The following is a 62,918-nucleotide window of genomic DNA, read 5'->3' as shown; positions in this document are numbered from 1 at the left end:
ATACAGCCTATACAAATGTAATGTGTTATACCGATACACTACTGTTACTGATCATAGACACTACTATTACTGATCATAGACACTACTATTACTGATCATAGACAATCCTGTTACTGATCATAGACACTACTATTACTGATCATAGACAATCCTGTTACTGATCATAGACACTACTATTACTGATCATAGACACTACTGTTACTGATCATAGACACTACTATTACTGATCATAGACACTACTGTTACTGATCATAGACACTACTATTACTGATCATAGACAATCCTGTTACTGATCATAGACACTACTGTTACTGTAACCAACTGATCACAGACACTACTGTTACTGATCATAGCCACTACTGTTACTGATCATAGACACTACTATTACTGATCATAGACACTACTGTTAATGATCAGACACTACTGATCATAGCCACTACTGTTACTGATCATAGACACTACTATTACTGATCATAGCCACTACTATTACTGATCATAGACACTACTGTTACTGATCATAGACACTACTATTACTGATCATAGACACTACTGTTACTGTAACCAACTGATCATAGACAATCCTGTTACTGATCATAGACAATCATGTTACTGATTATAGACACTACTATTACTGATCATAGACAATCCTGTTACTGATCATAGACACTACTGTTACTGATCATAGACACTACTGTTACTGATCATAGACACTACTGTTACTGATCATAGCCACTACTATTACTGATCATAGACAATCCTGTTACTGATCATAGACACTACTATTACTGATCATAGCCACTACTATTACTGATCATAGACAATCCTGTTACTGATCATAGACACTGCTGTTACTGATCATAGACACTACTGTTACTGATCATAGACACTACTGTTACTGATCATAGACACTACTATTACTGATCATAGACACTACTATTACTGATCATAGACACTACTATTACTGATCAGACACTACTGTTACTGTAACCAACTGATCATAGACACTACTATTACTGATCATAGACACTACTGTTACTGTAACCAACTGATCATAGACACTACTATTACTGATCATAGACACTGCTATTACTGATCATAGACAATCCTGTTACTGATCATAGCCACTACTATTACTGATCATAGACAATCCTGTTACTGATTGTGGAACAAACTCCCTCACGACGCCAGGACAGCGGAGTCAATCACCACCTTCCGGAGACACCTGAAACCCCACCTCTTTAAGGAATACCTAGGATAGGATAAAGTAATCCTTCTCACCCCCCCCCCCTTAAAAGATTTAGATGCACTACTGTTCCACTGGATGTCATAAGGTGAATGCACCAATTTGTAAGTCGCTCTGGATAAGAGCGTCTGCTAAATGACTTAAATGTAAATGTAAATCATAGACACTACTATTACTGATCATAGACACTACTGTTACTGATCATAGCCACTACTATTACTGATCATAGACAATCCTGTTACTGATCATAGACACTACCTATTACTGATCATAGCCACTACTATTACTGATCATAGACACTACTGTTACTGATCATAGCCACTACTATTACTGATCATAGACACTACTGTTACTGATCATAGCCACTACTGTTACTGTAACCAACTGATCATAGACACTACTATTACTGATCATAGACACTGCTATTACTGATCATAGACAATCCTGTTACTGATCATAGACACTGCTGTTCCTGATCATAGACAATCCTGTTACTGATCATAGACACTACTGTTACTGATCATAGACACTACTGTTACTGTAACCAACTGATCACAGACACTACTGTTACTGATCATAGCCACTACTGTTACTGATCATAGACACTACTATTACTGATCATAGACACTACTGTTAATGATCAGACACTACTGATCATAGCCACTACTGTTACTGATCATAGACACTACTGTTACTGTAACCAACTGATCATAGACAATCCTGTTACTGATCATAGACAATCCTGTTACTGATCATAGACACTACTATTACTGATCATAGACAATCCTGTTCCTGATCATAGACACTACTGTTACTGATCATAGACACTACCTATTACTGATCATAGACACTACTATTACTGATCATAGACACTACTATTACTGATCATAGCCACTACTATTACTGATCATAGACACTACTATTACTGATCATAGACAATCCTGTTACTGATCATAGACACTACTATTACTGATCATAGACACTACTATTACTGATCATAGACACTACTATTACTGATCATAGACACTACTATTACTGATCATAGCCACTACTATTACTGATCATAGACACTACTATTACTGATCATAGCCACTGCTGTTACTGATCATAGACACTACTATTACTGATCATAGACACTACTGTTACTGATCATAGCCACTACTATTACTGATCATAGCCAATCCTGCAACCTACAGATCGTTTGTAAAGAACAACTCCGATGTTCCAATCATAAACCAATAGGTGAAGCCCAGTGCATCCTTACTCTCTATTACTGATCATAGACAATCCTGTAACCTACAGATCGTTTGTAAAGAACAACTCCGATGTTCCAATCATAAACCAATAGGTGAAGCCCAGTGCATCCTTACTCCACAGTCGTTAGTTTTGTTGTTAGTAAATGGATATTAGGACAGAACAACGGATCCCTCACCCAGGAACTGGACAGACAAGAGGCAGGCCTCGGTCAGCAGGGTCCACTGGATAATGGCCTTCTCTGCTGTGTACAGACCTTTCCACATGATCAATGAGACACCTGGTGGGGGGGGAGAAAAGAGAGAGAGAGACAGAGAAGAGACAGAGAGAGAGAGCGAGAGAAGAGAGACAGAGAGAGAGAGAGATGAGAGAGAGATGAGAGGAGAGACAGAGAGAGAGAGAAAGAGAGGAGAGAGAGAGAGAAAGAGAGGAGAGAGAGGAGAGACAGAGATAGAGAGAAAGAGAGGAGAGAGAGAGAGAAAGAGAGGAGAGAGAGGAGAGAGAGGAGAGAGACAGAGAGAGACAGAGAGACGGAGAGAAAGAAAGAGAGGAGAGAGAGAGAGAGAGAGAGATGTTTAGCATTAGGTTGAGGACTACAGTCGTCTAGTGTGTAGCCAGCCTTCTAAAATCCTGTTGTCTCGATCACTCCACTACTGGAAGTACCGTGAGAAGTCTGGGTTTCCGAGGTCAGGTCCATATCGGTTCACATCAGAACGGATCCAGACAAACAGATCTCTCAGATACTAATTCCTTCCTTCCTGGAAGTGGCTGATTTTAACACTGTACTAGAGTAGGGAGGACATCCTGTCCATCAGGAAGTAGTGAGCCCTTCTGATGACCCCAGCCTATACAGAGCCTTGGATAGATACAGTATAATACTATATTTAGAACTATATAGTACATCTGTGGCTCTGCTCCAACCAAGGCTGTTACTGAACAGACAGTAGAGGTTCCAAGAGGCACCCTATTCCCTATTAGTGTGCACTACTTTCAACCAGAGCTCTATGGAACCTGGACTAAAGTAGTGCACTATAAAACATGGAATATGGTGCCATTTGGGATGAACCCTGTATCTTCACCCCTTTGTTTCCTACAGCCTTCCGCTGTTAAGGAATTATCCTCTCTTCCTTCCTGTCTTTCTCAGTCGGGTTCCGCCTTCCATCCATCCCTCTCTCTCTCTCTCCCTCCATCAGAGGGGGACTGTACAGTCACGCCTTGCTGTACTCAAATGCACTCACTCATCATGTAATACTGTAAAACATGGCGGACTGAATACTAACCTCTTATTACCCTGTGACAAAAACTATTAAAGCATTCACGATTATTACCTTCTTATTACGCTAGGTAAACCCTCAGCTGGTCCTACCTGTTATTTAGCTAGGTAAGCCCTCAGCTGGTCCTACCTGTTATTTAGCTAGGTAAACCCTCAGCTGGTCCTACCTGTTATTTAGCTAGGTAAGCCCTCAGCTGGTCGTACCTGTTATTTAGCTAGGTAAGCCCTCAGCTGGTTCTGGTCCTACCTGTTATTTAGCTAGGTAAGCCCTCAGCTGGTCCTACCTGTTATTTAGCTAGGTAAGCCCTCAGCTGGTTCTGGTCCTACCTGTTATTTAGCTAGGTAAGCCCTCAGCTGGTTCTGGTCCTACCTGTTATTTAGCTAGGTAAGCCCTCAGCTGGTTCTGGTCCTACCTGTTATTTAGCTAGGTAAACCCTCAGCTGGTTCTGGTCCTACCTGTTATTTAGCTAGGTAAGCCCTCAGCTGGTTCTGGTTCTACCTGTTATTTAGCTAGGTAAGCCTTCAGCTGGTTCTACCTGTTATTTAGCTAGGTAAGCCCTCAGCTGGTTCTGGTCCTACCTGTTATTTAGCTAGGTAAACCCTCAGCTGGTTCTACCTGTTATTTAGCTAGGTAAGCCCTCAGCTGGTTCTGGTCCTACCTGTTATTTAGCTAGGTAAGCCCTCAGCTGGTTCTACCTGTTATTTAGCTAGGTAAGCCCTCAGCTGGTTCTGGTCCTACCTGTTATTTAGCTAGGTAAGCCCTCAGCTGGTTCTGGTCCTACCTGTTATTTAGCTAGGTAAGCCCTCAGCTGGTTCTGGTCCTACCTGTTATTTAGCTAGGTAAGCCCTCAGCTGGTTCTGGTCCTACCTGTTATTTAGCTAGGTAAACCCTCAGCTGGTCCTACCTGTTATTTAGCTAGGTAAGCCCTAAACTGGTTCTGGTCCTACCTGTTATTTAGCTAGGTAAGCCCTCAGCTGATTCTGGTCCTACCTGTTATTTAGCTAAGTAAGCCCTCAGCTGGTTCTGGTCCTACCTGTTATTTAGCTAGGTAAGCCCTCAGCTGGTTCTGGTCCTACCTGTTATTTAGCTAGGTAAACCCTAAACTGGTTCTGGTCCTATCTGTTATTTAGCTAGGTAAGCCCTCAGCTGGTTCTGGTCCTACCTGTTATTTAGCTAGGTAAACCCTCAGCTGGTTCTGGTCCTACCTGTTATTTAGCTAGGTAAACCCTCAGCTGGTTCTGGTCTTACCTGTTATTTAGCTAGGTAAGCCCTAAACTGGTTCTGGTCTTACCTGTTATTTAGCTAGGTAAGCCCTCAGCTGGTTCTGGTCCTACATGTTATTTAGCTAGGTAAGCCCTCAGCTGGTTCTGGTCCTACCTGTTATTTAGCTAGGTAAGCCCTCAGCTGGTTCTGGTCCTACCTGTTATTTAGCTAGGTAAGCCCTCAGCTGGTTCTGGTCCTACCTGTTATTTAGCTAGGTAAGCCCTCAGCTGGTTCTGGTCCTACCTGTTATTTAGCTAGGTAAGCCCTCAGCTGGTTCTGGTTCTACCTGTTATTTAGCTAGGTAAGCCCTCAGCCGGTTCTGGTCTTACCTGTTCCGTCTAAAAGGAGATACAAAGTGAGATTCCATGACATAATGTATTCTCATTGTGATCTGGAGATGAACATGTTTGATGTATAATTGAATAAGGTTTATATAGCAGGCGGTCTTTTCAACCCAGTTAAATAGATGTGTTTCTTTACCAGCAGGAAAACCCCCTCTAGACATCTGAATGTTGTCCTCTTATCATACCTGGTGCCTCTTTCTGGGCCAACAAGTCACTGAACACGAACTACAGGATCCAGAATGCATTGCTTCATGTCCTCACTTTAACACTGTTCATCAATAACAAGTGTTCTCTATTCTAGAGGAATTAGTCAGGAACACGACAGGACCACTAAATATTAAGAAGTACAGATGTTAAATCATTAATAGCTGGTGAGACTGAGCGGTTTCCTTGGCAGAAAAGTGACAGTAGACAGCCCCTACTGAGTAGTGCTCCTCCATAGTCTGATACTGTCACAGTAGACAGCCCTTACTGAGTAGTGCTCCTCCCTAGAGTCTGATACTGTCACAGTACACAGCCCTTACTGAGTAGGGCTCCTCCTCCCTAGAGTCTGATACTGTCACAGTACACAGCCCTTACTGAGTAGGGCTCCTCCTCCCTAGAGTCTGATACTGTCACAGTACACAGCCCTTACTGAGTAGTGCTCCTCCTCCCTAGAGTCTGATACTGTCACAGTAGACAGCCCTTACTGAGTAAGGCTCCTCCCTAGAGTCTGATACTGTCACAGTAGACAGCCCTTACTGAGTAGTGCTCCTCCCTAGAGTCTGATACTGCCACAGTAGACAGCCCTTACTGAGTAGTGCTCCTCCTCCCTAGAGTCTGATGTCACAGTAGACAGCCCTTACTGAGTAGTGCTCCTCCTCCATAGAGTCTGATACTGTCACAGTAGACAGCCCTTACTGAGTAGTGCTCCTCCCTAGAGTCTGATACTGTCACAGTAGACAGCCCTTACTGAGTAGTGCTTCTCCATAGTCTGATACTGTCACAGTAGACAGCCCTTACTGAGTAGTGCTCCTCCTCCCTAGAGTCTGATGTCACAGTAGACAGCCCTTACTGAGTAGTGCTCCTCCATAGTCTGGTACTGTCACAGTAGACAGCCCTTACTGAGTAGTGCTCCTCCTCCCTATAGTCTGATACTGTCACAGTAGACAGCCCTTACTGAGTAGTGCTCCTCCCTAGAGTCTGATACTGTCACAGTAGACAGCCCTTACTGAGTAGTGCTCCTCCTCCCTAGAGTCTGATACTGTCACAGTAGACAGCCCTTACTGAGTAGTGCTTCTCCATAGTCTGATACTGTCACAGTAGACAGCCCTTACTGAGTAAGGCTCCTCCCTAGAGTCTGATACTGTCACAGTAGACAGCCCTTACTGAGTAGTGCTCCTCCATAGTCTGATACTGTCACAGTAGACAGCCCTTACTGAGTAGTGCTCCTCCTCCCTAGAGTCTGATGTCACAGTAGACAGCCCTTACTGAGTAGGGCTCCTCCCTAGAGTCTGATACTGTCACAGTAGACAGCCCTTACTGAGTAGTGCTCCTCCTCCCTAGAGTCTGATACTGTCACAGTAGACAGCCCTTACTGAGTAGTGCTCCTCCTCCATAGAGTCTGATACTGTCACAGTAGACAGCCCTTACTGAGTAGTGCTCCTCCTCTCTAGAGTCGGATACTGTCACAGTAGACAGCCCTTACTGAGTAGGGCTCCTCCTCCCTAGAGTCTGATACTGTCACAGTAGACAGCCCTTACTGAGTAGTGCTCCTCCCTAGAGTCTGATACTGTCACAGTAGACAGCCCTTACTGAGTAGGGCTCCTCCATAGAGTCTGATGGAGATCCTGGTGGTCCTGAGCTCAAACACAAACTCATAGAGCTGACTGGGGAACACTAGAGCCTGTAGAGACAGACAGGGAGGAAGAGAGAGAGAAAGAGAGAGAGGGGAAAGAAGTGGGAGAGAGAGGAAGAGGGGAAAGAGGTGGGAGAGAGAGGGAGAAAGATGGGAAAGAGGTGGGAGAGAGGGAGGGAGAGAGAGAGGAAAGAGGTGGGAGAGAGAGAGCACAAGAGAGAGATTTGTTTTGAGAGAGGGAGAGAGAAAGAGAGAGATTTGGTTTGAGAGAGGGAGAGAGAGAGAGAGAGAGAGAGGGAGGGGAGAGAGAGAGAGAGAGAGAGGGAGGAGAGAGTGAGAGAGAGGGAGGAGAGAGAGAGAGAGAGAGAGGAGAGAGAGTGAGAGAGAGAGAGAGGAGAGAGCGGGAGGGAGAGAGGGAGGAAAGAGAGGAAGAGAGAGAGAGGTGGGAGAGAGAAGAGCTCAGTGTTACATATGCTGTAAAATAATAATAACAACATGGTATAATAAGGCTTTTGATAGACCCAGAGACACTTGACAACCCATCCAGCAGTAGTGTCTTCTGTCCTGGTTCTGGGTTCACCGGGGTTACAGGCTCCCCCCCCCCAACCAGGTAATAACACTCCTGATTCAACTAATCAACAAGCCCTTGATGAGTCAAATCAGATGTTGTTGTTGTTACTGTGGGGCTGGAGAACAAGCCTGCACACCCGGTCCATTCCCCAGGACCAAGATGGAACCATGAGGTCAAAGGAATTGGACTGGGACATTTCTATACAGTACAGAGGTCAAGCTAAGTCCAGTTGACTAATGTACAGTACTTACCATTAAGGCTATGGTTTAGTCCAGTTGACTAATGTACAGTACTTACCATTAAGGCTATGGTTTAGTCCAGTTGACTAATGTACAGTACTTACCATTAAGGCTATGGTTTAGTCCAGTTGACTAATGTACACTACTTACTATTAAGGCTATGGTTTAGTCCAGTTGACTAATGTACACTACTTACTATTAAGGCTATGGTTTAGTCCAGTTGACTAATGTACAGTACTTACCATTAAGGCTATGGTTTAGTCCAGTTGACTAATGTACACTACTTACTATTAAGGCTATGGTTTAGTCCAGTTGACTAATGTACACTACTTACTATTAAGGCTATGGTTTAGTCCAGTTGACTAATGTACACTACTTACTACTAAGGCTATGGTTTAGTCCAGTTGACTAATGTACAGTACTTACCATTAAGGCTATGGTTTAGTCCAGTTGACTAATGTACACTACTTACTATTAAGGCTATGGTTTAGTCCAGTTGACTAATGTACACTACTTACTATTAAGGCTATGGTTTAGTCCAGTTGACTAATGTACACTACTTACTACTAAGGCTATGGTTTAGTCCAGTTGACTAATGTACACTACTTACTATTAAGGCTATGGTTTAGTCCAGTTTAGTCCAGTTGACTAATGTTTACAGTACTTACCTATTAAGGCTATGGTTTAGTCCAGTTGACTAATGTACACTACTTACTATTAAGGCTATGTACACTACTTACTATTAAGGCTATGGTTTTAGTCCAGTTGACTAATGTACAGTACTTACTATTAAGGCTATGGTTTAGTCCAGTTGACTAATGTACAGTACTTACCATTAAGGCTATGGTTTAGTCCAGTTGACTAATGTACACTACTTACTATTAAGGCTATGGTTTAGTCCAGTTGACTAATGTACAGTACTTACTATTAAGGCTATGGTTTAGTCCAGTTGACTAGTGTACACTACTTACTACTAAGGCTATGGTTTAGTCCAGTTGACTAATGTACACTACTTACTATTAAGGCTATGGTTTAGTCCAGTTGACTAATGTACACTACTTACTATTAAGGCTATGGTTTAGTCCAGTTGACTAATGCTACTTACTATTAAGGCTATGGTTTAGTCCAGTTGACTAATGTACACTACTTACTATTAAGGCTATGGTTTAGTCCAGTTGACTAATGTACACTACTTACTATTAAGGCTATGGTTTAGTCCAGTTGACTAATGTACACTACTTACTATTAAGGCTATGGTTTAGTCCAGTTGACTAATGTACACTACTTACTATTAAGGCTATGGTTTAGTCCAGTTGACTAATGTACACTACTTACTGGTTTAAGGCTATGGTTTAGTCCAGTTGACTAATGTACACTACTTACTATTAAGGCTATGGTTTAGTCCAGTTGACTAATGTACACTACTTACTATTAAGGCTATGGTTTAGTCCAGTTGACTAATGTACACTACTTACTATTAAGGCTATGGTTTAGTCCAGTTGACTAATGTACACTACTTACTACTAAGGCTATGGTTTAGTCCAGTTGACTAATGTACACTACTTACTATTAAGGCTATGGTTTAGTCCAGTTGACTAATGTACACTACTTACTATTAAGGCTATGGTTTGTCCAGTTTAGTCCAGTTGACTAATGTTTAGTCCAGTTGACTAATACTTACTATTAAGGCTATGGTTTAGTCCAGTTGACTAATGTACACTACTTACTATTAAGGCTATGGTTTACTACTAAGTACACTACTTACTACTATGGTTTAGTCCAGTTGACTAATGTACACTACTTACTATTAAGGCTATGGTTTAGTCCAGTTGACTAATGTACACTACTTACTATTAAGGCTATGGTTTAGTCCAGTTGACTAATGTACACTACTTACTACTAAGGCTATGGTTTAGTCCAGTTGACTAATGTACACTACTTACTATTAAGGCTATGGTTTAGTCCAGTTGACTAATGTACACTACTTACTATTAAGGCTATGGTTTAGTCCAGTTGACTAATGTACACTACTTACTATTAAGGCTATGGTTTAGTCCAGTTGACTAGTGTACACTACTTACTACTAAGGCTATGGTTTAGTCCAGTTGACTAATGTACACTACTTACTATTAAGGCTATGGTTTAGTCCAGTTGACTAATGTACACTACTTACTATTAAGGCTATGGTTTAGTCCAGTTGACTAATGTACACTACTTACTATTAAGGCTATGGTTTAGTCCAGTTGACTAATGTACACTACTTACTATTAAGGCTATGGTTTAGTCCAGTTGACTAGTGTACACTACTTACTATTAAGGCTATGGTTTAGTCCAGTTGACTAGTGTACACTACTTACTACTAAGGCTATGGTTTAGTCCAGTTGACTAATGTACAGTACTTACTATTAAGGCTATGGTTTAGTCCAGTTGACTAGTGTACACTACTTACTACTAAGGCTATGGTTTAGTCCAGTTGACTAATGTACACTACTTACTATTAAGGTTTAGTCCAGTTGACTAATGTACACTAGTTACTATTAAGGCTATGGTTTAGTCCAGTTGACTAATGTACACTACTTACTATTAAGGCTATGGTTTAGTCCAGTTGACTAATGTACACTACTTACTATTAAGGCTATGGTTTAGTCCAGTTGACTAGTGTACACTACTTACTACTAAGGCTATGGTTTAGTCCAGTTGACTAATGTACAGTACTTACTATTAAGGCTATGGTTTAGTCCAGTTGACTAGTGTACACTACTTACTATTAAGGCTATGGTTTAGTCCAGTTGACTAGTGTACACTACTTACTACTAAGGCTATGGTTTAGTCCAGTTGACTAATGTACACTACTTACTATTAAGGCTATGGTTTAGTCCAGTTGACTAATGTACAGTACTTACTATTAAGGCTATGGTTTAGTCCAGTTGACTAATGTACACTACTTACTATTAAGGCTATGGTTTAGTCCAGTTGACTAATGTACACTACTTACTATTAAGGCTATGGTTGTGAACAGAACAGCAGACATGAGAATCCATATCCTAGAAAGAAAACACAGAAGAAAGACATAAATACATTGTATTGATCAGAAACACAGGATTGGAATAAACACATATTGATCATCAGAAACACACTAGACAGAGTTCAGAGAACAATGGGATCCGTTGGGCCATTCAGGACGCAGAAAGAGAGAGAGACTGATCCAGCTGCCTGTACTTCATCCTGTATTCTCCCACAGTACAACTATCATATCAAATAGGTAACAGGTAGTAACTACTGAATATTCTGTCTGTTGATGGTTCTATAAGGATTCTATATTCTGTTGATGGTTCTATAAGGATTCTATATTCTGTCTGATGGTTCTATAAGGATTCTATATTCTGTTGATGGTTCTATAAGGATTCTATATTCTGTTGATGGTTCTATAAGGATTCTATATTCTGTTGATGGTTCTATAAGGATTCTATATTCTGTCTGATGGTTCTATAAGGATTCTATATTCTGTCTGATGATTCTATAAGGATTCTATATTCTGTTGATGGTTCTATAAGGATTCTATATTCTGTCTGATGGTTCTATAAGGATTCTATATTCTGTCTGATGGTTCTATAAGGATTCTATATTCTGTCTGATGGTTCTATAAGGATTCTATATTATGTCTGATGGTTCTATAAGGATTCTATATTCTGTTGATGGTTCTATAAGGATTCTATATTCTGTCTGATGGTTCTATAAGGATTCTATATTCTGTTGATGGTTCTATAAGCATTCTATATTCTGTTGATGGTTCTATAAGGATTCTATATTCTGTCTGATGGTTCTATAAGGATTCTATATTCTGTCTGATGGTTCTATAAGGATTCTATATTCTGTCTGATGGTTCTATATATTCTGTTGATGATTCTATATTCTGTCTGATGGTTCTATAAGGATTCTATATTCTGTCTGATGGTTCTATAAGGATTCTATATTCTGTTGATGGTTCTATAAGGATTCTATATTCTGTCTGATGGTTCTATAAGGATTCTATATTCTGTTGATGGTTCTATAAGGATTCTATATTCTGTCTGATGGTTCTATAAGGATTCTATATTCTGTTGATGGTTCTATAAGGATTCTATATTCTGTTGATGGTTCTATAAGGATTCTATATTCTGTTGATGGCAACCTGTCTGTATAATGAATCTTCTGTAAAGATCACAACACCTTTTTATGTCTGGCAGCTGAGAGCAGTAAACACTGGCAGCATCCCAAATGGACTCCTATACCCTACATAGTCCCTTTGGGTCCAGGTCTGAAGTAGTGCACTATATATGGAATAGGGTGGCATTGGGCCTGGAGTCAGTGGACATTCATTTTCTTTTCATGTCCTGCTTCTCCATCACTCACGCTTTGATGTGTACCAGACATTTTTAAAAATGTATTAAATATGATTATATTTGAGTTAAGATTTTTGGCTGAAAATGACTCATTCCATGATATACAAACATCCTCCAATAGATGGCGCTGTAGCCTGGTAACGTGCACTGTATTTCAGTCTACAGTCAGATTCAGAATGCGCTCAGTCATCATGGCCACTTCATTGCTTGACGACTTTTCATGTGAAAAATAAGTGCTGCGAAAATTGGACTCTGAATGTTGTTTATTTAAAGAAAAATGGACAGCAAATTTTTTAAATATTTTTTTTTAAAACTAATATTGGACATAAGGCGGTATATGTCTGATATGCCAAGAAAGTGTTGCCGTTTTTAAGGAATATAATCTCAAATTGCCATTTTTCAAGCAAGCATGCTAACTACGCTAGCTATCTGTCCTCTCAGGAAAAGGCAAAGAAGGCTTCTAAACTAGCCACAAACTTAAAAGCCCAACAAAATCCGTTTACTTAAACGGTACTCTACTCCAGCCTCCGTAACTAAGGCAACCTACGTAGCGGCACATACAAATATAGTATAGCAAACCTTTTACTGAAGGGGAGTTTGTGGTGGAGACTGCTGGTATAATTTTGTCCTGAGAGAAAAAGCCAATTTGAGAAAATTAGCTTATCAATTAACCATTACCAGGTGCGCGTGGCAGTGATAGCGGAGGAGCTCATCTCCGAGTTGAAGAAAGGGAAAAAAAAGTAGATGGCTTTTATCTTTTCTTTCTACAGCACTGGATGAGAGTAGTGACGTCAGAGACACCGCTCCGCTTAACATAGTGGAGTTTGGAGTGTGACTGAGGTTGTGGACAGGTGTCTTTTATACTGATAACAAGTTCAAACAGGTGCCATTAATACAGGTAACGAGTGGAGGACAGAGGAGCCTCTTAAAGAAGAAGTTACATGTTTGTGCGAGCCAGAAATCTTGCTTGTTTGTAGGTGACCAAATACTTATTTTCCACCATAATTTGCAAATAAATTCATAAAAAATCCTACAATGTGATTTTCTGGATTTTTTTTCTAATTTTGTCTGTCATAGTTGAAGTGTACCTATGATGAAAATTACAGGCCTCTCATCTTTTTAAGTGGGAGAACTTGCACAATTGGTGGCTGACTAAATACTTTTTTGCCCCACTGTATATACATATAGTATGTGGCCCTTCAATTGGTTTCAAAAAGTCAATGTGGCCCTTGAGCCAAAAGGTTTGCCCACCCTGCCTTAGACTATACCACTATACCACTTCATTACCTTAGACTAAACCACTACAGAGGTGGATCAGAGACTCACCAGCAGCAAGAGCGACCTCATTGATGTATACAGAGAAGAGAGTCGGTCCAAGAATTGAACCCTGTGGCACCCCCATAGAGACTGCCAGAGGTCCGGACAGCAGACCCTCCGATTTGACACACTGAACTCTATCAGAGAAGTAGTTGGTGAACCAGGCGAGGCAATCATTTGAGAAACCAAGGCTGTCGAGTCTGCCGATGAGGATGTGGTGATTGACAGAGTCGAAAGCCTTGGCCAGATCAATGAATACGGCTGCACAGTAATGTTTCTTATCGATGGCGGTTAAGATATAATTTAGGACCTTGAGCGTGGCTGAGGTGCACCCATGACCAGCTCTGAAACCAGATTGCATAGCAGAGAAGGTATGGTGAGATTCGAAATGGTCGGTAATCTGTTTGTTGACTTGGCTTTCGAAGACCTTAGAAAGGCATGGTAGGATAGATATAGGTCTGTAGCAGTTTGGGTCAAGAGTGTCCCCCCCTTTGAAGAGGGGGATGACCGCAGCTGCTTTCCAATCTTTGGGAATCTCAGACGACACGAAAGAGAGGTTGAACAGGCTAGTAATAGGGGTGGCAACAATTTCTGCAGATAATTTTAGAAAGAAAGGGTCCAGATTGTCTAGCCCGGCTGATTTGTAGGGGTCCAGATTTTGCAGCTCTTTCAGAACATCAGCTGAACGGATTTGGGAGAAGGAGAAATGGGGAAGGCTTGGGCGAGTTGCTGTTGGGGGTGCAGTGCTGTTGACCGGGGTAGGAGTAGCCAGGTGGAAAGCATGGCCAGCCGTAGAACAATGCTTATTGAAATTCTCAATTATGGTGGATTTATCAGTGGTGACAGTGTTTCCTATCTTCAGTGCAGTGGGCAGCTGGGAGGAGGTGTTCTTATTCTCCATGGACTTTACAGTGTCCCAGAACTTTTTTGAGTTAGTGTTGCAGGAAGCAAATTTCTGCTTGAAAAAGCTAGTGGTCTAGGTATAGTGGTTTAGTCTAAGGTAATGAAGTGGTATAGTGGTATAGTCTAAGGTAATATAGTGGTATAGTCTAAGGTAATATAGTGGTATAGTCTAAGGTAATGAAGTGGTATAGTGGTATAGTCTAAGGTAATGAAGTGGTATAGTGGTTTAGTCTAAGGTAATGAAGTGGTATAGTGGTATAGTCTAAGGTAATGCAGTGGTATAGTGGTATAGTCTAAGGTAATGAAGTGGTATAGTGATTTAGTCTAAGGTAATGAAGTGGTATAGTCTAAGGTAATAAAGTGGTATAGTGGTTTAGTCTAAGGTAATGAAGTGGTATAGTCTAAGGTAATGAAGTGGTATAGTGGTTTAGTCTGAGGTAATGAAGTGTATAGTGGTATAGTCTAACCTGAGGACTAATCACTACAGTAGATCAGGAATCTTACTCATATGTTTGATACATACAATCTCTGTTCTGACCTGAGGACCAATGACTACAGTAGATCAGGAATCTTACTCTGAGATGTTTGTTATATACAATCTCCGGTCTTACCTGAGGCCTATTGGCTCTCGTACGCCAAACCTCATCTGATTTCCGAGCATCTGACTGATCTGTAAGATGAATAGAAACCACAATACATCTTGATTTAATAAACCATTTAAACATTCGACAAGCAAAGGGACTCATAAGCCCAACGCCAAGCACTTGGTGACAACTGTATCAGTTGAAAGTGCTGTACAAATATACACTGATTGATGGACTTGCCTTTAACACGGCAACAAACAGTAATACCACTGTTATCTCTTCACTATTCAATATCCCTTTCAGCTCACGTCAACAGGGTGGAACCCCAGCTAGTAAGGGTCAGGGTTCAGCTGGAGAGACAGAGACAGTAACAGGGACAGAGTAACACAAACACAGACAGAGTAACACAGGCAGAGTAACAGAGAAACACAGGCAGAGTAACAGAGAAACACAGGCAGAGTAACAGAGTAACACAGGCAGAGTAACAGAGAAACACAGGCAGAGTAACAGAGAAACACAGGCAGAGTAACAGAGAAACACAGGCAGAGTAACACAGGCAGAGTAACAGAGAAACACAGGCAGAGTAACACAGGCAGAGTAACACAGGCAGAGTAACAGAGAAACACAGGCAGAGTAACAGAGAAACACAGGCAGAGTAACAGAGAAACACAGGCAGAGTAACAGAGAAACACGGGCAGAGTAACAGAGAAACACGGGCAGAGTAACAGAGAAACACAGGCAGAGAAACACAGGCAGAGTAACAGAGAAACACAGGCAGAGTAACAGAGAAACACAGGCAGAGTAACAGAGAAACACAGGCAGAGAAACACATGCAGAGTAACAGAGAAACACAGGCAGAGTAACAGAGAAACACAGGCAGAGAAACACAGGCAGAGTAACAGAGAAACACAGGCAGAGAAACACAGGCAGAGTAACAGAGAAACACAGGCAGAGAAACACAGGCAGAGTAACAGAGAAACACAGGCAGAGTAACAGAGAAAAACAGGCAGAGTAACAGAGAAACACAGGCAGAGTAACAGAGAAACACAGGCAGAGTAACAGAGAAACACAGGCAGAGTAACAGAGAAACACAGGCAGAGTAACAGAGAAACACAGGCAGAGTAACAGAGAAACACAGGCAGAGAGACAGAGAAACATAGGCAGAGTAACACAGGCAGAGTAACAGAGAAACACAGGCAGAGTAACAGAGAAACACAGGCAGAGTAACAGAGAAACACAGGCAGGGTAACAGAGAAACACAGGCAGAGTAACAGAGAAAAACAGGCAGAGTAACACAGGCAGAGTAACAGAGAAACACAGGCAGAGTAACAGAGAAACACAGGCAGAGTAACAGAGAAACACAGGCAGAGTAACAGGCAGAGTAACAGAGAAACACAGGCAGGCAGAGAAACACAGGCAGAGTAACAGAGAGAAACACAGGCAGAGTAACAGAGAAAAACAGAGAAACACAGGCAGGTAACAGAGAAACACAGGCAGAGTAACAGAGAAACACAGGCAGAGTAACAGAGAAACACAGGCAGAGTAACAGAGAAACATAGGCAGAGTAACACAGGCAGAGTAACAGAGAAACACAGGCAGAGAAACACAGGCAGAGTAACAGAGAAACACAGGCAGAGTAACAGAGAAACACAGGCAGAGAAACACAGGCAGAGTAACAGAGAAACACAGGCAGAGTAACAGAGAAACACAGGCAGAGTAACAGAGAAACACAGGCAGAGTAACAGAGAAACACAGGCAGAGTAACACAGGCAGAGTAACAGAGAAACACAGGCAGAGTAACAGAGAAACACAGGCAGAGTAACAGAGAAACACAGGCAGAGTAACAGAGAAACACAGGCAGAGTAACAGAGAAAAACAGGCAGAGTAACACAGGCAGAGTAACAGAGAAACACAGGCAGAGTAACAGAGAAACACAGGCAGAGTAACAGAGAAACACAGGCAGAGTAACAGAGAAAACAGAGAAACACAGGCAGAGTAACACAGAAAGTAGGCAGAGAAACACAGGCAGAGTAACAGTAACAGAAACACAGGCAGAGTAACAGAGAAACACAGGCAGAGTAACAGAGAAACACAGGCAGTAACAGAGAAACACAGGCAGAGTAACAGAGAGTAACACAGGCAGAGTAACAGAAACACAGGCAGAGTAACAGAGAAACACAGGCAGAGTAACAGAGCAGAGTAACAGAGAAAACAGGCAGGAGTAACAGAGAAACACAGGCAGAGTAACAGAGAAACACAGGCAGAGTAACAGAGAAACACAGGCAGAGTAACAGAGAAAAGGCAGAGTAACAGAGAAACACAGGACAGAGAAACAGAGAAACACAGGCAGAGTAACAGAGAAACACAGGCAGAGTAACAGAGAAACACAGGCAGAGTAACAGAGAAACACAGGCAGGGTAACAGAGAAACACAGGCAGAGAAACACAGGCAGAGTAACAGAGAAACACAGGCAGAGTAACAGAGAAACACAGGCAGAGTAACAGAGAAACACAGGCAGAGAGACAGAGAAACATAGGCAGAGTAACAGAGTAACACAGGCAGAGTAACAGAGAAACACAGGCAGAGTAACAGAGAAACACAGGCAGAGAAATACAGGCAGAGTAACACAGAAACACAGGCAGAGTAACAGAGAAACACAGGCAGAGTAACAGAGAAACACAGGCAGAGTAACAGAGAAACACAGGCAGGGTAACAGAGAAACACAGGCAGGGTAACAGAGAAACACAGGCAGAGTAACAGAGAAACACAGGCAGAGTAACAGAGAAACACAGGCAGAGTAACAGAGAAACACAGGCAGAGTAACAGAGAAACACAGGCAGAGTAACAGAGAAACACAGGCAGAGTAACAGAGAAACACAGGCAGAGTAACAGAGAAACACAGGCAGAGTAACAGAGAAACACAGGCAGAGTAACAGAGAAACACAGGCAGGGTAACAGAGAAACACAGGCAGGGTAACAGAGAAGGTACAGGTCCCCTCCACCCCTGATACAATCTAATAGACCTGATACAGGTCCACTCCACCCCTGATACAATCTAATAGACCTGATACAGGTCCCCTCCAACCATTACACAATCTAATAGACCTGATACAGGTCCCCTCCAACCATTATACAATCTAATAGACCTGATACAGGTCCCCTCCAACCATGATACAATCTAATAGACCTGATACAGGTCCCCTCTACCCCTGATACAATCTAATAGACCTGGTACAGGTCCCCTCCACCCCCGATACAGTCTAATAGACCTGGTACAGGTCCCCTCCACCCCCGATACAATCTAATAGACCTGGTACAGGTCCCCTCCACCCCCGATACAATCTAATAGACCTGATACAGGTCCCCTCCAACCATTATACAATCTAATAGACCTGATACAGGTCCCCTCCAACCATTATACAATCTAATAGACCTGATACAGGTCCCCTCCAACCATGGTACAATCTAATAGACCTGATACAGGTCCCCTCCAACCATTATACAATCTAATAGACCTGGTACTGGTCCCCTCCAACCATGATACAATCTAATACAACTGGTTCCTGCTGTCTTCGTCCCCTGGTCTGCTCTACCCTTTAAAGGGCCCATCTGCAGTTGAAACAATAGACCTGGTACAGGTACTGGTCTGCTCTACCCTTTAAAAGGACCCATCTGCAGTTGAAACAATAGACCTGGTACAGGTACTGGTCTGCTCTACCCTTTAAAAGGACCCATCTGCAGTTGAAACAGTAACAAAGTGTACTGTTTCGGTAAGAAGCTGAGGGACGGGGCTGGAGAAATGTACCTCCTCTCAAATTCGTAGACAGAGCTATGGATGCAGGGACTAACCTGATCGTTTTAACCATGTTTTGAGTCTATACAGCGTTTGTTTACATTAACTTTGTCTACCAACATTGGAGTAAAACAAGCTTGTATTTTGGGTTGAACTTTGGGCTGATGAGGCATTTATAAAAGTTATGTTCTTTTAAGAATCAACGGGTACATGTCATTAACAATGGGGACATGTCATTAACAATGGGCACATGTCATTAACAATGGGCACATGTCGTTAACAATGGGCACATGTCATTAACAATGGGCACATGTCATTAACAATGGGCACATGTCGTTAACAACGGGTACATGTCGTTAACAACATGTCATTAACAACGGGTACATGTCGTTAACAATGGGGACATGTCATTAACAACGGGTACATGTCATTAACAAATGTCATTAACAATGGGTACATGGCATGTCATGTCGCACATGTAACAATGGGCACATGTCATTAACAACGGGTACATGTCATTAACAAACATGTCATTAACAACGGGCACATGTCATGTCATTAACAACGGGTTAACAACGGGTACATGTCATTAACAACGGGTACATGTCATTAACAATGGGTACATGTCATTAACAACGGGTACATGTCATTAACAACGGGTACATGTCATTAACAACGGGTACATGTCATTAACAACGGGTACATGTCATTAACAACGGGTACATGTCATTAACAATGGGCACATGTCATTAACAATGGGTACATGTCATTAACAATGGGTACATGTCATTAACATGTCATTAATTAACAACGGGTACATGTCATTAACAACGGGTACATGTCATTAACAACGGGTACATGTCATTAACAACGGGTCATTAACAACATGTCATTAATGTCAACAATGGGTACACATGTCATTAACAACGGGCACATGTCATTAACAACGGGTACATGTCATTAACAACGGGTACATGTCATTAACAATGGGTACATGTCATTAACAATGGGTACATGTCATTAACAACGGGTACATGCCATTAATGTATACGTTCACAATGGATGTAGCAACACTATTGAAGGTCAGGTCCAAAACCCCCAGCATGCATCTCTTATCTGACTGGGCTAAATCACTTCTTTAGTCAATCTTCTCCTCCCATTTCCTCCATAATGTTTATTGCCAGATTTGGTGCCTGATATAACTCTGATATCAGGGATCAGAGTATTTCTCAAGAGCCACTTGAAGAGATTCAGACAAAGTAGACGGCGGGATCCAGGATTGACGTGATAGACTCACAATAGGTTGTGAGGCTGAGAGAGAAAATAGTGAACAGGAAGTGACACAAAATATATTGTAAATATATTGTAGGCCTATCTGGGTGACAATGTATTGTAGGCCTATCTGGGTGACTAAATGTATTGCAGGCCTATCTGGGTGACTGAATGTATTGTAGGCCTATCTGGGTGACTGAATGTATTGTAGACCTATCTGGGTGACTGAATGTATTGTAGGCCTATCTGGGTGACTGAATGTATTGTAGGCCTATCTGGGTGACTGAATGTATTGTAGGCCTATCTGGGTGACTGAATGTATTGTAGGCCTATCTGGGTGACTGAATGTATTGTAGGCCTATCTGGGTGACTGAATGTATTGTAGGCCTATATGGGTGACAATGTATTGTAGGCCTATATGGGTGACAGAATGTATTGTAGAGGCCTATCATGGTGTCTGAATGTATTGTAGGCCTATCTGGGTGACTGAATGTATTGCAGGCCTATCTGGGTGACTGAATGTATTGTAGGCCTATCTGGGTGACAATGTATTGTAGGCCTATCTGGGTGACAGAATGTATTGTAGGCCTATCTGGGTGACAATGTATTGTATGCCTATCTGGGTGACAATGTATTGTAGGCCTATCTGGGTGACAGAATGTATTGTAGGCCTATCTGGGTGACTGAATGTATTGCAGGCCTATCTGGGTGACTAAATGTATTGCAGGCCTATCTGGGTGACTGAATGTATTGTAGGCCTATCTGGGTGACAATGTATTGTAGACCTATCTGGGTGACGGAATGTATTGTAGGCCTATCTGGGTGACTGAATGTATTGCAGACCTATCTGGGTGACTGAATGTATTGTAGAGGCCTATCTGGGTGACTGAATATATTGCAGGCCTATCTGGGTGACAATGTATTGTAGACCTATCTGGGTGACGGAATGTATTGCAGGCCTATCTGGGTGACTGAATGTATTGCAGGCCTATCTGGGTGACTGAATGTATTCCAGGCCTATCTGGGTGACTGAATGTTTTGCAGGCCTATCTGGGTGACTGAATGTATTGCAGGCCTATCTGGGTGACTGAATGTATTGTAGGCCTATCTGGGTGACTGAATGTATTGCAGGCCTATCTGGGTGACTAAATGTATTGCAGGCCTATCTGGGTGACTGAATGTATTGTAGGCCTATCTGGGTGACTGAATGTATTGTAGGCCTATCTGGGTGACTGAATGTATTGTAGGCCTATCTGGGTGACTGAATGTATTGCAGGCCTATCTGGGTGACTGAATGTATTGCAGGCCTATCTGGGTGACTGAATGTATTGCAGGCCTATCTGGGTGACTGAATGTATTGTAGGCCTATCTGGGTGACTGAATGTATTGCAGGCCTATCTGGGTGACTGAATGTGTATTGCAGGCCTATCTGGGTGACTGAATGTATTGCAGGCCTATCTGGGTGACTGAATGTATCTGTGAGAGGCCTATCTGGGTGACTGAATGTATTGCAGGCCTATCTGGGTGACTGAATGTATTGTAGGCCTATCTGGGTGACTGAATGTATTGTATGTATTGTAGGCCTATCTGGGTGACTGAATGTATTGTAGGCCTATCTGGGTGACTGAATGTATTGTAGGCCTATCTGGGTGACTGAATGTATTGTAGGCCTATCTGGGTGACTGAATGTATTGCAGGCCTATCTGGGTGACTGAATGTATTGTAGGCCTATCTGGGTGACTGAATGTATTGTAGGCCTATCTGGGTGACTGAATGTATTGCAGGCCTATCTGGGTGACTGAATGTATTGTAGGCCTATCTGGGTGACTGAATGTATTGCAGGCCTATCTGGGTGACTAAATGTATTGCAGGCCTATCTGGGTGACTGAATGTATTGCAGGCCTATCTGGGTGACAATGTATTGTAGACCTATCTGGGTGACTGAATGTATTGCAGGCCTATCTGGGTGACTGAATGTATTGCAGGCCTATCTGGGTGACTGAATGTATTCCAGGCCTATCTGGGTGACTGAATGTATTGCAGGCCTATCTGGGTGACTGAATGTATTGCAGGCCTATCTGGGTGACTGAATGTATTGTAGGCCTATCTGGGTGACTGAATGTATTGCAGGCCTATCTGGGTGACTGAATGTATTGCAGGCCTATCTGGGTGACTGAATGTTTTGTAGGCCTATCTGGGTGACTGAATGTATTGCAGGCCTATCTGGGTGACTGAATGTATTGCAGGCCTATCTGGGTGACTGAATGTATTGTAGGCCTATCTGGGTGACAATGTATTGTAGGCCTATCTGGGTGACTGAATGTATTGTAGGCCTATCTGGGTGACAATGTATTGTAGGCCTATCTGGGTGACTGAATGTATTGTAGGCCTATCTGGGTGACTGAATGTATTGCAGGCCTATCTGGGTGACTGAATGTATTGTATGCCTATCTGGGTGACAATGTATTGTAGGCCTATCTGGGTGACGGAATGTATTGCAGACCTATCTGGGTGACTGAATGTATTGCAGGCCTATCTGGGTGACTGAATGTATTGCAGGCCTATCTGGGTGACTGAATGTATTGCAGGCCTATCTGGGTGACTGAATGTAGTGTAGGCCTATCTGGGTGACTGAATGTATTGTAGGCCTATCTGGGTGACTGAATGTATTGTAGGCCTATCTGGGTGACTGAATGTATTGTAGGCCTATCTGGGTGACTGAATGTATTGTAGGCCTATCTGGGTGACTGAATGTGATGAATGTATTAGGCCTATCTGGGTGACTGAATGTATTGTAGGCCTATCTGGGTGACTGAATGTATTGTAGGCCTATCTGGGTGACATTGAATGTGACTGCAGGCCTATCTGGGTGACTGAATGTATTGCAGGCCTATCTGGGTGACTGAATGTATTGCAGGCCTATCTGGGTGACTGAATGTATTGCAGGCCTATCTGGGTGACTGAATGTACTGTAGGACCTATCTGGGTGACTGAATGTATTGCAGGCCTATCTGGGTGACTGAATGTATCTGTAGGCCTATCTGGGTGACTGAATGTATTGTAGGCCTATCTGGGTGACTGAATGTATTGTAGGCCTATCTGGGTGACTGAATGTATTGTAGGCCTATCTGGGTGACTGAATGTATTGTAGGCCTATCTGGGTGACTGAATGTATTGTAGGCCTATCTGGGTGACTGAATGTATTGTAGGCCTATCTGGGTGACTGAATGTATTGTAGGCCTATCTGGGTGACTGAATGTATTGTATGCCTATCTGGGTGACGGAATGTATTGTAGGCCTATCTGGGTGACGGAATGTATTGCAGACCTATCTGGGTGACTGAATGTATTGCAGGCCTATCTGGGTGACTGAATGTATTGTAGGCCTATCTGGGTGACTGAATGTATTGTAGGCCTATCTGGGTGACTGAATGTATTGTAGGCCTATCTGGGTGACTGAATGTATTGTAGGCCTATCTGGGTGACTGAATGTATTGTAGGCCTATCTGGGTGACTGAATGTATTGTAGGCCTATCTGGGTGACTGAATGTATTGTAGGCCTATCTGGGTGACTGAATGTATTGTAGGCCTATCTGGGTGACTGAATGTATTGTAGGCCTATCTGGGTGACTGAATGTATTGTAGGCCTATCTGGGTGACTGAATGTATTGTAGGCCTATCTGGGTGACTGAATGTATTGTAGGCCTATCTGGGTGACTGAATGTATTGTATGCCTATCTGGGTGACAATGTATTGTAGGCCTATCTGGGTGACAGAATGTACTGCAGGCCTATCTGGGTGACTGAATGTACTGCAGGCCTATCTGGGTGACTGAATGTACTGCAGGCCTATCTGGGTGACTGAATGTATTGCAGGCCTATCTGGGTGACTGAATGTACTGTAGACCTATCTGGGTGACTGAATGTATTGCAGGCCTATCTGGGTGACTGCATGTATTGTAGGCCTATCTGGGTGACTGAATGTATTGTAGGCCTATCTGGGTGACTGAATGTATTGTAGGCCTATCTGGGTGACTGAATGTATTGCAGGCCTATCTGGGTGACTGAATGTACTGCAGGCCTATCTGGGTGACTGAATGTATTTGCAGGCCTATCTGGGTGACTGAATGTACTGTAGGCCTATCTGGGTGACTGAATGTATTGCAGGCCTATCTGGGTGACTGAATGTACTGTAGACCTATCTGGGTGACTGAATGTATTGTATCTGGGGCCTATCTGGGTGACTGAATGTATTGTAGGCCTATCTGGGTGACTGAATGTATTGTAGGCCTATCTGGGTGACTGAATGTATTGTAGGCCTATCTGGGTGATCTGGGTGAATGTATTGTAGGCCTATCTGGGTGACTGAATGTATTGTAGGCCTATCTGGGTGACTGAATGTATTGTAGGCCTATCTGGGTGACTGAATGTATTGTAGGCCTATCTGGGTGACTGAATGTATTGTAGGCCTATCTGGGTGACTGAATGTATTGTAGGCCTATCTGGGTGACTGAATGTATTGCAGGCCTATCTGGGTGACTGAATGTATTGTAGGCCTATCTGGGTGACTGAATGTACTGTAGACCTATCTGGGTGACTGAATGTATTGTAGAGGCCTATCTGGGGGACTGATGGATTCTGACAAGTGAAACAGACTGTCTGGAAAACAACGTCACATCTTCAGCCCGTATGATTGAGAGTAGAGAGTTGACTGTGACAGGCAACATGGTTGCCTTGGCTACCTGGGTCTTTAACACTCAGGGTTCTATGTTCCCCTGGAGCGAAGGAGGCGCATGTGGTCAAGCGCACGTTAGTTTGCTGAATTTCATCGTGTAAAAAAAAAAAACTATCTGGGGACTTGCATTTTCCAGCCTTTACCTCAGGTTGGGAAATCCATCTGTCTAATATCAGCTTCTGCTGAGGTGGGACAGGTACAAATATGAGATATCTCCTAAAGATATATATATATTTCAGTCAGATGGATTCTGACAAGTGGGAAACAACTAGAGATATTTAAGAATGACTAACAGCTGGTCTTAGCGTGTAATAGATATATATATATAATATATGCATATATTTATTTCAGTCAGGAAATATTTAAGAATGACTAACAGCTGGTCTTAGGTGGGACGGTAAAGATAGATATAAAGATATATATATATTTCAGTCAGAGATATTTAAGAATGACTAACAGCTGGTCTTAGCGGTAATAGATAGATATATATATATATTTCAGTCAGAGATATTTAAGAATGACTAACAGCTGGTCTTAGCGGTAACCGGGTGTTACGTCATTGGTTTAGCCAGTCGCAGGCCCACTGCCTTACGTTCCTCACAAATGTTTTATTAAAACATCGCTAGCAGAAAAACAGTCAGACATCCCCCCCCCCTTTTCATTCATATATTGGACATTATGTTTGTCCAGCATCTGGGAAGAGGTTCGGAATCATCATTGTGCAACGCCCGTTGCATGAAAAGTGTCAGTGACCCGTCTCATCATTGTGCGACGCCCATTGCATGAAAAGTGTCAGTGACCCGTCTCATCATTGTGCGACGCCCATTGCATGAAAGGTGTCAGTGACCCGTCTCATCATTGTGCGACACCCATTGCATGAAAGGTGTCAGTGACCCGTCTCATCATTGTGCGACGCCCATTGCATGAAAGGTGTCAGTGACCCGTCTCATCATTGTGCGACGCCCATTGCATGAAAGGTGTCAGTGACCCGTCTCATCATTGTGCGACGCCCATTGCATGAAAGGTGTCAGTGACCTGTCAGAAGCCTGTTCGCGAACATCAGGTTATTTAAACAGACGTCTTATTGTGTTTAGTTCTTCCTCTGTTTGACCCAACTGTCAAATCGCAGGAATTCTGATCTCTGTCCGTGGTGCTGAATCCACTTGTAAAAGGCCTCAACTGAAAAGCTTTGTTAAATAATACCCGCAAAACACCAGTCTCAACGTCAACAGTGAAGAGGCGACTCCGGGATGATGGCCTTCTAGACAGAGTTCCTCTGTCCAGTCTCAACCTAGAAGGCCAGCATCCCGGAGTCGTCTCTTCACTGATGATGTTGAGACTGGACAGAGGAACTCTGCCTAGAAGGCCTGCATCCCAGAGTCGTCTCTTCACTGTTGACATTGAGACAGGTGTTTTGCGGGTACTATTTAATGAAGCTGCCAGTTGAGGACTTGTGAGGCGTCTGTTTCTCAAACTAGATACTCTAATGTACTTGTCCTCTTGCTCAGTTGTGCACCGGGGCCTCCCACTCCTCTTTCTATTCTGGTTAGAGCCAGTTTGCGCTGTTCTGTGAAGGGAGTAGTACACAGCGTTGTACGAGATCTTCAGTTCCTTGACAATTTCTCACATGGAATAGTCTTCATTTCTCAGAACAAGAAGAGAAACTTTCAGAAGAAAGTTGTTTCTGGCCATTTTGAGCCTATAATCGAACCCACAAATGCTGATGCTCCAGATACTCAACTAATCTAAAAAAAAAAAAAAGGCCAGTTTTATTACTTCTTTATATCAGGACAACAGTTTCCAGCTGTGCTAACATAATTGCAAAAGGGTTTTCTAATGATCAATTAGCCTTTTAAAATGATCCACTTGGATTAGCTAACACAACGTGCCATTGGAACACAGGAGTGACGGTTGCTGATAATGGGCCTCTGTACTTGGATTAGCTAACACAACGTGCCATTGGAACACAGGAGTGACGGTTGCTGATAATGGGCCTCTGTAGATATTATCCATTAATTTATTATTATTTTATTTTTTAATCAGCCGTTTCCAGCTACAATAGTCATTCACAACATTGACAATGTCTACACTGTATTTCTGATCAATTTGATGTTATTTTAACGGACAACAAATTTGCTTTTCTTTCAATAATAATTATATAACGAGTCCAAAAATCACACCATGCTGACAGAGCATGAATATTCCTCCCAAAACTGTGTTCAGCATTTCATTTATTTATTTAATACCTGTTGTGTCTTCGGCCCTGGGAAGCTTTCATCATCACATGGTAGGAAGATATGTTTGTACTGTCAACAACATAATCCATAGGAGCGAGAGACAGGGAGAGGGAGCGAGAAACACAGAGAGAGATGGAGAGAAAGAGAGAAACACAGAGAGAGATGGAGAGAGAGAGAGATGGAGATAAACAGAGAGAGAGAAACAGAGAGAGAAACACAGAGAGCGAGAGAGAGAGATGGAGAGAAACACAGAGAGAGTGTATGTACGTGCAGCGATAGAGGTGAGGTGACATGGAGTCAGGTGTTTGATGCCTGATCAAAGGCCATCTCTGTCCACAGAGAGCCATCTGCTGCGTCTGCTGTTGACACTATGAACATGTGTCCATGCTATCAAATTCACTTTCAAAGGCTGTCTCTACAAGCAAGGCCCCTGGGTTGAATTCCATACCAAGTGTCCATGTCTGCTAACATGCAGACCACACCGCTCGCGTCGCAAAATAAATGTACACGTTACTCAAATCATTGCACCCACACTGCTCGCGAGCGTCTGGCACTAAAATAGTAATAGGTTCTATTTGTGACGCTTAACGCGCTGCAAGTCTGGCCTCTCCAATCTCCTCATTGGTTTTTAGGAGCATATATCCAGGTGGGTGATTGAAAGATGAACTGAGGTTCACACTCCGGGTCGGTTGTAGTAATGCAACGTAAAGTTGGTTGCCAACCGCCATATAAAGTCCAAAGCAGAAAAAGAAGCTGAAGGAGGAGAGATGACTAGAAACTAATTCAGTTGACCGTTTTATCTGTAGATTAATTGTCGGAGTAGAGGACCTTGTGCATTTCAGGTAAAATAACAACCCGATATTTATATCCCAGGACAAATTAGCTAGCAACGGCAAGCTAAAAAGTTAGCTAAATTGCAAAAATGTTTACTGCTTTTTTGACCTGTCCCCAAATTAACAATTGGTTCAGAGTTTGTTTTGATATTTCAACCTGCGTGTCCTGATCGCTTCTGGTTCTTCTGGATGAACAAAATCAACTTGCGGACGCACAGGCACGTGCGGTTTGGTCAGCATGTAAGGAGGCAGGTAGCCTAGCGGTTAGTGCGTTTGCGCCAGTAACTGAAAAGTCGCTGGTTTGAATACCCAAGCTGACAAAGTGAAAAAAAATCTGTCGACGTGTCCTTGAGCAAGGCACTTAACCCTTATTTGCGCCAAGGGTGCCGTGCTACCATGGCTGACCCCGTGAAACAACATTTCACTGCACCTATCGGGTATAAAACAAAACAACTTTTGTATATGAGACGACAAAACACGTTTTGTTTTTGAAGAAAATAAGGGCCTTCAGAATGTATTCACACCCCTTGACTTATTTCATATTTTTTGTTACAGCCTGAATTCAAAATATAATACTTAAAAAAACATTTTTGTTATACTAATCTACACACAGAAGACCCAGTAATAACAAAGTGAACACGTTTTTATACATCTTTTGCACATTTATTTTAGAAACACCTTTGGCAGCGATTAAAGCTGTGAGCCTTTTAGTCTCCTGGGTTGTGCAACATTTGCCCATCATTCTTTTTATTTTATTCTTCAAGCTCTGTCAAACTGGTTGTTGATCATCGCTAGACAACCATTTTCAGATCTTATTGTAGATTTTCAAGTAGATTTAAGTGAAAACTGTAAAACTTGGTTTACTCAGGAAACATTCACTGTCTTCTTGGTAAGAAACTCTTTTTTTATCCTGAAAAACTCCCCAGTCCTTAACAAAAAGCATGCCCATAACATGATACAGCCACCACTATGCTTGAAAATATGGAGAGTGGTACTCAGTAATGTGTTATATTGGATTTGCCCCAAACATAACACTTTTTATTCAGAACGAAAGGTTCATTTCTTTGCCACACTTTTTTGCAGTATTACTTTAGTGCATTGTTGCAAACAGGATGCATGTTTTGGAATATTTTTATTATGTACAGGCTTCCTTCTTTTCACTCATTTAGGTTAGTATTGTGGAGTAACTACAATGTTGTTGATCCATCCTCAGTTTTCTCCTATCACAGCCATTGAACTCTAACTGTTTTAAAGTCACCATTGGCTTCATGTTGAAATACCTGAGCAGTTTCTTTCCTCTCCGGCAACTGAGTTAAGAAGGACGCCTGTATCTTTGTAGTGAATTGGGTGTATTGATACACCATCTAAAGTGTAATTAATAACTTCACCATGCTCAAAGGGATATTCAATGTCTGCTTTTTTTTTACGAAGCATTGGAAAACCTCCCTGGTCTTTGTGGTTGAAACAGTGTTTGAAATGCTTGACTGAGAGACCAGATAACTGTGTGTGTGGGGTACAGAGATGAGGAAGTCATGTTAAAAACACTATTATTACATAGTGAGTCCATGCAACTTATTATGTGACTTGTTAAACACATTTTTACTGCTGAAGTTATTTAGGCATTTCAGCTTTTTCATTTTTCTATTAATTCATACATTTTAAACATAATTATACTTTTACATTCTGGGGAATTGTGTGTAGGCCAGTGACCCCCCCCAGGCTGTAACAACAAAATGTGGGGACAGAAAATGGGGTGTGAATACTTTCTGAAGGCCCTGTAGAATCTGCATACTACTGACCTTCGACCTGTGTATCTCTCCGTCATCGTCCTCTCCTCCGACGCCCAGTATCTTCCTGGTCTTCAGCCGGCTCACCAGATCTGTCTGGCTGTGCTTCTTCATCAGAGGGGGTTGGGGTTTGCTGCTCATGGCTGATAGGGGGGGCGGTTATGACCTATGACTCCTAAAAAACACAAAAATCAGAAACTTTGTCCAAAAATGATGCAGAAAAATGTATCCATGCTTTTGTTACTTCTAGGTCAATGCTCTACTTTCCGGCTACCCGGATAAAGCACTAAATAAACTTCAGTTAGTGCTAAATATGGCTGCTAGAATCCTGACTAGAACCAAAAAATGTGATCCTATTACTCCAGTGCTAGCCTTCCTACAATGGCTTCCTGTCAAGGCAAGGGCTGATTTCAAGGTTTTACTGCTAACCTACAAAGCATTACATGGGCTTGCTCCTACCCATCTCTCTGATTTGGTCCTGCTGTACATACCTACACGTACACTACGGTCACAAGACGCAGGCTGGAGGCAGGGCTTTCTCCTATAGAGCTCAATTTTTATGGAATAGTCTGCATACCCATGTGAGAGATACAAACTCAGTCTCAACCTTTAAGTCTACTGAAGACTCATCTCTTCAGTGGGTCATATGATTGAGTGTAGTCTGGCCCAGGAGTGGGAAGGTGAACGGAAAGGCTCTGGAGCAACGAACTGCCCTTGCTGTCTCTGCCTGGCCGGTTCCCCTCTTTCCACTGGGATTCTCTGCCTCTAACCCTGTTACAGGGGCTGAGTCACTGGCTTACTGGTGCTCTTTCATGCCGTCCCTAGGATGGGTGCGTCACTTGAGTGGATTTAGTCACTGATGAGATCTTCCTGTCTAGGTTGGCGCCCCCCCTTAGGTTGTGCTGTGGCGGAGATCTTTGTGGGCTATACTCGGCCTCGTCTCAGGATGGTAAGTTGGTGGTTGAAGATATCCCTCTAGTGGTGTGGGGGCTGTGCTTTGGCAAAGTGGGTGTGGGGGCTGTGCTTTGGCAAAGTGGGTGGGGTTATATCCTTCCTGTTTGGCCCTGTCCGGGGGTATAATCGGATGGGGCCACAGTGTCTCCTGACCCCTCCTGTCTCAGCCTCCAGTATTTATGCTGCAGTAGTTTGTGTCTGGGGGCTAGGGTCAGTTTGTTATATCTGGAGTACTTCTCCTATCTTATCCGGTGTCCTGTGTGAATTTAAGTATGCTCTCTCTAATTCTCTCTTTCTTTCACGTCTCAGGACTACCTGGCATGATGACTCCTTGCTGTCCCCAGTCCACCTGGCCGTGCTGCTGCTCCAGTTTCAACTGTTCTGCCTGCGGCTATGGAATCCTGACCTGTTCACCGGACGTGCTACCTGTCCCAGACCTGCTGTTTTCAACTCTCTAGAGACAGCAGGAGTGGTAGAGATACGCTTAATGATCGGCTATGAAAAGCCAACTGAGGTGCTGACTTGCTGCACCCTCAACAACTACTGTGATTATTATTATTTGACCATGCTGGTCATTTATGAACATTTGAACATCTTGGCCATGTTCTGTTATAATCTCCACCCGGCACAGCCAGAAGAGGACTGCCATCCCTCATAGCCTGGTTCCTCTATAGGTTTCTTCCTAGGTTTTGGCCTTTCTAGGGAGTTTTTCCTAGCCACCGTGCTTCAACACCTGCATTGCTTGCTGTTTGGGGTTTTAAGCTGGGTTTCTGTACAGCACTTTGAGATATCAGCTGATGTACAAAGGGCTATATAAATACATTTGATTTGAGTACACAATTATATATTTTTAAACCAGCATATTCAGTTAATATTGCCCGCTAACATGAATTTCTTATAATTAGGGAAATTGTGTTACGTCTCTTGCGTTCTGTGCAAGCAGAGTCAGGGTATATGCAGCAGTTTGGGCCGCCTGGCCCGTTGCGAACTGTGTGAAGACCTTTTCTTCCTAACAAAGACCGTAATTAATTTGCCATAATTGTACATAATTATGACATAACATTGAAGGTTGTACAATGTAACAACAATATTTAGACTTCGGGATGCCACCCGTTAGATGAAATACGGAACGGTTCCGTATTTCACTGAAAGAATCAATGACCTAAGGCTCGTATTTCTGTGTGTCATTATGTTATAATTAAGTCTATGGTTTGATATTTGACAGAGCAGTCTGACTGAGCAGTGGTAGTCAGCAGCAGGCTTGTAAACATTCATTCAAACAGCACTTTTGTGCGTTTGCCAGCAGCTCTTCGCAATGCTTCAAGCATTGAGCTGTTTATGACTTCAAGCCTATCAACTCCCGAGATTAGGCTGGTGTAACCGATGTGAAATGGCTAGCTAGTGTTAGTGTTTAAATACTGGAGAGTCGAGACCAAATCACGGGCGCTGGACAGAGTGGATCTCAGTTGTAACAAAAGGCAGTTTTAATGAGTCAAAGATATCTTGTCCCGCAGTTTTACGTGCACGGATCTAGTTCATATAACTCGATAAGGAGTCAGGTGAAAAAGAGGGCTTATGCAAAGGTTACATTCATTTTTATACATAGAATAAAGTAGGTAGAGTCTTGTCGTGTTGGTCTTCTGACTGGTCCCAAAAGGTTGGAGGCGGACCTGCTCTTGCCAGAGCAGGAGCCCCCATTGGTGTACAGCAGTCTTCTGTTCTGGGCACCCGACCAGTAGCAGGGGGAAAGTGTGTTTATACTAGGAGATGTTTGTGTCAGGGGTTCGTGAGTTAGAGGGGCAGTTTACTATGGCTGGGTGTATGTGTTCATGCGATGGAATGTCTTTGTTTCCTGGGGTCGTAAGACAACAAAGCTGAGGGGATAGTGTTAGGGGGTAGTTTTATTGCTGGCTGTGTGAGCTAGTTCCTGTTTTAGCAGGGGTACGTGAGATGACTTGAGTCAGGCGGTTTGGCTTGGCGCTGTATAATATATGAACTATGTATAATGTTTACATATATTTATATAACACTAGTTAGCGGGGTGCGCACTAATAGTGTTTCAATCAGTGACATCACTCGCTCTGAGACGGAGTAGTTGTTCCCCTAGCTCTGCAAGGGCCGCGGCTTTGGTGGGGCGATGGGTAACGATGCTTCAAGGGTGGCTGTTGTCGATGTGTTCCTGGTTCGAGCCCAGGTAGGGGCGAGGAGAGGGACGGAAGCTATACTGTTACACTGGCAATACTAAAGTGCCTATAAGAACATCCAATAGTCAAAGGTTAATGAAATACAAATGGTATAGAGGGAAATAGTCCTATAATTCCAATAATAACTACAACCTAAAACTTCTTACCTGGGAATATTGAAGACTCGTGTTAAAAGGAACTACCAGCTTTCATATGTTCTCATGTTCTGAGCAAGGAACTTAAACGTTAGCTTTCTTACATGGCACATATTGCACTTTTACTTTCTTCTCCAACACTTTGTTTTTGCATTATTTAAACCAAATTGAACATGTTTCATTATTTATTTGTGGCTAAATTGATTTTATTGATGTATTATATTAAGTTAAAATAAGTGTTCATTCAGTATTGTTGTAATTGGGATTATTACAAAGAAACAAATCAAATAAATGGGTATCGGCGTTGAAAAATCATAATCGGCCGACCTCTATACAGTACTACCATGGATTTATGTGCAGAGAGAAATGGATCAATCTGGAGTGTTTGTCTGTGTAATCCCAAATAGAGCCCAACCCAACTCCACAGAAGGCTGGTGTGTGCCAGTGCTTTCTGTAAAACAGAGCCAGGAGTTGTTTCACGCTTCAGTCTGATCTCTTTCTCTCGTCAAACTGTCTCCATACAAAGCAAGTAGCAGCCTGTTTCCACTCCTAGAATAACAGAGGACCTACAACACATATCTACAGCTGGAGACATCGCATGTGTCATCAGATTCCCTCTGGAAAGCCAATAACACCATGTTTACATCAGGACAACAGGTAGCAGCTGACATAACTACCATGGAGTTATTAGGGAAAACAAAGCTTGTATTTACTAAAGTAAAGTTCTCATTTCAATAATCCATGTTCAGTACCATTACCGATGGGGAAAGTATTTTTGGAGACTGGGGGATGTTTATGAGAGTGGGCCTGAGGTAAATGGGATGTCTTTTTTGGAGACTTGTTTATGAGAGTGGGCCTGAGGTAAATGTTCAGTACTATTACCCGTAAATGATGTTTATGAGAGTGGGCCTGAGGTAAATGTTCAGTACTATTACCGATGGGGTAAAGTCTTTTTGGAGACTGGGGGATGTTTATGAGAGTGGGCCTGAGGTAAATGTTCAGTACCATTACCCGATGGGGAAAGTCTTTTTGGAGACTGGGGGATGTTTATGAGAGTGGGCCTGAGGTAAATGTTCAGTACCATTACCGATGGGGTAAAGTCTTTTTGGAGACTGGGGGATGTTTATGAGAGTGGGCCTGAGGTAAATGTTCAGTACTCTTACCGATGGAGAAAGTCTTTTTGGAGACTGGGGGATGTTTATGAGAGTGGGCCTGAGGTAAATGTTCAGTACTATTACCGATGGGGTAAAGTCTTTTTGGAGACTGGGGGATGTTTATGAGAGTGGGCCTGAGGTAAATGTTCAGTACCATTACCGATGGGGTAAAGTCTTTTTGGAGACTGGGGGATGTTTATGAGAGTGGGCCTGAGGTTGTTTTCTTACCGATGGAGAAAGTCTTTTTGGAGAATGGGGGATGTTTATGAGAGTGGGCCTGAGGTAAATGTTCAGTACTCTTACCGATGGAGAAAGTATTTTTGGAGACTGGGGGATGTTTATGAGAATGGGCCTGAGGTAAATGTTCAGTACTATTACCGATGAGGAAAGTCTTTTTGGAGACTAGGGGATGTTTATGAGAGTGGGCCTGAGGTAAATGGATTGTAACCAACCTTGAATTGCTTCTCAACGAGACGAAGAAAACTACTTCCATTTCTAGGGACAGTTTTTCTTCTTCTTAGAAACCATTTATTTTACCCCCATTCAGCCATCTACACCTTTTCATAAAGCAGTGTTTTGATTTTTTTTAAATGTTTCAAGTGCATGGAGTTGCTTGAATGGTTATAGAAACTATTGTAATTCAAAATGTAATTAGATTGTACCGTGAATGATGAAAGGAGTGTTTCTTCTGCCCTGGTTGTTGAAATGTAGGAGACGTTTCTAGATTACTCAGAGTAAACCTGCCCTTTAGGCTCTGTGTCTTTTCAACCCTGAACACATACGAGAACAAGCCTCTGGCCACGCTCCAAATACTGGTTCCCCCGCCTGGTTTCATTTAGAACACACACACACACACACACACACACACACACACACACACACACACACACACACACACAGGGGGCCCATGCAATATGCATGTCCCTGAATCCACCCAGATCAACGCTGACCTTTCAGCTGAGCGGAAACAGTAGTTGCCATGGTGTCGAGGGCGGTATGTGTGTGTGTGGCTTGGGATTGGGAACAGAGAATTTGACACATTAAAGATTAGGCCTAAAAAAAAAATCCCAATGTTTTTCTCTTCTTAGTATAATTTAGTATAGCTGTTGTTTTAGTATTCGTTTTTCATACAGGAAGACATCGTTATGGTCCTGATGTTTTCCAGAAGTTCATCTGAACGACTTCAGTCAGACTTCCTGGGTCGGCAGCCGTGTTTAAACAGCAGCAGGAGGTTAATGACCAGATTACTGCCAACCTGTTTACTCCGGGTCAAGGTGCCAATGGCACTGGGACTGCCCGTTACCAAGCAACCACAACCAAGGGAAAAAAAGGGGACGCAGCAATCGTTCCTGTCCTCCCTGTCCCCCCCGTACCCTCTTTCCTCCCTGTCCCCCCCGTACCCTCTTTCCTCCCTGTCCCCCGTACCCTCTTTCCTCCCTGTCCCCCCTTTCCCCTCTTTCCTCCCTGTCCCCCCCGTACCCTCTTTCCTCCCTGTCCCCCCCGTACCCTCTTTCCTCCCTGTCCCCCCCGTACCCTCTTTCCTCCCTGTCCCCCCGTACCCCTTCCTCCCTGTTACCCTTTCCCTGTCCCCCCGTACCCTCTTTCCTCCCTGTCCCCCCGTACTCTCTTTCCCCCCGTACCCTCTTTCCTCCCTGTCCCCCCCGTACCCTCTTTCCTCCCTGTCCCCCCGTACTCTCTTTCCCCCCGTACCCTCTTTCCTCCCTGTCCCCCCCGTACCCTCTTTCCTCCCTGTCCCCTCCGTACCATCTATTAGTTAGTGAAAGGATTGATCCATCAGGGAAATGGCTGTTAATCCATGGATCATTAACACCTAAAGAGGATCCATGTGGACTCTCAGAATGGGACAATATATTGACCCAATGACTGTGAGGGAGTCCCATATGGCGCCCTATTCCCTATATAGTGCACTACTTTTGACCAGGGCCTAATAGGACTCAGGTCAGAAGTAGCGCACTATATAGGGGATAGGGGCCCAATTGGGACGTACCATGTACACAGACTGTAAACAGACTGCCATTAGTTGGTTCAGCAGTGTGACGTATAGCCACTTACCATCCAGCCATACTGTATGGAGAATAGAAGGCTGCAATAGCTTGTATCCCAAATAGCACCATATCACCTATAAATGGCGGCGAACTTTACACCACTCCGGCCGACACTTGGCATTGTGCATGGTGATCTTAGGCTTGTGTGCTGCTGCTCGGCCACGGAGACCCATTTTATGACGCTCCCGACAAACAGTTCTTGTGCTGACGTTGCTTCCAGAGGCAGTTCGGTACCCGGTAATGAGTATTGCAACTGAGAGCAGACAATTTTTACTCGCTACGCGGTTCAGCACTTGTCAGCCCCGTTCTGTGAGCGTATGTGGCCTACCACTTCACGGCTGAGCCGTTGTTGCTCCTAGATGTTTCCACTTCACAATAACAGCACCTCTAGTCGACCGGAGCAGCTCCAGCAGGGCAGATATTTGATGAACTGACTTGTTGGAAAGATGGCGTCCTATGACGGTGCCACGTTAAAAGTCACTGAGCTCTTCAGTAAGGCCCATTCTACTGCCAATGTTTGTCTATGGAGATTGCATGGCTGTGTGCTCGATGTTATACACCCGTCAGCAAAACGGGTGTGACTGAAATAGTCGACCCAACTAATTTGAAGGGGTGTCCACATACTTTTGTATATATAGTCTATGTAAAACTTGTTGAGCTATATTGCCTGTCTTTGCAATGTGTTTATTTTTGTTTCTGCTCATTAGCATATTTAGTTAGCAGCCTCCATTGAAATGCTATATTACTTATGCTAATGTTGTTAGCATTCTGGTAATAGACGCCCAACTGTCGTTGTGTTTTTATTTTCGGGTATGAGAGCAGGAACATCTGGATACCACCCCACACACCCACACCTGATAATAAACACTAGCTGCAGGTAGGGAGGTTGGAAGGGAGAGAGAAAGGGAGGTAGGGAGAGAAGGGAAGGAGGCAGAGAGGGAGGGGAAGGAGGTAGGGAGGGGAGGGAGGCAGAAAGGGAGGGGGTAGGAGGCAGAGAGGGGAGGGGGGGTGAGGAAGAGGAGGGAAAGAGGGACTGAAGAGGCATGCAAGTGAATCTCCTCTTGAAACAGAGTGAAATCTGGGACCAATGACGTCTCATAAACGTATGACTGACTGAAGAGGCGTCTTTCTGGGTGAAGTGAACATGTCATTGTAGCAGAATCAAACCCACGACCCTGGCCTTGATGCCTTTATCCATTCAGTCCATTTAGTCCACGTGACCCCAGACGGAATCACGACCCTGACCTGGCTAACGCCTTGCGCTTACCAACAAAGCTACACAGGAGCACCACTGAATCCAGGGATTGACTACAGTGAGTGTGATAGAAGAGTTGCCACACAGTTCCACACTTCGGCCTAATGGGTTTGGCATATGAATATTTGGTCCATTAATAGGGTCCATTAACAATGCATTTTCACTGTGAATTTATTTTTTAACAAAACTAATGCATTTTCACTCTGAATGTCTTGCTTATAAAGTCTCCTGCCCCTCTACCTAACTTAAATCAATCGGTTTTTAGATGGAGAGGCTAGCAGGGCTCCAGATATATACCACATCTCAGTATGTAATTTTAAATCTCAGTAGGTCTCCTGTATGCTGCATGACGATGTCGCCACTCCTATTTGCCATAGCTTCTTCAATCTATGCCTATTAGAAAGTGTGTGCCCTCAGGCCTGGAGGGAAGCTAAAGTTATTCCCCTACCTAAGAATAGTAAAGTCATTTTACTGGCTCAAATAGCCAACAAATCAGCCAGTTACCAACCCTTAGTAAACATTAGGAAAAAACATGGTGCTTGACCAGATACAATGCTATTTTACTGTAAACAAATTGACAACAGACTTTCAGCACGCTTAAAGGGAAAGACATTCAACAAGCACAGCACTTACACAAATCACTGATTGGCTGAGAGAAATTGATAAGAAGATTGTGGGGGCTGTCTTGTTAGACATTTTAGTGTGCCTTATGACATTATCGATCATAATTTGTAAGTCGCTCTGGATAAGAGCGTCTGCTAAATGACTTCAATGTAAATGATAGTCTTCTGATGGAAAAACGTAAGTGTTATGGCTTAACACCCCCTGCTATATTGTGGATAAAGAGTTACCGGTCTAACAGAACACAGAGGGTGTTATGGCTTAACACCCCCTGCTATATTGTGGATAAAGAGTTACCGGTCTAACAGAACACAGAGGGTGTTATGGCTTAACACCCCCTGCTATATTGTGGATAAAGAGTTACCGGTCTAACAGAACACAGAGGGTGTTATGGCTTAACACCCCCTGCTATATTGTGGATAAAGAGTTACCGGTCTAACAGAACACAGAGGGTGTTATGGCTTAACACCCCCTGCTATATTGTGGATAAAGAGTTACCGGTCTAACAGAACACAGAGGGTGTTATGGCTTAACACCCCCTGCTATATTGATAAAGAGATAACAGAACAAGAGGGTGTTTGGCTTAACACCCCTGCCGGTCTAACAGAACACAGAGGGTGTTATGGCTTAACACCCCCTGCTATATTGTGGATAAAGAGTTACCGGTCTAACAGAACACAGAGGGTGTTATGGCTTAACACCCCCTGCTATATTGTGGATAAAGAGTTACCGGTCTAACAGAACACAGAGGGTGTTATGGCTTAACACCCCCTGCTATATTGTGGATAAAGAGTTACCGGTCTAACAGAACACAGAGGGTGTTATGGCTTTACACCCCCTGCTATATTGTGGATAAAGAGTTACCGGTCTAACAGAACACAGAGGGTGTTATGGCTTAACACCTCCTGCTATATTGTGGATAAAGAGTTACCGGTCTAACAGAACACAGAGGGTGTTATGGCTTAACACCCCCTGCTATATTGTGGATAAAGAGTTACCGGTCTAACAGAACACAGAGGGTGTTCTTTAATGGAAGCCTCTCCAATATAATCCAGTTAGAATCAGGAATTCCCCAGGGCAGCTGTCTAGGCCCCTTAGTTTTTAAAATCTTTAAAAGCTGCTACAAAGAGGGACCTCGGAAAATTACAATTGGCACAGTGATAGTAGAGTAGTGGTCAGAGGGAACACAATGTGTTGTAGATATGTGATAGTAGAGTAGTGGTCAGAGGGAATACACAATGTGTTGTAGATATGTGGTAGTAGAGTAGTGGCCAGAGGGAATACACAATGTGTTGTAGATATGTGATAGTAGAGTAGTGGCCAGAGGGAACACACAATGTGTTGTAGATATGTGGTAGTAGAGTAGTGGCCAGAGGGAAACACAATGTGTTGTAGATATGTGGTAGTAGAGTAGTGGCCAGAGGGAATACACAATGTGTTGTAGATATGTGGTAGTAGAGTAGTGGCCAGAGGGAACACACAATGTGTTGTAGATATGTGGTAGTAGAGTAGTGGCCTGAGGGAACACAATGTGTTGTAGATATGTGGTAGTAGAGTAGTGGCCAGAGGGAACACACAATGTGTTGTAGATATGTGGTAGTAGAGTAGTGGCCAGAGGGAACACAATGTGTTGTAGATATGTGGTAGTAGAGTAGTGGCCAGAGGGAACACACAATGTGTTGTAGATATGTGGTAGTAGAGTAGTGGCCAGAGGGAACACAATGTGTTGTAGATATGTGGTAGTAGAGTAGTGGCCAGAGGGATACAGAACTGCCTTAATGTTGCTGGACCCCAGGAAGAGTAGCTGCTGCCTTGGCAGGAACTAATGGTGATCCTTAATCAATACAAATGGCATTCGGTTACTCTGCTCTGCTGGCCATTCGGTTACTCTGCTCCGCTGGCCATTCGGTTAGTCCGCTCTGCTGGCCATTCGGTCAGTCTGCTCTGCTGGCCATTCGGTCAGTCCGCTCTGCTGGCCATTCGGTTAGTCCGCTCTGCTGGCCATTCGGTCAGTCCGCTCTGCTGGCCATTCGGTCAGTCCGCTCTGCTGGCCATTCTGTTACTGCCCTCCGTTGGCCATTCGGTCAGTCCGCTCCGCTGGCCATTCTGTCAGTCCGCTCCTCTGGCCATTCGGTCAGTCCGCTCCTCTGGCCATTCGGTCAGTCCGCTCTGCTGGCCATTCGGTCAGTCCGCTCCTCTGGCCATTCGGTCAGTCCGCTCCTCTGGCCATTCGGTCAGTCCGCTCCTCTGGCCATTCGGTCAGTCCGCTCCTCTGGCCATTCGGTCAGTCCGCTCCGCTGGCCATTCGGTCAGTCCGCTCCGCTGGCCATTCGGTCAGTCCGCTCCGCTGGCCATTCGGTCAGTCCGCTCTGCTGGCCATTCGGTTAGTCCGCTCTGCTGGCCATTCGGTTACTCCGCTCCGTTGGCCATTCGGTCAGTCTGCTCCTCTGGCCATTCGGTCAGTCTGCTCCTCTGGCCATTCGGTCAGTCTGCTCCTCTGGCCATTCGGTCAGTCTGCTCCTCTGGCCATTCGGTCAGTCTGCTCCTCTGGCCATTCGGTCAGTCTGCTCCTCTGGCCATTCGGTCAGTCCGCTCTGCTGGCCATTCGGTTAGTCCGCTCTGCTGGCCATTCGGTCAGTCCGCTCTGCTGGCCAATCGGTCAGTCCGCTCTGCTGGGCATTCAGTTACCTATTCTCTGTCTCACACCAGTGGACAGGGTTAATCCACACACAGTATCAGCACTTTTTCTCTCTCACTAACACCGTCACACTTCACTCTCCTCAGAGAGCCTTCAAAACCGGTCAGAATAACAGGTCTGCCAAGCACCACCATCCTGGCAGACACCTTGTGATTCACCTGACAACATTACCAACACCTCAGAGAAATAGAGAGGGAGAGGGAGAAGGAGACAAGAGACAGAGCGAGGGTGAAGGAGACAGAGAGGGTGTAAAAAGAGACTTTACCAGAGAGAGAGAGATAGATATGAAGAGAGAGAAATGAAAACAGAGAAATAAAGAGAGACATGGAGAGATAAAGAGAGCGAGACAGAGAGAGGAGAGAGAGAACAAGATCAAGAGAGAGAGACAGAGGGTGAAAGAGAGACCAACGGAGAGAGGTGCCACACAGCACTACACAGTCACTAAATTACTCTCAATAGGTTTGTCAAGTGACAGAACTAGCAGCACTTGAATTGATAAGTCCTACTGTCTGTGAATGATAAAGACCTATGTAAAGGGCAGTGACGACACAACGACTAGCCTAAGCAGAGATCAGAAGTATTTTAGTTGGTCCAATTCTAACCCACATTCATACTGATAGGTCGGTAGTATGTACACAGTAATGTACACAGAGTGGACAAAACATTAAGAACACCTGCTCTTTTCATGACATAGACTGACCAGGCTATGATCCCTTATTGATGTCTCTTGTTAAATCCACTTCAAATCAGTGTAGATGAAGGGGAGGAGTCAGGTTAAAGATGAAGGGGAGGAGTCAGGTTAAAGATGAAGGGGAGGAGTCAGGTTAAAGATGAAGGGGAGGAGTCAGGTTAAAGATGAAGGGGAGGAGTCAGGTTAAAGATGAAGGGGAGGAGTCGGGTTAAAGATGAAGGGGAGGAGTCGGGTTAGATTTTTGGATTTTTAAGTCTTGAGACAATTGAGACATGGATTGTTTGTGTGTTACTCAGAGGGTGAATAGGCAAGACAAAAATATTGAAGTGCCTTTTTTATTTCACCTTTATTTAACCAGGTAGGCAGGTTGAGAACACCTTTATTTAACCAGGTAGGCAGGTTGAGAACACCTTTATTTAACCAGGTAGGCAAGTTGAGAACACCTTTATTTAACCAGGTAGGCAGGTTGAGAACACCTTTATTTAACTAGGTAGGCAGGTTGAGAACACCTTTATTTAACCAGGTAGGCTAGTTGAGAACACCTCTATTTAACCAGGTAGGCTAGTTGAGAACACCTTTATTTAACCAGGTAGGCTAGTTGAGAACACCTCTATTTAACCAGGTAAGCTAGTTGAGAACACCTTTATTTAACCAGGTAGGCAGGTTGAGAACACCTTTATTTAACCAGGTAGGCTAGTTGAGAACACCTCTATTCAACCAGGTAAGCTAGTTGAGAACACCTCTATTTAACCAGGTAGGCTAGTTGAGAACAAGTTCTCATTTGCAACTGCGACCTGGCCAACATCGGTGTACGGTAGTAGGTGTCAGGAGCACTGGTTTGTGTCATGAACTGCAACGCTGCTGGGTTTTTCACGCTCAACAGTTTCCTGTGTGTATCAAGAAAGGTCAACCACCCAAAGGACAACAGTCAACTTGACACAACTGTGGGAAGCATTGGAGTCAACATGGGCCAGAGTCCCTGTGGAACGCTTGACACTTTGTAGAGTCCCTGACCCCGACAAAGTGAGGCTGTTCTGAGGGCAAAAGGGAGGAAGGTGTTCCTAATGTTTTGTACGCTCAGTGTTGATGTCCACACTGAGGTTAGAATAATATTGTGAATTGTAAAAATGATGAAAATGCCCTTTTAGTTTAAGTGCTGTTTGAGCCTGGGATGGAGTTCTGGTCGGCCCGGTCACATCCTCTTTAACCATGATGAGACCATGCTGTTTGAGTTCTGGTCGGCCCGGTCACATCCTCTTTAACCATGATGAGACCATGCTGTTTGAGTTCTGGTCAGCCCGGTCACATCCTCTTTAACCATGATGAGACCATGCTGTTTGAGTTCTGGTCAGCCCGGTCACATCCTCTTTAACCATGATGAGACCATGCTGTTTGAGTTCTGGTCGCACATCCTCTTTAACCCGGTCACATCCTCTTTAACCATGATGAGACCATGCTGTTTGAGTTCTGGTCAGCCCGGTCACATCCTCTTTAACCATGATGAGACCATGCTGTTTGAGTTCTGGTCAGCCCGGTCACATCCTCTTTAACCATGATGAGACCATGCTGTTTGAGTTCTGGTCAGCCCGGTCACATCCTCTTTAACCATGATGAGACCATGCTGTTTGAGTTCTGGTCAGCCCGGGCACATCCTCTTTAACCATGATGAGACCATGCTGTTTGAGTTCTGGTCAGCCCGGTCACATCCTCTTTAACCATGATGAGACCATGCTGTTTGAGTTCTGGTCGGCCCGGTCACATCCTCTTTAACCATGATGAGACCATGCTGTTTGAGTTCTGGTCAGCCCGGTCACATCCTCTTTAACCATGATGAGACCATGCTGTTTGAGTTCTGGTGATCATCCTCTTTAACCATGATGAGACCATGCTGTTTGAGCCCGGTCACATCCTCTTTAACCATGATGAGACCATGCTGTTTGAGTTCTGGGCCCGGTCACATCCTCTTTAACCATGATGAGACCATGCTGTTTGAGTTCTGGTCAGCCCGGTCACATCCTCTTTAACCATGATGAGACCATGCTGTTTGAGTTCTGGTCAGCCCGGTCACATCCTCTTTAACCATGATGAGACCATGCTGTTTGACTGCGGCACATCCTCTTTAACCATGATGAGACCATGCTGTTTGAGTTCTGGTCGGTCACATCCTCTTTAACCATGATGAGACCGGTCACATCCTCTTTAACCATGATGAGACCATGCTGTTTGAGTTCTGGTCAGCCCGGTCACATCCTCTTTAACCATGATGAGACCATGCTGTTTGAGTTCTGGTCAGCCCGGTCACATCCTCTTTAACCATGATGAGACCATGCTGTTTGAGTTCTGGTCGGCCCGGTCACATCCTCTTTAACCATGATGAGACCATGCTGTTTGAGTTCTGGTCAGCCCGGTCACATCCTCTTTAACCATGATGAGACCATGCTGTTTGAGTTCTGGTCAGCCCGGTCACATCCTCTTTAACCATGATGAGACCAGACTGCTGCTTCTTGTTCTCCACTCCTTCAATACTGTAATATTTCAGTTCTAGAAGCTGCAGAGGGAGTCAGTTATGGACCAGGGATACTACAGTTCAACTGACAAGGACAGACAGACAGAGAAAGACACAGAAAGAGAGACAGACACAGACACAGAAAGACGAGACAGACAGAGAAAGACACAGAAAGAGAGTAAGACGAGACAGACACAGAAAGACGAGACAGACACAGAAAGACGAGACAGACACAGAAAGACGAGACAGACACAGAAAGACGAGACAGACACAGAAAGACGACACAGACACAGAAAGACGACACAGACACAGAAAGACGACACAGAAAGACGACACAGACACAGAAAGACGACACAGACACAGACGAGACAGACACAGAAAGACGAGACAGACAGACAGACAGACAGACAGACAGACAGACAGACAGACAGAGGGAGGGAGGGAGGGAGAAAGAGAGACCGAGAGAAGAGGGAGACAGAGACGAGACAGTGACAGAGAGAGAAAGTGAGAGACAGACAGACGAGGATGACAGAGAGACAGAGAGAGAGAAAGAGAGACGAGAGACAGAGAGAGAGAAAGACGAGACAGACAGAGAGAGAGAAAGAGAGACGAGGCAGAGAGAGAGGGAGAGACAGACAGGGAGGGAGAGAGAGAGAGACAGGGAGAGAGAGAGAGAGAGAGACACAGAGAGAAGAGGGAGACACAGAGACAGAGAGCTAGGCTTTGTTTCCTGATCAAAGCTAATCAACAACAGAAGGTTATATATGTCCTGCCAGTTTTAACGTATTTACTTCCTGGTCTTTGATGTTTCGACGGTGTTACTGTAGTTCTAACACATTCATCTATTCAAGCTTCCACGACATGCTTCCTCAGAGAGAAGCACTCAGGACGAGATGAGTAGGCAGACAGGACGTGTGAATCAATCAGAGAGAAGCTCTCAGGACGAGATGAGTAGGCAGACAGGACGTGTGAATCAATCAGTGAGAAGCTCTCAGGACGAGATGAGTAGGCAGACAGGACGTGTGAATCAATCAGTGAGAAGCTCTCTCCTCTCTCCCTTTCCTTCTCCCTCGTCTCCTGTCTCTCTGTCCTTCTACCTTCCTCCCTCTGTCTTTCTCCTCTCCCCCATCCCATCTCTCTCACTCTCAATTCAATTCAAGGGGTTTTATTCACATGGGAAACATATGTTAACATTGCCAAAGCAAGTGAGGTAGATAATATACAAAAGTGAAATAAACAATATACAGTGTTATCTCTCCCTTTCTCCTTGTCCTGAATGACGTGGCAACTTCAGCCCGCCAGACACGTGGCTAGTTGGCTCTGTCAGACACATAATGAGTGGCATTGTGAGAAGCACAAAGCCAAACACATTACTAGCTGTGTCAGAACCAGATGAATAGAACTGGCTCAGATGGCACCAGAATACTGCTGCTATTGAGATGAAATACAACCCAAGTCTGAGTCAGGATCTTTTTTTTTTTTTTTACTTCTAAGTGAATGATGTCTAGCCTAATAGATTCTTCAAGAATATGACTTCCAAATTCTTCACGAGCAAAAAGAGTATTTCTCCACCAGAACCCATTATAATCTTAGTTCAACTGTATTTCACTACCAGAACCCATTATAATCTTAGTTCAACTGTATTTCTCCACCAGAACCCATTATAATCTTAGTTCAACTGTATTTCTCCACCAGAACCCATTATAATCAGTTCAAACCCATTATAATCTTAGTTCAACTGTATTTCACTACCAGAACCCATTATAATCTTAGTTCAACTGTATTTCTCCACCAGAACCCATTATAATCTTAGTTCAACTGTATTTCACTACCAGAACCCATTATAATCTTAGTTCAACTGTATTTCACTACCAGAACCCATTATAATCTTAGTTCAACTGTATTTCTCCACCAGAACCCATTATAATCTTAGTTCAACTGTATTTCACTACCAGAACCCATTATAATCTTAGTTCAACTGTATTCCACAACCAGAACCCATTATAATCTTAGTTCAACTGTATTTCACTACCAGAACCCATTATAATCTTAGTTCAACTGTATTCCACTACCAGAACCCATTATAATCTTAGTTCAACTGTATTCATTATAATCTTAGTTCAACTGTATTTCTCCACCAGAACCCATTATAATCTTAGTTCAACTGTATTTCACCACCAGAACCCATTATAATCTTAGTTCAACTGTATTCATTATAATCTTAGTTCAACTGTATTTCTCCACCAGAACCCATTATAATCTTAGTTCAACTGTATTTCACTACCAGAACCCATTATAATCTTAGTTCAACTGTATTCCACCACCAGAACCCATTATAATCTTAGTTCAACTGTATTTCTCCACCAGAACCCATTATAATCTTAGTTCAACTGTATTCATTATAATCTTAGTTCAACTGTATTCCACCACCAGAACCCATTATAATCTTAGTTCAACTGTATTTCACCACCAGAACCCATTATAATCTTAGTTCAACTGTATTCCAACCCCAGAACCCATTATAATCTTAGTTCAACTGTATTCCACCACCAGAACCCATTATAATCTTAGTTCAACTGTATTCACCACCAGAACCCATTATAATCTTAGTTCAACTGTATTCCAACCCCAGAACCCATTATAATCTTAGTTCAACTGTATTCCAACCCCAGAACCCATTATAATCTTAGTTCAACTGTATTCCACCACCAGAACCCATTATAATCTTAGTTCAACTGTATTCCAACCCCAGAACCCATTATAATCTTAGTTCAACTGTATTCCAACCCCAGAACCCATTATAATCTTAGTTAAACTGTATTTCACCACCAGAACCCATTATAATCTTAGTTCAACTGTATTCCAACCCCAGAACCCATTATAATCTTAGTTCAACTGTATTCCACCACCAGAACCCATTATAATCTTAGTTCAACTGTATTCCAACCCCAGAACCCATTATAATCTTAGTTCAACTGTATTTCACCACCAGAACCCATTATAATCTTAGTTCAACTGTATTCCACCACAATAACCCATTATAATCTTAGTTCAACTGTATTCCACCAGAACCCATTATAATCAGAACCCATTATAATCTTAGTTCAACTGTATTCTACCACCAGAACCCATTATAATCTTAGTTCAACTGTATTCCACTACCAGAACCCATTATAATCTTAGTTCAACTGTATTCACCACCAGAACCCATTATAATCTTAGTTCAACTGTATTAATCAGTTCAACACACCAGAACCAGAACCCATTATAATCTTAGTTCAACTGTATTTCTCCACCAGAACCCATTATAATCTTAGTTCAACTGTATTCCAACCCCAGAACCCATTATAATCTTAGTTCAACTGTATTTCACCACCAGAACCCATTATAATCTTAGTTCAACTGTATTCCACCACAATAACCCATTATAATCTTAGTTCAACTGTATTCCACTACCAGAACCCATTATAATCTTAGTTCAACTGTATTCTACCACCAGAACCCATTATAATCTTAGTTCAACTGTATTCCACTACCAGAACCCATTATAATCTTAGTTCAACTGTATTCATTATAATCTTAGTTCAACTGTATTCCACCACCAGAACCCATTATAATCTTAGTTCAACTGTATTTCTCCACCAGAACCCATTATAATCTTAGTTCAACTGTATTCCAACCCCAGAACCCATTATAATCTTAGTTCAACTGTATTTCTCCACCAGAACCCATTATAATCTTAGTTCAACTGTATTCCACCACCAGAACCCATTATAATATTAGTTCAACTGTATTCCACTACCAGAACCCATTATAATCTTAGTTCAACTGTATTCATTATAATCTTAGTTCAACTGTATTCCACCACCAGAACCCATTATAATCTTAGTTCAACTGTATTTCACCACCAGAACCCATTATAATCTTAGTTCAACTGTATTTCACTACCAGAACCCATTATAATCTTAGTTCAACTGTATTCCACCACCAGAACCCATTATAATCTTAGTTCAACTGTATTCCACCACCAGAACCCATTATAATCTTTTCTCCACCAGAACCCATTATAATCTTAGTTCAACTGTATTCATTATAATCTTAGTTCAACTGTAATCTTAGTTCAACTCCACCAGAACCCATTATAATCTTAGTTCAACTGTATTCCACTACCAGAACCCATTATAATCTTAGTTCAACTGTATTCCACCACCAGAACCCATTATAATCTTAGTTCAACTGTATTTCACCACCAGAACCCATTATAATCTTAGTTCAACTGTATTCCACTACCAGAACCCATTATAATCTTAGTTCAACTGTATTCCACCACCAGAACCCATTATAATCTTAGTTCAACTGTATTCCACCACCAGAACTCATTATAATCTTAGTTCAACTGTGTTTCTCCACCAGAACCCATTATAATCTTAGATCAACTGTATTTCTCCACCAGAACCCATTATAATCTTAGTTCAACTGTATTCCACCACCAGAACCCATTATAATCTTAGTTCAACTGTATTTCACTACCAGAACCCATTATAATCTTAGTTCAACTGTATTTCTCCACCAGAACCCATTATAATCTTAGTTCAACTGTATTTCACTACCAGAACCCATTATAATCTTAGTTCAACTGTATTTCACTACCAGAACCCATTATAATCTTAGTTCAACTGTATTCATTATAATCTTAGTTCAACTGTATTCTACCACCAGAACCCATTATAATCTTAGTTCAACTGTATTCATTATAATCTTAGTTCAACTGTATTTCACCACCAGAACCCATTATAATCTTAGTTCAACTGTATTCATTATAATCTTAGTTCAACTGTATTCATTATAATCTTAGTTCAACTGTATTTCATTATAATCTTAGTTCAACTGTAACCCATTATAATCTTAGTTCAACTGTATTTCACCACCAGAACCCATTATAATCTTAGTTCAACTGTATTCTCCACCAGAACCCATTATAATCTTAGTTCAACTGTATTTCTCCACCAGAACCCATTATAATCTTAGTTCAACAGTATTCCATCACCAGAACCCATTATAATATTAGTTCAACTGTATTTCTCCACCAGAACCCATTATAATCTTAGTTCAACTGTATTTCACTACCAGAACCCATTATAATCTTAGTTCAACTGTATTCCACCACCAGAACCCATTATAATCTTAGTTCAACTGTATTCCACTACCAGAACCCATTATAATCTTAGTTCAACTGTATTCATTATAATCTTAGTTCAGCTGTATTCTACCACCAGAACCCATTATAATCTTAGTTCAACTGTATTCCACTACCAGAACCCATTATAATCTTAGTTCAACTGTATTCATTATAATCTTAGTTCAGCTGTATTCTACCACCAGAACCCATTATAATCTTAGTTCAACTGTATTCATTATAATCTTAGTTCAACTGTATTCATTATAATCTTAGTTCAACTGTATTTCACCACCAGAACCCATTATAATCTTAGTTCAACTGTATTTCTCCACCAGAACCCATTATTATCTTAGTTCAACTGTATTTCTCCACCAGAACCCATTAGAATATTAGTTCAACTGTATTCATTATAATCTTAGTTCAACTGTATTCATTATAATCTTAGTTCAACTGTATTTCACCACCAGAACCCATTATAATCTTAGTTCAACTGTATTTCACCACCAGAACCCATTATAATCTTAGTTCAACTGTATTCCACCACCAGAACCCATTATAATCTTAGTTCAACTGTATTTCACTACCAGAACCCATTATAATCTTAGTTCAACTGTATTTCTCCACCAGAACCCATTATAATCTTAGTTCAACTGTATTTCACTACCAGAACCCATTATAATGTTAGTTCAACTGTATTTCACTACCAGAACCCATTATAATCTTAGTTCAACTGTATTCATTATAATCTTAGTTCAACTGTATTCCACCACCAGAACCCATTATAATCTTAGTTCAACTGTATTTCACCACCAGAACCCATTATAATCTTAGTTCAACTGTATTCATTATAATCTTAGTTCAACTGTATTTCACCACCAGAACCCATTATAATCTTAGTTCAACTGTATTCCAACCCCAGAACCCATTATAATCTTAGTTCAACTGTATTTCACTACCCGAACCCATTATAATCTTAGTTCAACTGTATTCCACCACCAGAACCCATTATAATCTTAGTTCAACTGTATTCCACTACCAGAACCCATTATAATCTTAGTTCAACTGTATTCATTATAATCTTAGTTCAACTGTATTCTACCACCAGAACCCATTATAATCTTAGTTCAACTGTATTCATTATAATCTTAGTTCAACTGTATTCATTATAATCTTAGTTCAACTGTATTTCTCCACCAGAACCCATTATAATCTTAGTTCAACTGTATTTCTCCACCAGAACCCATTATAATCTTAGTTCAACTGTATTTCTCCACCAGAACCCATTAGAATATATTAGTTCAACTGTATTCATTATAATCTTAGTTCAACTGTATTTCTCCACCAGAACCCATTATAATCTTAGTTCAACTGTATTTCTCCACCAGAACCCATTAGAATATTAGTTCAACTGTATTCATTATAATCTTAGTTCAACTGTATTCATTATAATCTTAGTTCAACTGTATTTCTCCACCAGAACCCATTATAATCTTAGTTCAACTGTATTTCTCCACCAGAACCCATTATAATCTTAGTTCAACTGTATTTCTCCACCAGAACCCATTAGAATATTAGTTCAACTGTATTTCTCCACCAGAACCCATTAGAATCTTAGTTCAACTGTATTTCTCCACCAGAACCCATTAGAATATTAGTTCAACTGTATTTCTCCACCAGAACCCATTAGAATCTTAGTTCAACTGTATTCCACAGAGAGGGTGAACAACAAAGAGAGATAAAGCACTGAACAGAGAGGGTGAACAACAGAGAGAGAGATAAAGCCCTGAACAGAGGGTGAACAACAGAGAGAGATAAAGCCCTGAACAGAGAGAGAGAAAGATAAAGCCCTGAACAGAGGGTGAACAACAGAGAGAGAGAGATAAAGCCCTGAACAGAGGGGGTGAACAACAGAGAGAGAGAGATAAAGCCCTGAACAGAGAGGGTGAACAACAGAGAGAGAGAGATAAAGCCCTGAACAGAGAGAGAGAGAGATAAAGCCCTGAACAGAGGGGGGATAGTGTTGTATGACTTCACTCCCAGTCACAGTCAGTCTCACAAAGGGACATTGATTTGAGATGTAACCAATGAAAGGACTCAGCTCAGCATGGTCCAACAGTAGCCTACACTGTGACAATCTCAGAAGGTGCAACTGTTTGGATGTGTCCCAAATGGAACAGTATTCCCTATATAGTGGTACTACTATAGACCAGAGCCCTATTCCCTATATAGTGGTACTACTATAGACCAGATCCCTATTCCCTATATAGTGGTACTACTATAGACCAGAGCCCTCTTCCCTATATAGTGGTACTACTATAGACCAGAGCCCTATTCCCTATATAGTGGTACTACTATAGACCAGAGCCCTATTCCCTATATAGTGGTACTACTATAGACCAGAGCCCTATTCCCTATATAGTGGTACTACTATAGACCAGAGCCTAAAAGGAGAGGTAAAACTCACTACCCGACTAAAAGGAGAGGCAAAACACACTACCCGACTAAAAGGAGAGGCAAAACACACTACCCGACTAAAAGGAGAGGCAAAACACACTACCCGACTAAAAGGAGAGGCAAAACACACGACTAAAAGGAGAGGCAAAACACACTACCCGACTAAAAGAGAGGCAAAACACACTACCCGACTAAAAAGAGGCAAAACACACTACCCGAAAAGGAGAGGCAAAACACACTACACTACCTGACTAAAAAGAGAGGCAAAACACACTACCCGACTAAAAGAGAGGCAAAACACACTACCCGACTAAAAGGAGAGGCAAAAAACTACCCACTAAAAGGAGAGGCAAAACTCACTACCCGACTACCCGACTAAAAGGAGAGGCAAAACACCCACTACCACGACCCGACTAAAAGGAGAGGCAAAACACAAAACTACCCGACTAAAAGGAGAGGCTAAAAGGAGAGGCAAAAAAACTAAAAGGAGAGGCAAAACTCACTACCCGACTAAAAAAGAGAGGCAAAAAAACTCACTCCACCCGACTAAAAGGAGAGGTAAAAAAACACTAAAAGGAGAGGCAAAACTCACCACCCGACTAAAAGGAGAGGCAAAACACACTACCCGACTAAAAGAGAGGCAAAACACACTACCCGACTAAAAAGAGGGACTAAAAGGAGAGGCAAAACTCACTACGCGACTAAAAGGAGAGAGAAAACTCACTACCCGACTAAAAGGAGAGGCAAAACACTCCACCCGACTAAAAGGAGAGGTAAAACTCACCACCTGACTAAAAGGAGAGGCAAAACTCACCACCTGACTAAAAGGAGAGGCAAAACTCACCACCTGACTAAAAGGAGAGGCAAAACTCACTACCCGACTAAAAGGAGAGGCAAAACTCACTACCCGACTAAAAAGAGAGGCAAAACTCCCTACCTGACTAAAAGGAGAGGTAAAACTCACCACCTGACTAAAAAGAGGTAAAACTCACCACCTGACTAAAAGGAGGTAAAACTCACCACCTGACTAAAAGGAGGTAAAACTCACCACCTGACTAAAAGGAGGTAAAACTCACCACCTGACTAAAAGGAGGTAAAACTCACTACCCGACTAAAAGGAGGTAAAACTCACTACCCGACTAAAAGGAGAGGTAAAACTCCCTACCCGACTAAAAGGAGGTAAAACTCACCACCTGACTAAAAGGAGGTAAAACTCCCTACCCGACTAAAAGGAGAGGTAAAACTCCCTACCTGACTAAAAGGAGGTAAAACTCCCTACCTGACTAAAAGGAATCCACGGATTACGGTACATACTTTTGTGAGTGAAATCCTCTCGTCATACCTGAACAGCAGACATTTTGAACATATAAGCAATGGTTCATTGGATCAGTCTAAAACGTTGCACATACACTGCCGCCATCTAGAGGCCAAAGTCTAAATTGCGCCTGGGCTGGAATAATACATTATGGCCTTTCTCTTGCATTTCAAAGATGATGGTACAAAACAAATATCTTTGGCCAATTTCTTTGTATTTTCTGTTACCAGATCTATTATGTTATATTCTACTAAATTAATTTAACATTTCCACAAACCTCAAAGTGTTTCCTTTCAAATGGTACCAATAATATGCATATTCTTGCTTCAGGTCCTGAGCTACAGTCAGTTAGATTTGGGTATGTCATCTCAGGCGATATTCGAAAAAAAAAGGGGGCGGATGCTTGGTTAATGTACATGACATTATGTGATGACTGTATAGTGTTAATGTATAGGCAGCTGTCCAACATCATTGGATGTGGATGAGAGGAGGACGAGAAGGGGGAAGGGGATGACAAGGAGGACATACCACATTATTAACCCGGAGATATCCGCCTCCTGGCTGTTGTAAAACACGTGGGAATGAGAACAATTCAGGCTGCGTAGTCTGGTGTGGTAAAGAGTGGACGCTTCTTCATAGTAAGAATGAGCCATACAATTACAAGACAACAGCAAACAAGTGTACTGTATCCTACACACACGCGGGACAACAGTCAAATGCGGAGTAAAAGCTAAATAACATGATGAAATCAATGAAAACCTATCAACAAAGATGTTTTCTCTGTAATATTTAGGAGGATTTGATATATATTTACGAGTTGTTCAATGCGTAAATGCAATCATTTAGTACATGTCTCCCAGTCTGTATGAAAGTTAAGTCATGTGTGTAAAAACATAACATTGTTTACATAAATCGTCTGTTCACTGCACTTCGTGTCAATAAATTAAACCTTGTAACGTTTCATAAAATAACATACTCACAATAACACCACGAACACCCATTCTAATTTTTTTTTAAAGTAGTAAACGTAGTTGTTTTTCGAGCGCCTTACCTTGTAAACAAGGAACTTTCCTTCCAATAGTTTACAGATCCAAGGCACTATGTCTCTCGCAGAACGCCACGCTGACTCCAGTCCAAACAGAACCCAACACATTTACCGTAAAGGTGTGACAACCGGATTGCGCGGCGCAAAGGTATGTACCGTAATCCGTGGACTACACAACGCCTTCGAATAATTATTGATTGACAGGTTGAATTAATGCCATATTTCATGAATCCATGTCGTCCATTTTAGTTTTTAATCTGAATATATACAGTTATATTACGGAAGTAATAGTGCAGGTACATGCAATGTATAGAGCTTACTTTACACAAAAATATATTGACAACCTTGCTATGATTAACATATCCAGTATTATAGCTCGTTTTTTTCAGTTCGCTGCAGCTAGCGACAGGAAAGAGCTGCAACAAACAGTCAAACTGGACAGTTTTATCTCAATCTCTTCATTCAAAGACTCGGACATGGACACTTACTGACAGTTGTGGCTGCTTTGTGTGATGTATTGTTGTCTCTACCTTTGTGCTGTGGTCTGTGCCCATGTTGTTGTGTTGCTACCATGCTGTGTTGTCATGTGTTGCTGCCTTGCTATGTTGTTGTCTTGGGTCTCTCTTTATGTAGTGTTGTGTATCTCTTATCCTGATGTGTGTTTTGTTATATATATATATATATATTTTTATCCCAGCCCCGGTCCCGCAGGAGGCCTTTTACCTTTTGGTGGGCCGTCATTGTAAATAAGAATTTGTTCTCAACTGACTTGCCTAGTTAAATAAAGATAAAATAAATTAAATAGCTTGTGAGGTGAAATTGATGTTGAGTGAGAAAGGGTAATGAAGGGAAGGTAGAAATATATATATAATAGATACCACAGATACAATATAGATATAGACAATAGGTAAAATATACAATATAGATAATATATATAATATACTATATAGATATAGACAATATAAACAATAGATATAGACAATAGATATAGATATTAGATACGATATACACTACCAGTTAAATGTTTTAGAACACCTACTCAAGGGTTTTTCTTTATTTTCTACATTGCAGGATAATAGTGAAGACATCAAAACTATGAAATAACACATATGGAATCATGTAGTAACCAACAAAAAGTGTTAAACAAATCAAAATATATTTTATATTTGAGATTCTTCAAAGTAGCCACCCTTTGCCTTGATGACAACTTTGCACACTCTTGACATTCTCTCAACCAGCTTCACCTGGAATGCTTTTCCAAACAGTCTGGAAGGAGTTCCCACATATGCTGAGAACTTGTTGGCTGCTTTTCCAACTCATCCCAAACCATCTCAATTGGGTTGAGATCGGGGGATTGTGGAGGCCAGATCATCTGATGCAGCACTCCATCAATCTCCTTCTTGGTCAAATAGCCCTTACACAGCCTGGAGGTGTGTAAGGGCAAATGATAGTCCCACTAAAACAAATGATAGTCCCACTAAAACAAATGATAGTCCCACTAAGCCCAAACCAAATGGGATGGCGTATCGCTGCAGAATGCTCTGGTAGCCATGCCGGTTAAGTGTGCCTTGAATTCTGTAGACTGTCTCATCGTCGCTGGTGATTAGGCCTACCACAGTCATGTCGTCAGCAAACTTGATGATGTTGTTGGAGTCGTCGTGGGTACACAGGGAGTACAGGAGGGGACTAAGCACATACCCCTGTCAGCGATGCCTACCCTCCCCACCCCACCCGGGGCCAGCCTAGCAGGAAGTCTAGCATCCAGTTGCAGAGGGAGGTGTCCAGACCCAGGGTCTCAAGCTTGGTGATGAGCTTGGAGGGGACTATGGTGTTGAACGCTCTGTAGTTAATGAACAGCATTCTCACATAGGTATTTTCCTCTCATCTAGGTGGGTGAGGGCAGTGTGGAGTTGCAACTGAGATTGCGTAGTCAATGGGTCTGATGGGGCAGTATGCAAATCGGAGTGGGTCTGGGATGATGGAGTTGATGTGTGCCAAGGCCAGCCTTTCAAAGCACTTCCTGATTACAGATTGTGAGTGCTACAGGGCTGTAGTCGTTGTGGCAGGAAGCCCTTAAAGAGCTCCTGGGAACATGAACGAGGGTGGTCAACTTGAGGACGTGGGGATTAACAGACTGGGACAAGGACAGGTTGAAAAAAAATGACCATGAATATGCCTGCCAGCGGTTTTCTTCGCGTGCTCTGAAAACGCGCCATGGGATACTGTCCGTCCCCGCGGCCTTGTGAGTGTTGACCTGATTAAAGCCTTCCGTCCCCGCGGCCTTGTGAGTGTTGACCTGATTAAAGCCGTCCGTCCCCGCGGCCTTGTGAGTGTTGACCTGATTAAAGCCTTGCGGCCCCGCGGCCTTGTGAGTGTTGACCTGATTAAAGCCGTCCGTCCCCGCGGCCTTGTGAGTGTTGACCTGATTAAAGCCTTACGGCCCTGCGGCCTTGTGACTGTTGACCTGATTAAAGCCTTACGGCCCTGCGGCCTTGTGAGTGTTGACCTGATTAAAGCCGTCCGGCCCCGCGGCCTTGTGAGTGTTGACCTGATTAAAGCCTTACGGCCCTGCGGCCTTGTGAGTGTTGACCTGATTAAAGCCTTACGGCCCCGCGGCCTTGTGAGTGTTGACCTGATTAAAGCCGTCCGTCCCCGCGGCCTTGTGAGTGTTGACCTGATTAAAGCCTTGCGGCCCCGCGGCCTTGTGAGTGTTGACCTGATTAAAGCCGTCCGTCCCCGCGGCCTTGTGAGTGTTGACCTGATTAAAGCCTTACGGCCCTGCGGCCTTGTGAGTGTTGACCTGATTAAAGCCTTACGGCCCTGCGGCCTTGTGAGTGTTGACCTGATTAAAGCCGTCCGGCCCCGCGGCCTTGTGAGTGTTGACCTGATTAAAGCCGTCCGGCCCCGCGGCCTTGTGAGTGTTGACCTGATTAAAGCCTTACGGCCCCGCGGCCTTGTGAGTGTTGACCTGATTAAAGCCGTCCGGCCCCGCGGCCTTGTGAGTGTTGACCTGATTAAAGCATTACGGCCAAGCGGCCTTGTGAGTGTTGACCTGATTAAAGCCTTACGTCCCCGCGGCCTTGTGAGTGTTGACCTGATTAAAGCCTTACGGCCCCGCGGCCTTGTGAGTGTTGACCTGATTAAAGCATTACGGCCAAGCGGCCTTGTGAGTGTTGACCTGATTAAAGCCTTACGGCCCCGCGGCCTTGTGAGTGTTGACCTGATTAAAGCCGTCCGGCCCCGCGGCCTTGTGAGTGTTGACCTGATTAAAGCCTTACGGCCCCGCGGCCTTGTGAGTGTTGACCTGATTAAAGCCGTCCGGCCCCGCGGCCTTGTGAGTGTTGACCTGATTAAAGCATTACGGCCAAGCGGCCTTGTGAGTGTTGACCTGATTAAAGCCTTACGTCCCCGCGGCCTTGTGAGTGTTGACCTGATTAAAGCCTTACGGCCCCGCGGCCTTGTGAGTGTTGACCTGATTAAAGCATTACGGCCAAGCGGCCTTGTGAGTGTTGACCTGATTAAAGCCTTACGTCCCCGCGGCCTTGTGAGTGTTGACCTGATTAAAGCCTTACGACCCTGCGACCTTGTGAGTGTTGACCTGATTAAAGCCGTCCGGCCCCGTGGCCTTGTGACTGTTGACCTGATTAAAGCCTTACGGCCCCGCGGCCTTGTGAGTGTTGACCTGATTAAAGCCGTCCGTCCCCGCGGCCTTGTGAGTGTTGACCTGATTAAAGCCGTCCGTCCCCGCGGCCTTGTGAGTGTTGACCTGATTAAAGCCTTACGACACGTCGGCCTCGGAGAGTGAGATCACCCAGTCCCCTGGCTCGGGCCGGGGGGGGCTCATGCACGGTTCTGTATTTTTTGTCAACGTATGCATAAAATGAGTCTGGTAGAGAGGCCTATTGGTAGATGACGGCTGGGTTTGAATTCCGTAATGGACTCTAGCCCCTGCCACATGGGTCGGGCATCAGAGCCTGTATAATAGGATTCCACCCTTGTTCCTATACGGTCCTTTTGCTTGTTTGATGGCTCTGCGGAGGACGTAGAGGGACTTCTTGTACCTGTTCGTATCTTCAGCCGTAGCCTCTGGGTTGGCTGCGATAGCCCTGTGTGCAGTAGCAGTCCTGTAGCGTAGCCTCTGGGTTAGCTGCGATAGCCCTGTGTGCAGTAGCAGTCCTGTAGCGTAGCCTCTGGGTTAGCTGCGATAGCCCTGTGTGCAGTAGCAGTCCTGTAGCGTAGCCTCTGGGTTAGCTGCGATAGCCCTGTGTGCAGTAGAAGTCCTGTAGCGTAGCCTCTGGGTTAGCTGCGATAGCCCTGTTTGCAGTAGCAGTCCTGTAGCGTAGCCTCTGGGTTAGCTGCGATAGCCCTGTGTGCAGTAGCAGTCCTGTAGCGTAGCCTCTGGGTTAGCTGCGATAGCCCTGTGTGCAGTAGCAGTCCTGTAGCGTAGCCTCTGGGTTAGCTGCGATAGCCCTGTGTGCAGTAGCAGTCCTGTAGCGTAGCCTCTGATTCAGAGGACCATTTCTCTACGGAACATGTCACGGGTACTTCATGTTTGAGCTTCTGCTTGTAGACAGGAAGCAGGAGACATGGTCATGATCTAATTTGCCCAATGGGAGACGAGGGACGGCCTAACAGGACTTTATTGTCCCTAGAGGGAGGGAGGGACAGACAGACCCTCTCCAGACAGACAGACAGGGGTTATTTAACAGACAGTCCCAGGGTCCTTAGAGGGAGGTGTTCGGTCCCATGGTCCTTAGAGGGAGGTGTTCGGTCCCGAACAGAATTTGATGTATTTGAGAAGAACAGAATACGGTGTATTTGAGAAGAACAGAATACGGTGTATTTGAGAAGAACAGAATACGGTGTATTTGAGAAGAACAGAATACGGTGTATTTGAGAAGAACAGAATACGGTGTATTTGAGAAGAACAGAATACGATGTATTTGAGAAGAACAGAATACGATGTATTTGAGAAGAACAGAATACGAGTTGTCCTTCTGTTTGTTACCTGGCTATGTTCCATGCCATATATGGGCTGTAGGCTGACAAGATGTGATAAGTCCCGGGACAATATTTTACTGTACTTCCACCGCCACGGGAGTAGGTCTCTGACCAGGGAGTAGTTCTCTGACCAGGGAGTAGGTCTCTGACCAGGGAGTAGGTCTCTGACCAGGGAGTAGGTCTCTGACCAGGGTTCTGATATCCTGGTCTGGACAGATGGTTCTGATATCCTGGTCTGGACAGATGGTTCTGATATCCTGGTCTGGATGGATGGTTCTGATATCCCGGTCTAGACGGATGGTTCTGATATCCCGGTCTGGATGGATGGTTCTGATATCCCGGTCTGGATGGATGGTTCTGATATCCTGGTCTGGATGGATGGTTCTGATATCCTGGTCTGGATGGATGGTTCTGATATCCTGGTCTGGACGGATGGTTCTGATATCCTGGTCTGGACAGATGGTTCTGATATCCTGGTCTGGACAGATGGTTCTGATGGATGGTTCTGATATCCTGGTCTGGACGGATGGTTCTGATATCCTGGTCTGGATGGATGGTTCTGATATCCTGGTCTGGATGGATGGTTCTGATATCCTGGTCTGGATGGATGGTTCTGATATCCTGGTCTGGATGGAGGGTTCTGATATCCTGGTCTGGATGGAGGGTTCTGATATCCTGGTCTGGATGGATGGTTCTGATATCCTGGTCTGGACAGATGGTTCTGATGGATGGTTCTGATATCCTGGTCTGGACGGATGGTTCTGATATCCCGGTCTGGATGGATGGTTCTGATATCCTGGTCTGGATGGATGGTTCTGATATCCTGGTCTGGACAGATGGTTCTGATATCCTGGTCTGGACAGATGGTTCTGATATCCTGGTCTGATATCCTGGTCTAGATGGATGGTTCTGATATCCTGGTCTGGACAGATGGTTCTGATATCCTGGTCTGGACAGATGGTTCTGATATCCTGGTCTGGACAGATGGTTCTGATATCCTGGTCTGGACAGATGGTTCTGATATCCTGGTCTGGACAGATGGTTCTGATATCCTGGTCTGGACAGATGGTTCTGATATCCTGGTCTGGACAGATCCTGGTCTGGACAGATGGTTCTGATATCCTGGTCTGGACAGATGGTTCTGATATCCTGGTCTGGACAGATGGTTCTGATATCCTGGTCTAGACGGATGGTTCTGATATCCTGGTCTGGACGGATGGTTCTGATATCCTGGTCTGGACGGATGGTTCTGATATCCTGGTCTGGACGGATGGTTCTGATATCCTGGTCTGGACGGATGGTTCTGATATCCTGGTCTGGACGGATGGTTCTGATATCCTGGTCTGGACAGATGGTTCTGATATCCTGGTCTGGACAGATGGTTCTGATATCCTGGTCTGGACAGATGGTTCTGATATCCTGGTCTGGACAGATGGTTCTGATATCCTGGTCTGGACAGATGGTTCTGATATCCTGGTCTGGACAGATGGTTCTGATATCCTGGTCTGGACAGATCCTGGTCTGGACAGATGTTTCTGATATCCTGGTCTGGACAGATGGTTCTGATATCCTGGTCTGGACAGATGGTTCTGATATCCTGGTCTGGACAGATGGTTCTGATATCCTGGTCTGGACAGATCCTGGTCTGGACAGATGGTTCTGATATCCTGGTCTGGACAGATGGTTCTGATATCCTGGTCTGGACAGATCCTGGTCTGGACAGATGGTTCTGATATCCTGGTCTGGACAGATGGTTCTGATATCCTGGTCTGGACAGATCCTGGTCTGGACAGATGGTTCTGATATCCTGGTCTGGACAGATGGTTCTGATATCCTGGTCTGGACAGATGGTTCTGATATCCTGGTCTGGATGGTTCTGATCTGAACAGCCAGTAGAATGCTGAGCTTTATGACCAAAGCCATTCTACTCAGAGATGTCTGGCTGACGGTACCATACACACCTCTCTCTCTCTCTGCTTCTGTTTAAGATATAACACATACAAGCCAGTGGATCTTATATGAATGCTTCCTGTGACCTTTACACCTTGAAAACACAGTTTACCATCTCTTTTCATCCGTTTTCCTCTGAGATGGCGACAAATAGATGCTTTTTTTTGTACTTTGTGGTCTGATGATTCTGTATCTACTGCTGGGCAAAGGCCATTTATTTGATTCAGTGTTAATCTGTTTTATTACATCTTACAAAGAAACATCTGCCGACAGTTTCACCCCAACCATTATTTTTACAGGTTACTCTACTGGGAGGCAGGGTTAAGAGACAGGGAGGGAGGGTTAAGAGACAGGGAGGGAGGGTTAAGAGACCGGGAGGGAGGGTTAAGAGACCGGGAGGGAGGGTTAAGAGACAGGGAGGGAGGGTTAAGAGACCGGGAGGGAGGGTTAAGAGACAGGGAGGGAGGGCTGAGAGACAGGGAGGGAGGGCTGAGAGACAGGGAGGGAGGGCTGAGAGACCGGGAGGGAGGGTTAAGAGACAGGGAGGGAGGGTTAAGAGACAGGGAGAGGGAGGGTTAAGAGACAGGGAGAGACAGGGAGGGTTAAGAGACAGGGAGGGAGGGAGGGTTAAGAGACAGGGAGGGAGGGAGGGTTAAGAGACAGGGAGGAGGGAGGGTTAAGAGACAGGGAGGAAGGGAGGGTTAAGAGACAGGGAGGAAGGGAGGGTTAGGGTTAAGAGACAGGGAGGGTTAAGGAGGAGGAAGGGAGGGTTAAGAGACAGGGAGGAAGGGAGGGAGGAGGGAGGGAGGGTTAAGAGACAGGGGGAGGAAGGGAGGGTTAAGAGACAGGGAGGAAGGGAGGGTTAAGAGACAGGGAGGAAGGGAGGGTTAAGAGACAGGGAGGAAGGGAGGGTTAAGAGACAGGAGGAAGGGAGGGTTAAGAGACAGGGAGGAAGGGAGGGTTAAGAGACAGGGAGGAAGGGAGGGTTAAGAGACAGGGAGGAAGGGAGGGTTAAGAGACAGGGAGGAAGGGAGGGTTAAGAGACAGGGAGGAAGGGAGGGTTAAGAGACAGGGAGGAGGGTTAAGAGACAGGGAGGGTTAAGAGAAGGGAGGGTTAAGAGACAGGGAGGAAGGGAGGGTTAAGAGACGGGAGGGGGAGGAGGGAGGGAGGGTTAAGAGGGAGGGTTAAGAGACAGGGAGGGAGGGTTAAGAGACAGGGGGAGGGAGGGTTAAGAGACAGGGAGGGTTAAGGAGGGAGGGTTAAGAGACAGGGAGGGTTAAGAGACAGGGGAGGGAGGGTTAAGAGACAGGGAGGAAGGGTTAAGGGTTAAGAGACAGGAGGAGGGTTAAGAGACAGGGAGGGTTAAGAGACAGGGAGGGGGTTAAGAGACAGGGAGGAAGGGAGGGTTAAGAGACAGGGAGGAAGGGAGGGTTAAGAGACAGGGGAGGAGGGGGAGGGTTAAGAGACAGGGAGGAAGGGAGGGTTAAGAGACAGGAGGGAGGGTTAAGAGACAGGGAGGAAGGGAGGGTAAGAGACAGGGAGGAGGGTTAAGAGACAGGGAGGGAGGGTTAAGAGGGAGGGTTAAGAGACAGGGAGGGAGGGTTAAGAGACAGGGAGGGAGGGTTAAGAGACAGGGAGGGAGGAGGGTTAAGAGACATGAGGGGAGGGAGGGTTAAGAGACAGGGAGGAGGGAGGGTTAAGAGACATGGAGGGAGGGTTAAGGACAGGGGGAGGGTTAAGAGACAGGGAGGAGGGAGGGTTAAGAGACAGGGAGGGGAGGGTTAAGAGACAGGGAGGGTTAAGAGACAGGGAGGGAGGGTTAAG

General features: G+C 43.7%; 1 protein-coding gene across 1 annotated transcript; it reads right to left on the bottom strand.

Annotated features, from left to right (window-relative positions):
* Window positions 1–2,608: 2,608 nt before the first annotated feature.
* On the bottom strand, window positions 2,609–54,236 carry LOC135568591 (tumor protein p53-inducible protein 11-like). The gene is made up of 6 exons (XM_065015398.1): window positions 54,149–54,236; window positions 29,879–30,041; window positions 15,239–15,297; window positions 11,021–11,069; window positions 7,173–7,263; window positions 2,609–2,777 (listed from the first exon to the last, which is right to left on the bottom strand). Exons 2-6 carry the CDS (start codon window positions 30,005–30,007, stop codon window positions 2,650–2,652), a joined length of 456 nt encoding a protein of 151 aa, XP_064871470.1. The 5' UTR covers window positions 30,008–30,041; window positions 54,149–54,236; the 3' UTR covers window positions 2,609–2,649.
* Window positions 54,237–62,918: the final 8,682 nt, after the last annotated feature.

The sequence above is a fragment of the Oncorhynchus nerka genome, unplaced genomic scaffold, assembly GCF_034236695.1.
Source record: "Oncorhynchus nerka isolate Pitt River unplaced genomic scaffold, Oner_Uvic_2.0 unplaced_scaffold_1459, whole genome shotgun sequence".
Lineage (NCBI taxonomy): Eukaryota > Metazoa > Chordata > Actinopteri > Salmoniformes > Salmonidae > Oncorhynchus > Oncorhynchus nerka.
This window is presented reverse-complemented; position numbering and strand designations above follow the sequence as displayed.

Excerpts from the sequence above, each read along its gene's own strand:
- LOC135568591 (XM_065015398.1), bottom strand. The coding sequence starts at position 30,007 with ATGAGCAGCAAACCCCAACCCCCTCTGATGAAGAAGCACAGCCAGACA. Across the intron at positions 15,298-29,878 it reads GAGAGATACACAGGTCGAAG|ATCAGTCAGATGCTCGGAAA; the intron begins GTCAGTAGTATG and ends TTCATCTTACAG. Across the intron at positions 11,070-15,238 it reads CGAGAGCCAATAGGCCTCAG|GATATGGATTCTCATGTCTG; the intron begins GTAAGACCGGAG and ends TTTTCTTTCTAG.